Below are 70,118 nucleotides of genomic sequence, written 5' to 3' on the forward strand. Positions count from 1 at the left end.
GATCGAATTCCATGAACTCGCCTAGTGTACTCCCAATCAGGCGCATACTACGTTCAGATCTGAAGGCCGGTGGTACTCCTTGTAGTGTCATCCAATAGGATGATTTCTTCAGTGGTATCTCCCTTGCCGGACTGACACCGTCGTACGGTGCTAAAGCTATAGGAGCCCGGTTATATCCCCATGGTTCTCCTTTCCAAACCCTATCCATATCAGAAGGATCTGTGAAAGTGAACAAGACCCTATCATCTTCTTCGAGTTTTTCAACATTCAATCAGCCATTGATTCTCCATGCAGATCGGAACATGCCAAGGAAAGAGCGACGGGAATATTCTCGCGCCGTGAGCAGCTTCCCTACCATGAAAGTTTCAGGTTGTCTCAATCATTTTGATGGACGCAGTTCCACTGGTTGCTTTCCATCAGCCAGCGCTAGGGAGGAGGCCAAGCGGGCTGCCATTGCATCAATTGCCATTGACGTGAGAGAGAAACTACGCAGTCGAGAAAACCCTAACCCTAGTTAGAGAGAGAGAGAGACGGCTGCGGCTGGTCTTTTTTTTTCAGTTGGGAAAGAAAATTATGTAAATCGGTATATATTATTTTAGACAATAAGGTTTAATGATACCATGGGGATGTCGGATATTCCTTGTTCTTTAGCATCTGCATTAAAACGCACAAATCGACTCTTCAACGTTTAGCTTAGAATGCCTATTGTTGGTTTTCTAGGGTGCTGTGTTGATATTAACCTAGCAGCCAAGAAACGTACCATCGGCTCTGGATGGGGTACAAGCTACCAGTATTATCTTTGCTTAGCTGCTACTATTAAGTGGTACTTTTAGATCAAACTCGAGCTTCTTCTTCACTTTCCGGTAAAACTCCGCATAAGCGACAATAAGCAGTCAGGGCCAGCCTTGACCCTAGGGCCTCAGATTTCAGGGGCCTCAAAAAAAAAAAACAACCTATGTTGGCCTGCGATAAAAAAAAGAAAAAAGTAACAAAATGGAAAGACAGGAAGACGCAACCTGCTGTTACACGCAAATGAACAGACAAATAGACGATCATCTCTTTCTCTTTCTCAATTCAACTTCTTGAAGACGAGGCCAGATATGAAGAGTTGAATTCAATCTGCAACTATGATATTTGGCACATCAAAACCAGAACAAGAAGGAAATTAGGAGAAGTAGAAGGAGAGTAGGAGACCAAAACCAAGAAGGAGAAGGCGACTAGGAGACTAGGAGAGGTCAGTCAAAAAAGTTGAATTTATATTTTGTTTTCTAAAAAGGCAAAAAGGTAAGATCTTCGAAGCTCTTTCTTTTATGTTTTAAAGAAATTTTGGCTTTTTCCTTCTCTATTTGTGTTTCTGATGCTTTTGCATTCCATTCAGTGTAAGAGTATGGTTTGAAGTCGTGTAATTACGAAATTGTGATTTGTTGAAAATTTAGGACTTGTGAGCTATTTAATATGCTGCATAACAATGAACAATGAATATGTTTCATCTTTGTTTTTTATTTTTTTTGTGATTCTAGTAGATTGCATAATATAGGAAGTACAAGTTGTTAGGAGAAAACCATATATGCAATGTACTTCATATCAATTCTTTTGGTTTACAAATTTAAAGATGGGAAATCAAGTAAAATATTACAAGTATTATTTGGTTTTTTGCTATATACCTGAGGCTTTCTATATTGTATTCTTTAGGGATTCAATTGTTGAATTTGTTGGATTGTTAGTTGAACAATTTAAGACTTTTGAAGAAAATTTTGGACTTTTGTTTGATTTGGACCAGTTAAGGTCTGCAGATAGAGATAGTTTGAAGAGTTTTTGTGCTAACCGTACAAATTTATTGAAGCATAGCGAGATTAATTCTGATCTTAATGAGGATAATTTATATCATGATTTACAAATGTTGAGTCAAGATTTACCCAATGAAACAAAAAGAGCTATTGATGTGTTGAATTATATAAAAGAAGTGGATGACTATTACCCAAATGCTTGGATTGCTTATAGGATTCTGCTAACTATACCAGTCACAATTGCCTATGCAGAAAGAAGTTTTTCAAAGTTGAAATTGATCAAATCTTACCTTCGGTCTACTATGCCACAAGAGAGATTGGATGGTTTTGTCTATGATATCTATTGAAAAAGAAATTGTTGGAAAACTTGATTATGTAAGTTTGATTAGTACCTTTGCATCTAAAAATGCAAGACGAGTCATATTTCAGTGATACTTTGAAATTGGGATATATATTGTTTTCTTCTTCTTTTGTAAATATTGAGCATTTGGTACCATACTATGAAATTTTAATTTTAAGTTTTTTTTTTTGGGCCTCGTAATTTTGTTCACCTTGAACCTCCAAACTCACAAGGCCGGCCCTATAAGCAGTATTATTTCTGCATATGGAACATATTCTGTTGTGAGCTGATTTTTATCAATAGGATTCAACTATGAAAGAATTTAAACAAGGCAATTTCTCACAATTTGTTAAATCAATTTTATTTTTTACAATATTTGCTCAACTGAACGGAACGTTCTACTGTTCCAATATTTGGCTTATAGTAAGAGACACTATCCCTTTCAAAAAGAAAGTGACGCCTGGTTTGGGGTTTATTTCTTCAGTCAAATTGATTTGGACCTTTTCGTTTTTTCTTTTTCTGTTGAACAAAGATTTGGGCATTTTCTAGTCCAAAAGAAAAGAACGGTGATTTTCTCATTTAAACTTTATTTTCCTTTTAAAAATAAAATAAACTATATGTGTGTGTGTGGCTCTTTCACTAAGGGATCTCTTTTTTTGGTCATTTTAAGGTATCCTTTGTGGGACTCATTTTTCATTCACATTTCGGTATCTCGATCATTTAGCGTTGTCCCAATGTGTAGATTATTTCTGCAAATTTTCAGCCAAATTGATGATTGTTAAGGCATTCATAATCATGAATTACATTTCTAAACATGAACGGTTTTAGTGTGACAGATTTGGTTCATCTTTTGATTTGATTTAGTTTGATACCTTAACGATTATCAATTTGGCTCAAAATTTGCAGCAGTGATATACTCATAGGGACCTAAAAATGGAACGGTCGCACACTCTAGTCATGGGACATCCCAGAACTAATCTAAAAAAAACAACATTTCATCCAAAAAAAGAACAAACAAGTAGTTTTTCCTAGAATATCCCTTCATAAGCACATTATTCAAATGATGGTAATAAAAAAAAAAAAATTAGAGTCATACTAAGATATCACTTCATCGGGATCAAAAGCCACCTGGTCGTCTTGGATTTTGTTTCTCTTCCAGCTGATTATGTGGGAGTTTCTGGGTTTGGAAAAACTGAAGCAGGAGATCTACGGATCGTCATGGTGGCCAGGATGGGACTCTCTTTCTCAACCAAGACTTACTGAGGTGAAAAAGACCAATGTGGCCAAGAAGACGATCAAGACGAACCAGCTGATTGTTGGGGAGAGTGGCAGCCTTTTCATCAACAAGAACCATTCGATCCCTCTCAAGAGCTGTCACGATTCAGCTACTCGGAGAACCTGGGTGGGTGCATTTACTGGGGAGATGCAACTAGGGGAGGCCACGAATTGTAAGATTCTGCATCCCAACCGAAGAGGTTAGCTGCTTTGATCCGCCCATGGTTTCCTGTTATCGGAAAGTCATCATTGGCCATGGGTTTGCTGGGGAACTCGCAACGACAATGGTCTTACGGGAGGGGTTCATAGCCGTACTCAGGGCATTAACTTACCTACCGGAGGATCCCAATCAGCCTCGTATTTGCCATTATCGTTTTACCAAGACAGGATCGATCAATGCCTCTACCTAATTCTGCTGAGAAGCCACACAACTGTGATCCGAATGAGGCCGCAATTGCAACTTGCTGCCGAGGAAGGGCTCTTCAACAGAAGCATCCACATTTTTACATCACCTCTTCCATAAGCAAGATATACATACAAAATGTCACATTCGACAAGACTCACCAAACTCCCGAAGAGGACGAAGAAGTCCACAGAAGGAAGCGAAGCAAGCCCGACAACCGGGTGGCTTTTAATCCGGATGAAATCATATCATAGTATGACTTTAATCTCCTCCCTTTATCATGTGAATAATGTGCTTATATTCTCAGACAAAAAAAAAAAGTGCTTATATTCTGGGAAAAACTACTTCTTTTATACTGGAGAATGAAACAGAGAAATACAATTGTTGGGTTCCTTTGCTTCTGTGATGCTTTGTTTAGGTGCTGTCAGGTTGTTAGTAAATCAGTGGACACATTCTCCTCTACTTTGTATCTTCTTAGTTTTGTTAATGAAAGTTTGTCCCTTGTATGTATATATATAAAAGAAAGAACATTGGATAGAGATACAGTATAGACATATTAGCTACATTACAAACATATTTTTGTAGTTCATAGAAATCAGATACTTAGTTCTCGTTTTCGGTTGCAGGGGATTTGAGTAGTGAGAGTGTTGAGAAGATTGCAGAGTGCATAGTTGTCCACTTCGGCAGCTGCTATAGGATCAGTTTGTCATCTTAGCGGAGGCAGCTGTTAATAGGAGTTTATGTAGTACAGTCATTTCATTTCAGTTTTCTGGATTTTATTTCACTTCACCAACCACCGTAGGATCAGTTCCTTCTTGCCAGAGCACTCATCATTTTTTAGGTTTTTTTTTTCCTGCTCTTGTTGATTAGGAGAAGTCTTGGTTCAAAAAAGTCTAGAAGGATTCCTCTTAGCTTTGTACCCATGTTAGATGAAGTGCTCTTGATTAGCTAAAGAAAATTTTGTTCTTTGTTCATTTTTGGCAAGTAATAGATCGCAATACAGGATTTCTAAACATTTGAAGGCAATGGTATTTTTTTTTAAGTCTGGTTTTCCTGCTTTGCTTTGTTTTCCTGCACTGAATTATGATTAGTACTTTTTTTTGTAAGCATTCATACTAAGGACACTGATAAGTTAGACTTACTAGGAGTCTAGGACCAATGTTTTCAAAGGCGTCGCCGAGGCGAGCCCGGGTGTGCTCCGGTATGAGGCGACGAGAAAAAGTCTCGCCAGTTCAAACTCAGACGTGTCGCTGGAAAAGCGGCAGCCCAGGGGACGAAGCGTCACTTTTTGCCGAGGCGACGCCTCAAGCCAGATCGCGAGGAAGAAGAAGACGTGAGAAATTTTTTTTTTCTTTTTCTTTCCATCAAAACGACGTCGTTTTGATTAAATTTTTTTTTTCCTTCTAGAACGACGCCGTTTTGCTTCTAGGTTTGTTTAACCTTCCTAACCCAAAACGAGTCGCCATATGCAAAGAACTTAGAGAACTCTACGCTGCGCCTCCTACCTTTGATCCATCAAACTGATGGCTTAATCGATCTGGAGAGTGAGAATCTGTTGGATTATTGATAAGAGTAGAAAAGAAAGGTCTGTTTTGGTGCGTTGCTTTGCTGGTTTCTTTAGAAGGTACACATTGCAATCTCAATAGTTTTTTTTTTTTTTTTGGTATTCAAGTCTTGGTTTGATTGAGGATTCAAAGTCTTGGTCCCATCTCAATTCTATTTAGCTTGATTGCGATATTAGTATCAATTGATTAGTATACGACAACTTTGTTTAGCTCTTTTCTTTATTTCTTCTTTCGAATTCAACTCTTGGTTTGTTTAGTTTTCATTGGAGAAGTTCTAGACTAAAGCTAGACGATACTAGTATATGATAACTATACTGTAGATACCTCTACTAGTGAGACTAGTTTGCTATCTCACGAAGCATAAGTAACACCCTCTTTGGGACACCCACAAGCCATGGTGAGGCCCAACCGAGACTTGCATCTTGTAGCCCTATGTTCAAGCTACGCCACGGTATCCGGAAGCGGCAAATACGTCGCCGGGAAGCCACCTTCCCGGCCTTGCAAAGTTGCCTTCACAAACATGCTTTCTAGACTAAAATAGTGATTTTAGTCATCCCACATCTAAGAAAATGTAAAGGAGATGGCTTCCTTCACCTATAAAAGGAATGCCTCCTCCCACTTAAACATCAATCCCATTACATACTTTGTAATCCCCCTTTGGGCCGCAAGGCCCAAATACACTAGTACAACATTCAAGTGGACGTAGTTTCCCGCTAAGGCGGGAAACGAACCACTATACTTCGCTTGTGTCGTTCTCTCTCTCTCTCTATCACTCTTTTACGTTAATTTGATCCCCACGGATCCAAGCATTAACATATACTAAATAGATGAAACTAGGACTTCAATTATGAAGATGTCATAATGTTGTATTTGTTTAAGAAAAACCAAAATTGGGAGAGAATTGAGTCGTGCTTTCATTGATAATAGGGGCATCTTTATATAGAGGATTACAAGACATAGAATCAGAGTTGTACAAGGAAAGATAATCGTACAATTAATCGGATATCTATGAATATCTCTGGGAATATCTCTAATTCTAAACCCTATTACAACTAGGTCAAGTAACCTAGAGTTTGGGCCAGACACATATTCTGGATTTACTTGAACACTCCCCCTTGTGTCGCCCAAACGTGGTGCTTCTCTCGTTGCCTCGCTAAAAACCTTGTCGAGTAACAAAAACCCAGTGGGACAAAAATAACCTCGGTCGAAGGGGAAAAAGAGCACAACACACCCTTCACGTTTCGAGACCATACATGTAGACATCCTGATGACAACGGTCATGGGAGTTCGAATAACTTCCGCAAAAGATACTACCAACATGTTTCTCGAAAGTGGAATTTAGGCAATGACTTAGTGAGCAAGTCTGCCATATTGTCCTCAGATTGAACCTAGTTCACTTTGATCTTGAAGAGAGTCTGTTGTTGCTGATTATCCTTGGTGTTGTCGCTTTTGATGTAGTCTTGCTTCATTTGTTCAAAACAAGCAGCATTATCCTAAATGCTCGTAGGCTCATTGATTACACGCATTTCTATACATGTAATTGTATCCAAAATACTAGAAATAAGTTAATCCTCAAGTTAATTATTATGTAATTAATCTATTTTTTATTTATTTTGTAGGAAATAAGCAGAATTGCGGAAATCGAGAGAAAATGACCTCAAAATGGAGCAATTCAGAATTTTCGACAAAAGGACAAAAAGTCAACACCAAGTCAACCATGGTCAATGCCATAAAACAAGTGGAATCCCATTATATCCAAAAATATATGCGAAAGTGCACAGAGAAAAAGGAAGGAAGAGAAAAAAAAAAAAAAAAGAGGTGAAAAGAAAAAGTTGACTTGATTAATTAATGATTAACTTGATTAATTAATCAAGTATTCAGCCATCACCACGTGCGAGCAACAATTAAACATTTGCTTTGCTTAATTGATTAGAGCCAATTAAATGCTGCCACGTGGCAGCTTATCATTTTCTTTCTCTCAGAACACACCGAGACCGTTGATTTCTATCATCTCTCTTCCTTTCTCTACCCTAGACACGGGCCACCATATATATCTTCACACTCTCATTCCTCCCAGAGGGGAGAACACCAACGAACAGCGCCGCACCACAAAAAACAGGGCAGCCCTTTGGGCTGCTCTCATCCTCTCCTCTTCCCTCTTCATTTTCTTTAGTTTTATTTTGGGAATTTAGAATGACTCACTCAAGGCTTCAAGGGAATCATCATCAAGGGCACCACACCTCTATTTTGGGTAGTTGGGTGAAGAAATTGCTTGGTTCATACTAGCTCATAGCTAGGAGTGACCAAGCTAACTCTCCCCTCTCTTCCTTATTATCTATTCTATAATTTTATTTGCTATTGATGATGTATTTAACTATGGATAGTGAGTAGTTCAATTTTGGGAGTTAGGGTTGTGAAGCCCTAACTCATCTTGTATAAATATTGATGCTTTAATTTTAATAAATGCAATTTCCATTGTGTATGCTTTAAATCCGAATTTATTGGTCCTTAGAAGCATGTTTCTAGGCTTTGTCACCCTTTAAAATTATGTTGTGGGCAATTGTGATGAATGGATTGATAAATTGACAACTTATTGGTCTTGTTGCATCTAGGATTTAAGTGTGGTAACCATTAGCTAGCTTAATTGTAGCTAACTTTGCTTGAGTCTCTATTATCTTGCACTCTAGGCCTCTAATTTTGGATATTGCGGCCTTAACCGGCGTAATGCCCAAATTAGAGAGTTGATTGTGGCCATAACCGGCATAATCGATACACCGAAAGGATAATTGGTTTAGTAGCCTTAACCGGTACTAGATACGGGACTTGACACATATAGGAAATGCATGCATTTGTAAAATTGGCATTGATATTTGCAAGATAGTTAGTGTGAATCACCCAACACTCCAATGTTCCCATTAATTTGAAAACCCAAATTTAATTTTCTAGTTCGTTAATTAGTTATTTAGTATACTTTTCTGTTGCGTTTAATTTAGTTGATTCCCAATTCAAAACCCCCTACAAATTTCGACTCATTTGTGCATATCCACCACTAGGTTCTTAGTTTTGATTAAGCTTTGGTGAAAACCAAAGCCGAGCATTGCTAAGGCTTGGTGCCTTAGATTAGCCTTTTTATTCACTTTATTTTTATTTTGTTTGCTTAGTGACTTTAGTTCCGACCACCCAAGGATTGTGGGTTAGCCACTAATCCCCGTGGTACGATGAACTTTGGGCTCAATATTTCCCTATCTTGACAACGATACGTACGCTTGCGTAAATGTGTATCAAGTCACTCATCTGTGGTAGACTTCAAACCTCAATTGTTCGAACATGCGTAATTATGGATCCAATCCATAAACATTCACGAACTATTTCATGAAGAGCAATAATCTCTGCATGGTTCTAAGATATAGCGACTAGGGTCTATTTCTGTAGACCTCCAAGATATCATGGTCTTTACCCATGGTGAACACTTAACCAGTTTGGGAATGACCTTTGTGTGGGTCAGAGAGATACCCAATATCAGAAAAACCTTCCAAAACACATGTCGTTTTGGGATGGGGATAGTGGACGCAGGCCAGTGTTGGCGGCGTTCCTGGTGTGTGATGGGTCCGAATCCATCGTCTATCTGTAGGGATAGAACATACCCATATCAATCGTACATCTCAAGTACAGAAAAATATCTTTTACACTAATCCAAGGGCTTCACGTTGGCGCAGAGCTATACCTTAGCTAACAAGTTCATGGCAAATGAGATGTCCGGTCTTGTGCATTGAGCTAAGTACAATAATGCGTCTATTGTACTCAAGTAAGGCACTCTTGCCTCTAGCACATCTTCGTCATCATCCTTTGAACGAAGAAAATCCTTTTCAGGATCAAGACTACGGACGATCATGAGGGTGCTTGAAGGCTTGACCTTGTCAAAATGCCTAAGCATCTATCAACACGATGCTCAAGTTCCAAACCGAGACATAATCGTGTTCTCCCAAAATCCTTCATCTCAAACTCGGATTTCAAGTGTTCAGCGGTTTCCCTTAACTCTTTTAAGGGCTTCTAATGAAGATCATGTCCAACATGAACCGCGATGGAATCCAAAACTTGTTATGGAAATGCGTGGGCATATCCCTTCCCAATCAAGTAGTCACTTTAGTGAGCGTTTCAATTTTATTGTGAACGCGCTCTGTGGTCTAGAGCCACTTGACTTGGGTAAATGAAGTTCACCATGAACCTTCATGTATATTCCGTATCTAGATCCCTATATAGATACGTAGTGACCACATTTGTAAGCTGCATGTTCAGTTATTCGGAAACTACCAAACTGATAGGGTAGTGGAGTTCAATGACATCCATTACGAGAGAATATGACTCATCGTAGTCGATTCCAGGGCGTTTTGTGACAAGACTTGCGCCATAAGGCGAGATTGCCATCTCTTTTCCTCATCACGCTTTCTAACGAAGACCCATTAGTCAATAGGTTTTATGTTAGGAGGTGTTGACATCACTGGCTCGGAAACCTTCCTCTTCGTTAGAGAATCCAACTTAACCTGGATCGCATCTTTCCATTTAAGCCAAATTTCTCTACGTTGGCATTCATTCATCAGCAGAGCGTGGTTCGATATCATCGGACTCAAATAAACTCATGCACAACGAAATGCGCAACTACATCATCAATTATGATGGAGTTTCTATCCCACGTCTCATGTACACTAGTATAAGTTTCATAGAGCTCTATATTCTCAAGAATAGGTTCTGACGTTAAGGCGTCCCCCAACGATAACCATAAACCGAAAGATTCTCATGAGACGGATTTTGAGTGTCGATGATCCAAGGATTAGGTTGTGCCAAAACATCTTTCGAACCCATGGGCCTCCCACGCATCCTAGCTGGGGCCATGGCCTGTAACGCCAGAGTGCCACTCTCTTTGGCGTTGGCGCCATGCCTACCTCCGTGTAGGGTGACGCTACGTCCTCTTGTAGGGATGTACTTCCTTACAGGCATATTTGCAGCAGATGTGTGATCTTGTCACTTTAGTAGGGATCGAGATGAGACATAGTGGGGACAGGCCATGACAATTCATGTCGTTCCTGCTGAACATCCGTGTTCTTATCTCCCCCTAACGACGGGAAGACTGTCTCATCAAAGTGACAACCCGCAAATCTAGCGGTAAGGAGATCGCCTTGCAAGGGAATTAAGTGGCGGACGATTGTTGGAGTCTCAAATCCAACATAGTTGCCCATTCGTCTGTACAGACCCATCATAGAGCGCTGTGGCGGCGCAATTGGCACATAAATGGCACACTCAAAGATGCGTAAGTACGATACTTGTACCCAGTCACTAGCTGTAACGCAGAGGTAGATTGAGTGGCGGTGGGTCGTAGACGAATTAGCATAGTTGCATACGATATTGCATCACCCTAAGCGGATATAAAGAGATTGGTGCGCATTACCAATGTCCGGACTACCATCGTAGACATTTCCGCCAGACCATTTGGGTGTGTTCATGGGAATGTGATGTTCAACATCATTCCCAATGCAATAACCATCGAAAGTCTTCGATGTAAACTCTCTAGCATCGTCAAGTTCAATTGACGGAATAGGATGATCCGGGGAGTGAGTCATTTGCTAGGAGTGTAGCATAAGCAACATTACAAGTGGACAATGGCACAATACGTGACCAGCGTGTTTGCGTGTCAACCAACATCATGAGATATTGAACTAGTCCACAGAATCCCCACATATTCTATGTAAGAATAGAATGAGTATTTTCATATCCTTTGCATAGGACGGTCTCAGTCCTAACTTCCCTAAGGAACGGGCTTTGTAAAACGAGCGAGAGGCCTTAGAATAAACCAATGAGGATTTTGGTTAGGGCTAAGCGTCTGAAAGCTATTTGAAGCAAAGTTGGTGACTGCAACATCACCTGGAGCATCATCACCATGATGTACACTATCCATGATGTTATGGATAAGGACTATGCTAGCCCTAGGCTGGTGGTGGACGGTGGCGGCTCCGGAGACAGCGGCGGCGGTCACACTTAGTCCAGTAATCAACTTTTGATTCATGCTTCGTTTCGCTCGAAAGAAAGGATGTCCATGTGAAATCTTTAGTAGACGGATCATCATATTAGGACTAGGATGACTTATCCAGTCGTGACAAAGCCAATATGTGTCTAAATCCAAGAGATCTTCTCTCATAACTTCGTTGGATTGAATAGCTCGAATAGTGACATAAAGTCCACTAGAGAGACACATAAACTTCTCTAAGATGCGCCTTTGTTCGCAATCGTTAGAGGTATTGCAAAGGAACTCATTTCCATTCTCTACATGCGTTTTCGCATAGAATCCGTTTGGCTATTCATAGGTGCGATTTGCCCTAGGAGCGTAGAGAGTTTATGTGACAGTAATCAAGGTGCCATTTGGCAAGGGGAAATTGGGCTATTACATGTCCTTGAATTAATGCTGATGGCCGAGCCATCGTGGTCACAAAGTCATATGCTCATAATCAAAATGGAGTCATAATGAAAAGAACTCAAAATTTTATTCATAAGCCAACGGAGTTACATTATTGTCTCTTTGACCAAAGAAAATCTAATCCAAAATGCTAGCTAATGCAAAACAATGGTAGTCGTCTAACTTCTTTTGGTAATTCGAAAATAAATGTGACCAGGTGAGTAGAGAGATGTCGGTGGAGCAAGACTCGCTTAAGTACCACTAATCTCAGAACCTTCCTAGACATCACACTTACTTTGGGTGAGCCTTCTTTGAAGAAAGACTAAACCATTGACATTTACTACAAAAATATATGGCAATTGCCTATTACATCTCTTGGAAAAATAAAGACTTAAACAGAATTAGCGATCTATTGATCCCAGCCAGATTTGTAGTCTTTAACCCTTCACTCTAGATCATCATCTTGATCTTCTTGTTCCACATCGTGAGCTTCTCTTGCTTCACAATATGCTTTGTAGGCGGTGACAATTTCTTCACGAGCTCTACAAATGTGTGCCCAATGACCGAATGCTCCACATCGAGGACATACATCTCTTTGCTCAAACTCTATTGATTGAGGCGCTATGAAAGCGTCATTTAGATGGCTCTTAGTGTTGGTGGCGCCACCAACATGGCCAGAGGCATTGCCTCCCTCTCTCTTTCCACGTTGACCTCTTAGGTTCCGTGTTCGCTTATTTTGGCGGTTACCTTCCCAAGTAGACCGATTATATGGTCCAGAACGTCCAGAAATATCCCTAAGATTAGGGTTTAGCTCTTAGCGCCCACTCTTAGGGGCGCGACTATAATTGGACTACGAAATATGCTATGTTTCCACAGATCTCGAATTATAGTTCTTCACAAGGATGTTGTCATGCTTTTCAGCGACATTCATAGCTCCAATAAGCTCATGAAACCTTGTGATCCGTCCTGCAGTAACATCGATTCGATAGTTTTTAGCAACCATCAATGCAGAGACGGGGAAGGTAGAGAGAGTCTTCTCAATCAACATCGCATCTGTGATCTCTTTACCACAGAATTCCATTAAGGATTTAATGCGAAGTGCTTCCGAGTTGTAGTCAATAACTGACTTGAAATCACAGAAGCGGAGGCTATGCCATCTCACTTCTAGTTCAGGAAGCATGGAGTCACGGACGTTACCAAATCTTTCTTCGAGTGAGACCCACAACCTTCTGGGGTCTTCTTCATTCATATACTCGTACTGGAGTGAATCATCCATATGACGAGTCATTAGGATGATGGCTTTCGCCTTATTTGCCTCTAAGGCCACTCTATTTGCTTCCAAAGCTTGAACTTGGTCAACAGTTAGCACGTCCTTGCTAGGCTCGAGAATTGTATCCAGGATTCCATTGGCCTTGAGATGCTGGCGAATATCACGAACCCACTTGTGATATCCAGAGCCAATTGTTCCCAATGGAGCACAGTCCAATTTGTTCAGGTTACTCATCCTGAAAGAGAACAAGAAAATGAGTTAGTTTCGGAGCGTAAAAGGCTACCACGAAAACAATAGAATTTCTGAGCGTAGTCTCTTCCAAGAAATTAGGAATTTCTGAGCGTAGTCGCTTCCAAGAAATCCGATTCCAAGAGATATTGGATTAGATCGAAACAATGATGTAAGTGGTCAATCATAAATTCTCTACAAACTCTAAGTTTGGAGATCTCAACAAGCTCCAAGCTTGGAATGAGCACGAACCCCCACAGTTTGGCTTAATTAGGTCTCCCCTATGATGAAGAAAGGGGGGTAGAAGAAGGGAGGTTGCAAGTCCCCGAGAAAAGAAGAGAAAAAGAGGAAAACTCAAAAACGGGAACTTTTAGTAAAACATACCTCTTAGGATTGCAAAACGTATTTGGTCCTTGTCGTAGGATTGGAGACGAGCTTCAGTCCTAGTGGAAGCAAGCAGACTTGTAGGATTGTAGCGTGGTCGCGGAGTCTCGAAATCGCGGAGTCGTGGGGTCGCGGAGTCGCGGAGTCGCAGGGTCACGGGGTCACGGATTCGCGGGGTCGCAGAGTCGCGAGGTCGCGGGGTCGCGGAGTCGCGAGGTCGCGGGGTCGAGGAGACCCACGAGGCCGCAGGGTCGCCGAGTCACGAGGCCGCGGGGTCGCCCAGTCACGAGGTCGCAAAGTAGCGAGGTCGCGGGGTCACGGATTCGCTAGGTCGCGGGGTCGCTGCGTTCCCCGAGCGTTCGCGAAGGCAGAGAGCGAGCATGCGTGAGGGCAGGCGAATGTTCGCGGGGGCAGCGAGTGAGCGTGCGTGAGGGCAGGCGAGTGATCGCGGGGGAAGGCAAGTAGGGCTTGTGGGGCGCTGCAGGGGCAGCGAGGCTAACCTAGTAGGATTAGCGTTGAGTTGCGATGCGGGGGCTGCGGGGGCAGTTGTAGCGCCGACAAGGCTAATCCGGTGAAGAATTTTTCAGTTTTTAGGGTCTTTGTTTTTAAGGCTAGGGTTAGGGCTCGTGCTAATAACGTGTTTAAGGAAAACCAAAATTGGAAGAGAATTGAGTCGTGCTTTCATTGATAATAGGGGTCTCTTTATATAGAGGATTACAAGACATAGAATCAGAGTTGTACAAGGAAAGATAATCGTACAATTAATCGGATATCTATGAATATCTCCGGGAATATCTCTAATTCTAAACTCTATTACAACTAGGTCAAGTAACCTAGAGTTTGGGCCAGACACATATTCTGGATTTACTTGAACAGTATTGTAATTATTGCTGCTGCACAATCAATTGCTAAATATAAATATATATATATATTATTTTTTTTAACTTTGTCAAGGGGAACCCAAAGGCTTCCTAGGCCCAGGATAAACCCCTTCGGTGCATGTGAAATGCTCCAATTGTGCATTGCAGCACAGTGACCACTTTGATAGTTTCGGGGTTCGAACCTAGCCACTTAGGTTGGGGAGCACACCCAACTTGCAGTGGTTAATTGCTAAATAGATGATACTAGCTCTTTTTCTTTTTGTTTGTATGTTTTGCTGCTGCACAATCAATTGCTAACAGTATTTTTGTTGTTGTCTGTGTTTGATGTGGTTGGTAATTAGATTAACCATGAGTGAGAAAGGGGAAGATGGACTCATGGAAGAGACAAAGCATGGAAGTACACAAAAAAATTGGATGGAGGATATTGGCTCAACCTTTATATAATATAAACACTGGAATGATAATGACCATTAACACCCTAGAACAGCCAATATAGACTATAGAGTATGGTTACGACCTACTACATACTACTACTAGAACATTGATCAAACTCTTTGGAGTTTGGAGTTGGACGCCTGGACCAAGTAACCGTGACTACGTCTTATGCATATAATCAACTTATCTAACAAATAATATGTATGGCTTTGAAAGGTCCTCATTATTAATTCGTCTATATATCTTCATCTATATATGATAGAAGTAGTCATAAATGTACCACGTACGAGGGAAGAAGAGAAGAGAGCTAGTAATCAGTAAAGTATGGAGGTGTGGAGAGGGTTACTGTTAATAGTGGTTACGGTGATGATGATGATTGATATGCAGGGAAGAGGATCAGAAGCACAATTAGTTGAAAATTTTTACAGCTCTAGTTGTCCAAACGTTGAATCCATAGTGAAGCAGGCAGTTTCTACAAAATTCAGCCAAACCTTCACGACAATTCCGGCTACTCTACGACTCTTTTTTCATGACTGCTTTGTGGAGGTAATTAGTTGTAGTTACTTATATAATTCATGTGTTCAAAATCCATGTCATATATGTAACAAATCAATGAATAATCCTTCCTTTTCTTGGTTGATCAATTTTTAAACAGGGATGCGATGCCTCGGTCATGATATCCTCACCAAATGGGGACGCAGAGAAGGACTCGTCGGATAATCTTTCATTGGCCGGAGATGGGTTTGACACCGTCATCAAGGCTAAGCAAGCCGTTGAAGCGCAATGTCCCGCCGTCGTTTCTTGTGCTGACATTTTGGCTCTTGCTACCCGCGATGTTGTAGTTCTTGTAAGTCAAACCTTCTAAACTTTTTCTTTTTTGTACATTTCTAATAAATTGATTGATTAACTTGACAATCTTCGAATGCTTGATTAGTGAATTCTTTGTTTACATGTGTAGGGAGGAGGTCCGGACTTCAACGTAGAATTGGGACGTCGAGATGGACTAGTCTCCAAAGCCTCACGGGTCGCCGGAAACTTGCCGGAACCATCATTTGATCTTAAACAACTCAACACTATGTTTGACAAACACAACCTAACCCAAACTGACGTCATTGCATTATCTGGAGCACATACTCTAGGGTTTTCACACTGCAACCGCTTCGCCAACCGCTTGTACTCATTCTCATCATCCTCCGCCGTTGACCCGTCGTTGGATTCCGACTACGCCAAGCAGCTGATGTCAGCCTGTCCTCAGGATGTGGACCCCAGCATAGCCATCGACATGGACCCTCAAACCCCACGAACGTTTGACAACGCGTATTACCAGAACTTGGTTGCCGGAAAGGGCTTGTTCACCTCGGACGAGGTTCTTTTCTCCAACTCGGCGTCTCAGTCTACTGTCGTGGACTTTGCTAACAGCCCCGGTGAGTTTAGTGGAGCCTTCATCACTGCCATGAGGAAGCTCGGTAGGGTCGACGTTAAGACTGGTAGTCAAGGGGAGATTAGGACGGATTGCACCGCCTTCAATTCATGATCTCTTTTTCATGAAGCAATAATGTTATGCAACGCTAGCTAACTAGGATTGATTCATCTATATTGTATAAAATAAATGAAAGGAGAATCGTAATTTCGTAATTTTTGGTCACTACGTTTTGAATTATGTAATTTTGATCATTTTGACAGTAATTTGAGTGTATAATTATGATCTCTATTCATTTTCAAGATCATCGATCATCACATCGATTTGTTGATTATTTATTTATTTACCACAGTACGTACAATATTAGCCCGGCGGCTTAGACCAGTTCCTCGATCGATGAGATTGAGTCTATTATCTCAGGAGAGTCCAATATAAATTAATAACGATTTTTTAGAATGTGTAGTCTGTTAGTATTATTCATGCAATCGATCGAGTGGAACTTGATGATTAGTATCATTTTTCTTTTGTAGAATATAATCTATTATGGACTTATGATGATCTTTAGGGAATTGAGGTCATTGGTAAGTGGCAAAAAAGAGATAGTTGCATATGATAGAAAGCACCTTTTATTGATCATTGAAACAACATGATCAATAAGAACATTGTCACACTTAGTTCACTTGGATTAAAACATAATCATGCTTGTATGACAATCTTACAGGTGAAGTTTCAATTGTATGACTGCAAAGAATCGAGAAAAGAATATGGGAATTGATTTCTTTGATCTTAAATTGATTGATGACTCGATCACTTTGAAAACCAACTAGGATTATAAACAAATTTAGTAATGGTAGACGGTAGATCATACATGCACCTTTCATTGACTTCATATACAAACCATTCATGAAACAATGAATGGTAATATAACCATGGTTATATTATCTTAAAGTTGTTGCTAATAATACTTAATAGCTTGTTGAACAGGCCGGCATATAAATACTATAAGAAGAAGTCTTTTGTTTAACATAGTAATACTTCTTCCCCACACGCCATTAAAAATTTCAAATTTGAACAATATATGAACATCTCCTTAATTAGATTTGTATCTTTGCGTTTGGAGATAGGATTAACTGATTAAGGGGATTTGTTACTTGGTCGTTTTCATGTCAAACCAGCAAGTAATGACCAAAGATGAGTTGTATATAGGGTAGGCTAAGCGTTCCTATTTATCAAAAAGATGTAAGAATCACTAAAAGCAAAGTAAGAGCTATAACAATTCATAGTAATGACAGCTAATTAAAATTGTTATAAAAGGAGTCTTTGCATACATGTTACTGGGATATACACGTACGCATATGGCTCTAGCTAACTCTCAACTCTACACGACAGTGACCACCCAACACCCTACAACAACAGCGCTATAAGGTTAGGGTGTGGTACAACCTACTAAAACATTGATCAAAGTCTCGGACTCTACTCAGACGCTTGGACCAAGTATGAATGCTTGACTAGCTATGTCAATCTTTTAACAGATATGGTAAGTTTGAAGAGTCACCACCGCCATTGTCTTCCTCAATTCCCTTGTATATATTAGTAACAGATAGCAGTGTGTCACGACTGGCAGAGAGAGAGATAGAGGAGAGAAGGATATAGAAAAATGGAGGTATGGAGAGGCTTGTTGGTGATTTCGGGTTTGATTTTGATGATGATTGATATGCAGGGGAGGGGATCAGAAGCACGTTTAGTAAAAAACTTCTACAGCTCTAGTTGTCCAAATGTTGAATTCATAGTGAAGCAGGCAGTCTCTACGAAACTCAGCCAAAACCCTCCAACAATTCCGGGTACTTTGCGACTGTTTTTCCATGACTGCTTTATTGAGGTAGGAAAATTTGCTAGCTGTGTTCGAATATATATACATAGAAGCATTTCATTAACTTTGTTACCTTTGGACACTTAATGCACAATGTGCTCATTTAACACATTTATTGGTTGCAGGGATGCGATGCCTCGATAATGATTGCTTCATCAAATGGGGATGCAGAGAAGGATTATTCAGATAATCTTTCTTTGGCCGGTGATGGATTTGACACCGTAGTCAAGGCTAAGCAAGCAGTCGAAGCACAATGCCCTGGCATCGTCTCTTGTGCCGACATTTTGGCACTGGCTGCCCGAGATGTTGTAGTCCTAGTAAGTCTAATTATCAGTGTCTTTAGTGTGAAAGCTTACGAAAATTGTACTAATCATAATTTTGTGCAGGCCGGAGGCCCTGCGTTTAATGTAGAATTGGGGCGTCGAGATGGACTGATCTCGAAAGCCTCTCGGGTCCCTGGCAATTTGCCTGAACCATTTTTTAATCTGAAGCAACTCAACACCATGTTTGCCAAACACAACCTTTCCCAAACTGATGTTATTGCACTGTCTGGAGCGCATACACTGGGCTTTTCGCACTGCAGCCGCTTTGCAAGCCGTTTGTACTCATTTTCAAACTCATCTGCCGTTGACCCTTCTTTGGATCCAGGCTACGCCAAGCAGCTGATGTCAACTTGCCCGCGAGATGTGGACACCGGCATACCTGTCAACCTGGACCCAACTCCACAAACATTTGACAATGCTTATTACCAGAACTTGGTTGCAAGGAAGGGCTTGTTGACTTCAGATGAGGTTCTGTTCTCTGACTCTGCTTCTAAGCCTACTGTCATAGATTTTGCCAACAACCCTGGTAACTTCAATGGAGCCTTCATCGCCGCAATGAGGAAGCTTGGCAGGGTCGGTGTGAAGACTGGTAATGAAGGCGAGATAAGGAAAGACTGCGCTGCGTTCAATCATGATCATGGTGATAGCTAGCTGGGATCAATCCATCTGGGAATAATGAAATTACAAAAAGCACCAGCTTCATATAGTGAAAGTGATAAAATAATAGTCTCCAAAGTGGAAGGGATCATATTCATCATTCACGGTCATGTTATATATCAAAACATAAGGCTATTAACTTCACCGAACTCTGTCTCCATAGTTACAACAATCTCAGCATGAACTCTGTCTCTAAGAACTTAAACACAAACTACTCATACAACTATTCTCTGGTCAACACCAGCAAGAATATCATTACAACAAATGTAGAGGAAACTGTAACTATCTGAGGAACTAAGTGGAACTAAAATAAACAAAAGAAATTTTCAGGCAAAATAACAGGCGATTATTTTTTTCTATTCATTCATGGAGAACTATGGACACAGTTGACTATGAAATACAAAAAAATTTCAAAGACAATCGGATCTCCAAATTCAATACAATAATAATCTTACAATCTGTCTTCCAATGAAACATTATAACACTCGAATGATAATCGTACACAACTACAAGCAGCATTGACTAAGACCCCAAGGGAACGAAAAAATTTGGTGTCTGTTTCTGACCCTCGGTAGTTCTGGTGAGTGTTGGCCTCCATCATGCTTGATATATGTTGATGAGCCATGAAAAATTCTTAGTATCCAAACATCAAAACAATTTGGACGAAATACTCCAGTTTGAAGGTGCCATTGAGAAATCCAGGAACTTCTGGACGAGATCATCCAATTATGAAAGCCCAGATGAACGGGACTTTCCATAGAGATTGGTATATACAATCTTAGTCCGACGTACCAGAATCATGCTCAAAAGAAATGCAATAACACAGAATACGGACATTATTACCGAAGTTAAGAAGAAGCATATCGCACCATGACACTTCGGTGCATCCTGTCCAGGAATCCCTTGGAAAATTGATCCTGGAATCTGATGCACGAGATGAGGCTGATGAGCTTGCTTCTCTGCTTCACGGTCATATATACTGCTAGCAATCAGACCAGAAAAGACTAAACTACCAGCAGGGTTTGCTAGTGTGAGGAAATTGTATAAAGCCCCAAACTTTTTCAAGCCAAACAATTCAGAGGCAGCAGCTGGCACAATTGCCCAATGAGCCCCATAGCCTAGCCCAATCAAGATGGTAGCAATGTGCATTGCCCCAGGCCATCCAAAAGCAATGAAGAGATGCCCAACTGCCATTATGAGTTGTGCCACAGCCATTGCTACCGGTCTTGGATAAGCGTAGTCCCTATTGAACAAGAGTGATTGATCAGAAACCAAATCTGTATAAATTAGTTAAAATCCAGATGTGAATGTGATCAGTTTATACCTCACAATAATCTCAGAGAAGTAACCACCGCCAACACGACCAAGAAAGTTCCAAATGCTGATCATTGATACAAATATATGTGTATTATCATAACCTAGAGACTGGCTCATCTGACCGAGATTATCAATCACTGTCAAACCAGATCCAGAACCCAAGAGAAGTGAGAAAAAAATAAGCCAGAAGTCTGCTTTGATCAAAGCTTGTGTCAAGGTGAAGTCTTCCCCTCTATGTGGACCCCTCCTCCTCTTGACCCTGACTGCTCCTTCTGCAGCTGCTTGGAATAGTTTTGTTTGCAATTGGGCGATTCTTTTTTGCCTTTCCAATGCTGGAAGCAAGTCAACTTCTTTAGGCTTCTCATCTTCCACCTCACTGAATATTACCTCATTAGCATCTGCTTCAGATTTGCCTGCTTCTTGTTTCAGTGTAGCAGACAGGAGTGCCTCCTCTTCTGGAATTCTTGGCTCTGGGTAGAAGAAACTCAATGAAATAGGAATCACAATGGGAACCAAGAGGAGGACAAACAAAACCACAGTAAAAATAATGATCACAGAGTGGCTCAAATCAACTAGATCTTCAACTAGCATGACCCCCATCAAGTAAGCAGCCAACAGGAGGCACACACTGTAGATAAATGTGAAGCTCATGTCATCAGTTGGCCGGACTTGTTTGTGACCTCCAACTGGTCTGACAATAAACATTAAAGCGATAATGACCATTGCTGGACCAACTGCAACCATGAAAATCAGAGATGCATGATCTGGGGAATGCATTATCGCATATATCTGAGTCAAAATTGCGCCACCCAACCCGGCAAAGCCCTTTAGAATTCCAACCACAGGACCCCGACTTTTTGGGAAGTTTTGTACACAAGAAACAAGAGCAGCTGTATTGAAGTAGGTTTCACCATTTGTTCCCACAAATATGAGAATGCACATCTGCAAGTTGTAATCGAAAAAAATTAAACCAAGCAAGATGACAGTAAGTGCGAGTAAATGATTTTCATATCTATTAAAAGAACACATGGGCACCACTTTGCATTGCCTCCTATCGTTTTGTTTACTGTGAACTACTGTTTGTAATATTCATGATCAGCACTTTCTATTGAATGTTCTCATGGATAAGGTTAACTGATGCAGAGGATCTTTAAAAAGAAAACTACAGAGAACTATTGAGCTCCATTTGAAATGACCAATTATCTTCTGGCATAGAATTAGCACATTTTGTTATTAAAACGTCAGTGCCACAAGCAATTCTATACCTTGGCAGTGAGTACAATTCGAAAGTTAGAGAAATCAAATAAAGGAAAGAAGAATTAATCAAGTAGAATACATAATCAAGAATCCAAATTTCATTTCAAATGCGCTTGGATCTTATGCAAAGTAGAAGAGAATTGCAGAAATGCTGACAGATGGACCCTGCTTTCTAAACCAAATCAACAAATTCTCTCCAGGATCCAAACACACCCTTGAAAAGATCTACATATTCGATTCTGCAAGTTCAATGTTTTGCATGTGAACACTTAAAAAGTAGCGAATGTCAAAGTTCAAGGCAAAAGGTTCTTCCTTTATCCTAAACCCAAAATAGCATATTGACTTCCTCACAAACTAATCAAACAAAAAGGCTTGATCCTCAAGTATGAAACTACTCAACTATCCAAGAAACAGGATCCTCAAATACTAAAAGAAAGAACAATTACTTAAAGAAAAGAAGTAAAGTCAGAGACTTTAGAATACTCACAGCCCAGAGAGGCAAAGGAGGAGCTCTATCAGTGACAATAAGCCAAACCCAGCCATAGCCTACAAAATTCTTCAAAGCGCCAATAAGCAAAGCAGCCCACAAAGGCAAAACCTCACACAAGGTCCCAGCCAAAAACCCAACACTGTCTCCGAGGTCCTTAGCCACACCAAGCCTGGCAATCTGCCTCTGATTATAGTTCAACGAGCTCTTGATCACCGGTGATATGCTCCCAAACAAGTACCCAATTCCCGCACAGGATTGCACCCACATTGCCGCCACAAAAACCAGCCATCTGTTGCTCAGAAACGACTTCAACTTCTCCATCGGAACTGCACCCACGATTGAAAATCTCTGTTGGGTTTATTGGGTCGGTGTTTTTGAAAGTCGGGAGTGGTTTGTTTCGGACAGAAGTTTTGATCTTTTTGTTTGGTTTTGTTGTCTTGCGTATTATGAAGCAGAAGATATACACGAGTACTCACTGGTGAGTAAGGCAAGGCAGGCAGGCTGGTGATGATGTGATGTGCTGGATTGGGTCACTAATTCTGAACCAGTGACAGGTTATATAAATCTTCTAAATAAAGCCGCATTTGGTTGTTTTCGATATTTACAGAATAGGGGACTGTGGGTCGGGTATAATTGGTAAAAATCTAATGAATTAAGTGGGGAGGTTTCAAATCCAGCTCAGTTTGATTGGCTATGCTTCTCTATCTTCTAATCTTGGACTGGGGCCACTAATTTTGCTTCCCGGCAGTTCTGTCATTCCTATCATTTAGCTAATGGTATCACATCTTGGGTTTTGGCATCTTTATTAGTATCAAACCTTAATGAAAGAATAACGGAACATAATAGTAATTGAGATCATGATATAATTGAACGTATTAGTTTGTCGTTTAAGCATTTAGTGCATAAAATAAGTCATGTGGAACATGAGGTCGGTGGCCTTTACCTTGTTAGAGCAAGTGCACCCGTAGTCAAGAAAATGTAAAGTCGAGAATTCGACCAGTCAAGTTACTATTCACTGCCACTGGACATGGGTTTACACCCGTTGTTTTTCTTGCCCGGTCAACACTGTTCATTATTATATAATTTTAGGGGGGTCTCGAAAGTCGACTTTTTACACATACATAATTTGGGAAAACTTCCTTCATGAAAGTTATAGAGATCGTCGATACGAGTTCGTGCATATGTGGAATGCAAAAATCAGAGTTCGTATGAATTAGTTATAAATTTTTGAAAATTTTCTATAAATAGCAAAAATTTCTGGTCCTTTTTCATAAGGACAGATTTTTCTGCTTTTCTTCACTTTCACCCCTGAAACTCTCTCTTCTCTCTCCTCAGCCGAGCTGGCAGCCCTCACCCCCAGTCAAGAATTTAGTCATTTGCTTGCCCGTTTCTTTGGCCTTGGTCATGAAAAGGCAAGGCTTGCCTGGTCAAAGATGGACCGGTGGAAGCAACAAAATGACTTTAGCTGGTCAACACATCATCATTCCCCCAATTTGCCCGGGCAAAGTGCAACCGCTGCACTTGCTCAAGAAGAAAGAAATAGAGTCATAGATCGTAGATGTCGTCTACCCAATAATGATACCAAGAACAATGTGGTTCAGGTCTCCCCCACCTATTTTTTCAGTGTGCAAATAAATTCATATTCTGCTTTGCTGGGTAAATTGATTTTCTATCGTGTTGTCCTTCTCCTCCATATAAAAAAATGGCGGGTCCACGTTTTTCTAAAGAGACCAAATGATGGGATAGCTCATAGCAGCCCTATCACATTGCAGAGACGTATTATATTAGCTATCCATCATCAACAAAATTAATAATTATTTTCTTTCTAGTCATCATGTCGTCGAAGTCGATATGTCCGAGTGGTTAAGGAGACAGACTTGAAATCTGTTGGGCTTCGCCCGCGCAGGTTCGAACCCTGCTGTCGACGTTTATATTTTATTCTACTTTTTCAGAATCACGTATTGGTTTTTTTTTTTGTGAGAATGATGTATCCCATTGGGATTTCTATTTCAATTAAGCTGTGGAAGAATTATCTGTACTGTGGTTTCTTGGGCTTTTATGCTTAGTTAGATCTCTTGAAATCTGTTGGGCTGTAAACAAGGAATGATAGTGATCTGTGTTGTATTGTTTGTTTGGTCTTTTTATGCTTTGGTTGAGCTCTCAATCAATTGAAGTGTGTCTTTCACTAATTGATTTCCCATGAACAAATGGCTCTACAAGCATCTTACACATGTGTGAAAAGACAGATGGAGATGGGGAAGAAATAGATTTTTAGCATTGGATGAAAAGCAAGGAAGCTAAAGAGGCCTATCAAAGAACAGGAAGTTGTTATATCTACAATGCCTCGGCTAGTAATGGAAGGAAACAACTTTCATACCATGAATCACAATTTACAAAAGGGTGTTTCTTACTTTCTTTTTCACTAGCGCCAATGGAATAGCCAAGCCATTGGTTTAGTGGGAAGCTTCCTCATGATGCATGTGAATAAGAATAGCTTGATTCTATAACCTTCACCTTTTCCTAGTCGTCAATCTCTTCCTCCCCAAAGGCAATTAGTACCCAACTTTCTGTAACCTTCACCTTTCATCTTTCTTTGTCCATACCAACCAGTCCTTATCTCCCTCATTGGCTATTATAGAACAAATCGGCAGATCAGATCACAAATCTGTTAAGCCACATTTGAATTTAAGAGAGAAGTAGTGCAGGAAGGCGAGGATCGGAGATGTCGGATTGGGGGCCAGTTTTCATAGCAGTGGTTCTGTTCATACTGTTAACTCCAGGGTTGCTGATTCAGATACCTGGGAAAAGCCGGTTCGTCGAGTTTGGCAATTTTCAGACTAGTGGAGTTTCAATACTGGTTCATTCCATCATCTACTTTACTCTCATCTGTATCTTCTTGTTGGCTATTGGAGTCCACATGTATGTTGGTTCTTAAACTACTCAAATGTGTACCAGTACCAAGTTGTGAACTCAGGATTTGATTGTCTCATTTTCAAACATATTAAGTTGATGTGTCATGTACTTTATGTTGTTTCTCAATGATTTTTACTGCTAATAACTGGATTTTGCCCCCTTCTTTCTGAGTTCTAGATTGCTCATGGATTAGGGGTATTGATTCTAACATCATATTCAGATATTAAGGTACAGATTTTAGATTTTTCTCAGTTCAGATTGGCCATTGCTTTGTTCAGTTTTGCCCGACTTGGAGGATGGAATTTCATGTTGCATGTAGATTTTCTTCCTAGTAAATATAAGGTTGGAATGACAAAAAATTCATCTTTATATTAAAATAGATAACATGGGCAATTAGTATGTGTATTGTTACCATGCATCTTTCTTTTTAGTCTAGTAGTTATAGAAAGCAAATTCAAATTTTGTGGATTGGTAATTTGAACATGCATGGTTAAATCAGTAGCAGATTTTGGTGTCTGCTTCAATTACTTATGAGTGTAAAATATAACAGTTTGTACCAGAAATCTTTTCAAATCCTAACTGATCCAGTATTTGAAAAAGCACAAAGCTTCATTAGACCCTCGATCCCTTTTGCCCATGTTCTTGTTTCCAAACTAAATACTTGTTTTTTAGATACCCTTTTGCCTATATTGCAATTCCAGTTGCTAGCCATAATAAAACTGTTCACAACTTTATATGCAGATAGATTAGCACATAACAGAAATCTTCATATTTTACAAAGCAGAATTCATGAAGGTATAGAATACATAGATAGTTGTAGTACCACTGCATAACGTACTAGTAAATGAATAATAAGAGACACAGAATAACTAAATCAGTCTAACCCTTAAAGCACTTACAAGCTGGTTTCTTGGATAAGTTGATGTGCTTCCTAAGCATAGATGTGAATGTCGAGAACAACAAGAAACAGAATCATGAGCAAACCATAGATTACAGTGTGCAAGAACATGGAGGCGACGCTCGTCTTCATGTTCATGAATGCGAAGGGACGCTCCTTCCCCGGCATTTGAAACACCAATCCTGGTGACAAAAATGCAAACAGCGCCGAAGCTATCAGAAGAGCAGCATAGTCTTTCATCCTAAATGAAGTCCTCTCAGTTTGATCAGCTAGCTCCTTACTTTGTATGACTCAAGCTCAGCAGAAGAATAAGAAGGAATAGAGAAGGGGCATATAAAAAAGGGCTTTGGATGCCGCAACTTGGAGTTAAGCCCTTAAAAGAGGGAATAAGAATCCCATAACTAAAGCTAGTAGTAGTATAGAAACAACATGAATTTTCAACCATCCACTCCACTTTACCCCCTTTTTAAAAATCTTAATCTCTTGGCATTGGCTTTGTTGGATTGTTGGATAAGGGGAGAGGATTATTTTGTATTGTTTTCAAGGCCATAATCATCATCATCATGACTCTTATATATAAGAAATTAAGAACTGCATTATTATCCATTAGCATTCAAGCGTTATGGTGCTTCAATCACCGTCCTTTTCAGAAATTAAGGGCTGGCAACAACTTGACCCTATTCAACTTTCTTTGGGGGGGGTCATTTGTTTCATCCAAGATTAGTCAAAGAGTTAAAGAATAAAAAAGAAAAAAAGAAGCTTTGAAGTGGGGTGCTTATTCCTTTATTCTTGACCCAATTGCATGGTTCCATTCTGCAACGCAAAGCAGACAATCAAAACCTTCGCTAGCTTCCACACCGTTCCACCTTGGTCTGCTTCCACACTTCAGAATCCCAAGTGTCGCTCACAAATCCTGATAAACACACAAAACTAAAGCATTTCACTTCTGTCCTCATCCCCATTTTGTCACTAAAGCTACCATCTTTAGATCTCATTCAGACTACCCAGTTTTGATTTGAAGGAAATGGCGGACTGGGGCCCAGTACTGATTGGGGTTGTGCTGTTTATTCTGCTCCAACCGGGACTCCTCTTCTCGTTGCCGGGAAACGGCAAGCAGGTCGAGTTTGGGAGCATGAAGACCAACGGCAAAGCCATAGCTGTGCACACACTCATTTTTTTTGCGCTCTATGCCGTTCTCATCTTGGCCGTACACGTCCACATCTACACCGGTTGATGATCCGGTACTCTCCCCCAGCTTTGGATCTGTGTGTCTCTGTATCTCTTTAGCCTTTTCTAAGATTTTGTTGTTGTAACTCTTAGTTTTGAAATAAAGCACATATAAAAGCACAGATCTTTTGTTTTTAGATTTGAAGATTGATGCAGCTCTGGCATAATGTTAAATGTTTGAGAACCCTTTTTTCTGTGATCGTTTTCTCTATGTTCTCTGGTCGAATGTAATCCAATAGGGTTTTAGGAGAGTTTTAAGACCTACGAGCTCAACCTCCTTTACTGAAGAAATAATGGAACTAAAGAAGGTAAAAGAGCCAAAGAGGTTGGGAAAGTCTGTCTGTTGAACTCAAAGCTTGTGATCAAGGGCTCAAACTCGAAGTGCTAGGTGTATTAAAAGCTTCAACTTGAAACCACTTTTGCCACATTGGGTCAGGACTAGAAACCTAGAATGAATAAGTCCATCTAGAATGACTAAGTTTAGTAGTTTACTGTCCACATCTATCATGATATTTTTTTATTTGATATTATAATATAATGTGGTCAGAATTCTGAATTAGATGCCGATTTAGAGGAGAGATGTATTGACGTTCTCTTGCAAGTGGTCAATGATCTGGGATTCATTTCTTTAGTTATTGTTTTAGGTAGATGGTGATGAAAATCTATGGTTGTTCATATACCAAATTCCAGTGTTGGACATGTCTGTGTAGTGTGAAGCGTGAAGTGTGTGTTAATACTTCATACTTCACACTTCACACTTCACACTTCACACTGTGGTTAGGAAACAGAGATTTGTATAGATATTTCCCTTTACGTTTTACACAGATGCTTGGATGGCCAAGCTTCGAGTTAAAAAGGCAAGGCACAGACTTAGATTTACTACAATCTTGAATCTTTGATTCGAGTTAAAATGGTAAGGCACAGACTTAGATTTACTGCATCTTTGATAATGGTCTTCTTTGTATCTGATACTATACAACTTAGAGATAGCGGAAGACTCAATAAGATAAACCAGAGTCTGGAGAGAATAATAGGGAACAACCTTGTGATATAGAGCCTGGGGAGATGTAAGGCATAACTATTTTCATTTCATAAAGATGCTTCACAATGTGTCAGTGTCAAGTTGAAGTAAAATAAACCAACGAGGTAGCAGTAAAACATTAAACAAGGAGCGCAAAACACATAAGAAGTTCGCTTAGAAGAAAACTTTACAATGAATTAGACTGAGAATTGAAAATGATTTGAATTAGTTTATATGTATGTGAATACCAATTGCAATGATCAAGATAGTAAGTATGCAGAAGTATATGATGGCATGAACCAGGATAGCAATCCCACTTGTCATCATGTTTCCGAACTCCATCACCCTCGTCCTTGCTGGTAATTGGAATAGCAGCCCCGGAGACAAGAGAATGAACAAGACCACTGCAACAACGACCGGCCCCCAATCAGCACTCATCATTCCCTCTGCTCTCGCTCCGCTTACAAAATCAAGGTATGGAAACTTGTGAAATGGATAGATAGTCTCTTATGATGTCTCCTATTATGTAGAAGAAAGCTAAGTTTCTTAGTGAAGAAGAGACAGGGATGCTAAACTTACTAAGAAAGAAGACCTCAGGATTAAAGGAGAGGAAAGGTATTAGGAGAAGGTGGTGGGTTTGCTTTATGGGGATGAAAACAATAAAACAAAGGTGTTTGCTTTCATAAGCTTCCAATAAGTGTTTGTTAGAAGGGTGCTTTTCTTCTCGCTTTAGAGATTGATGTAAGGTGGAGTCTTCTTTCCACAGAGATCGGTAAAATAATGGTGCAACAGATGAACTGTAAAGTCGTGGTTAGTCTATGGCTCTATGCATGTTTAGAATGCTTACCTTGTTTGGTTTGCCTTTCTACAGGAAAGAAAAGCTAAAAGGGCACTACACCAAGGATGTAGGGTACTACCAAAAGATGAAAATACAATGACTGTTACTTTCTTTGAATAATGTAGAAACATGTCTGCTATTTGAATTGACTAAGGTCAACAATGGATAAGAAACCCTGATAGGATCGGGCCCTGTGCTAGTTGATCGGCCCTGAAACACGGTCCAAGTTGATATTAGAACCATCAAAAAATCCAAACAAAAGAGAGATTTAGAGATGCCGTCCAATGGGGATTGTTGTATCTAACTATCTATCAGAGTAGCGTTGTAATCCAAGCCTCCAAGGTATCATCGGCCGTCTGAAGACTTCTAAGTTCTAACTTTTAGCTTCGTGGTGGAGTATGCATTCTCTTTTGTCTTTTCTATTGTTTGACTCGCTCTATCCCCAAACCCTTCTCTTTTTATTGTGCTTCCTTTCTCTCATTTCTATGCTTTCAGTGCTAGCACGGTAGCACCACTACTAGTGCTACACATCTTTTCAACTTATAGAGTAGTAGTAAAAATGGCGGATTGGGGGCCGGTGTTGATAGCGGTGGTGCTGTTCGTACTGTTAACTCCAGGATTGCTGTTTCAGCTACCCGGGAACAGCCGAGTGGTGGAGTTTAACAGCATGCAAACGAGTGGAGTTTCCATTTTGGTGCACACCATCATTTACTTTGCACTCATCACCGTCTTTCTCATAGCTATTGGTGTTCACATCTACACCGGCGGCGGCGGCTAGCTACTTCAGCCATCCGATTCCACTGCCCGCTGCTTCCCTCTCTGTTGCAGATTGCATCTGGAGTCTTTTATATACATGTATACTTTAAAATTTATGGAGTCTTTGTTGATTAAAACTGTGATGGGTGATTACGCTTATAATTCAAAAGCACGAAAATTATTGGCCACAAAGAATGTCTCTCTCTAAACTCTAAAGCACAATGAATGATAGATAATTAGATATCTATGGCAAATTGCATAGCCGACAAATTCTGCATATTGGTTTAGAGTGTTTTGCTTATGGACAAAGTAACAAATATTATAATTGGAACGTTGCTATATAACTAATGGAATCCCTATTGCCGCACAGAATTATCTTGTCAGCATCGGTCATACTCTTACATAAGGTCCAAAACGTACAAGCATACATGACCGTCATACCTTAACAAGAAAAGCCCGGCACGGGCCTTTGACACATCCCATCAATTCATTACGTTGTTTGCACTGCAATTTTTACCTCATTGCAGAATGCATATCGATTCCCCTTGCTATTTTCTCCTTTCTCGCTTCGGAGTTCAGGGTTTTGAGTTTATTGTAAGGGAAATGTGTGTAATTATGTATTCCTTTCGGCCTTTGAAGCATCAAGCATCCTAAGTTGTAAACATTTGCAAATACACCGATATATCTGTTGATATTACTTTTTCCTCAAAAGAAGATATATATATATATATATATATATATATATATATGTCCTAATAAATGCACTATACTATTAATATTTCTCCTATATATCTGTTGATATATTCTAATATTTGAGTCAATATATCTGTGATCGCCAATTGTTTAAACCTTGTTGTTATGCATGTAAACTCAATGCATCAAACATTTCTTTTATTATACATTTTACTTGCTAAACACTGCTAGCATTGCACTAGAGAGAAAATGAGAGGGCAGAGGTTACTGGCTACATATTACATTAGGTCTATAATTTTCATCTTAAAGTAAAGTCTATAATTTTCCCAACTCCAATTATTTGAAGACTAGATTATAAATTGGGATGACCTCATTTTACTAAAAAAAAAAAAAAGTCTAAATTATACTCTCATGTATTTTATTGTTTTTAATTTGTATACTTCAAAATTATAAGTTTATTGGTTATATTACTAATTCAAGTGTACTTAAAATTTATATTTGAGACAAAAAAATAATTTTAATGAGTAGATTGAAGAAATTTTACAATATTGTTGTTAGGCTCTATTAAATTATTGCAATGAATAAAAACAGTAAAACATTATTGTAACGGTCCTTTTTGTATTATCTTTGTTGTTTTTTGGCTCTCTGGCTTGGTTCCTATGTTCTATAGTTATGTTTGCTTGATATATCATATCACAGGGCCCTTCTAATGAGGGAACCCTTTTTTTTTAAGGGATCGCTCATTAGACATATTTTTCGATCACATATTCACATCTTAACCGTTCAGTTTTTAAGTATATATGAGTAGATCATCTCTGCAAATTTTCAGCCAAATTGATAATCATTAAGGCATTCATAACTGCGATTTACAATTATGAACACGAACGGTTCATGTTGGAAAGATTCGGTTCTTCCATTGATTTAATCTAATTCGATATCTTAACGATCATGAAATTGGCTGAAAATTTACAGAAATGATCTATATATTAGGACTCAAAAATTGAACGGTCGAGATGCCGAAATACAATCGGACAGTGAGTCCCATAAGGGATCCCTTAAAATGGCCAAAAATAGAGACTCCTTAGTGAAATAGCCCTCTACATATCACTAATCAAATAATAATTATTATAATAAATTATCTCCAATTTATTTCATAAAATTAAAAATTAAAAGAAAAAAAAACATGAAAGAGCCATTGCAAAGCCAACGGTTCTATTTGTAAATCAACCAATAGACTTTTGACCCTCAATTTTGATTTTTGTTATAGACCAATAAGAAGTTGGGAGATGGGTATTGGAAATCATGGGTTTTTTATAATTTAGACTTTAAACTGACCATGGGAGATGGCCTTACATTACAAACATACTCTTCCACATACAAAATACAATTGTGGTTGAAACGGTGCGGTTTGTCCTTGTCTTGACTACTATAGCTACAAGTGTCATTACGAGTTGACGTGGGAAGTATCTGCTTCTGCCACGTCGCATGCAGATGTCCCAGCTACAATACACACATATAAACAAGTACTAGGAATTCGATCTAAAACAAATTAAGCACGGGATGTTTGGTCTGGGCACAACTGCTGTGCTCATCTGCTTCTCCTTCTCGTTCTCCTTCCATTTCCTCATCATCATGATTATCATTAGCAGCAGCAATCGCAGTTGGCTGTTCCGGCTGGTTCGCCTTCTCCACCATCAGTGCTGCAATCTGAAGCCCCACCAAAAAAGGGTGCGTTTAGAGAGAGAAGATTAATATGACCAAACACTCAATTCTCAGTACACCAGTCCTTGCAGTATAGACATATTAGTGAGTCGATTTAGTTGTGCTCCAGTTTCTTTGCTAAATTTTTGCTAGCCTAGCTCATATATATGCAATAAAATTTGTGTTCCTGTAGTAGTAATTAGCAATTGGAATTTACCTCCTTTTCCATGAGATCCTTCTCTTCTCCCAGCTTCTTTCCCTGTTCTTGCATTACAGCCACCAGCAAATACATGTTAGACTAACTTGTATTTATTCATGTACTACTAATAAAACCTCATCCAGAAATCAAACACCCCCCCCCCCCCCCCCCAAAAAAGTTACACCCAAATATGCTGAAAATTGACAAAAGTGGTTGTGTGATGACTGCCTATGGCCAAGCAGCGCAAAATGATGTGGGCAATCTGGTGTTGGGCTTTATAAACGGTAGTTCTTTTTATTCCTCTTCCGATATGAGGTCCTAACAATTTCTGTTTATCTAAAAAACTCCTCCTTGCTGGTTTTGACAGCTACAGCTAAAGAATATTGTGTCCATCGATTAATAAATAAGATCTCCAACAAGGTTAAAAGATACTGTTGCAAACAAACATAATGTTGCACACTTTCTTGAAGGACTATATATAGAACCAACCCCCTTCAAATTTCACCTGAACTTTTACTAGTCATCTTCAGTATAACCAAATTGAGCCTGCATCTAACTAATGAGAAGACTCTTCAAACTCACTTTCCGTCTTACTTGAATACATATGGAGGCAGCTAGCAAGGAAGAAATTACCCATATAAAGATTGATAATATGAAGTTTGATGTTACAAAACTGGCAGAGAGGGGGCCATATACCTTGTCAATGAGAGCTGTTATTGTTTCCGTCATGAGCTGCGTCTGCACCATTTATGTAAATACTAATCACTTGAGATAAATCCAGTATCGCACACTTGCAATACAAGACAGACTAAAGAATTCATAACACACTATTCTGGTCTTGAAGAGTAAAATAGAGACGGAGAGAGAACCCAAAACATACAGACAAAATGAACAAAGGCCATGTACATAATATCCAGATTGCAGATGAGGAGTAAAACATAAGATCAGCTTTGAAAACTTAAAACACTATTGTAACACATACTATGTAGATTGTCATGGTTCAAGGTTTAAAAGTTACACTAGCTTTGAAATTTAACCCTTCTGTCATAAGTTTTACATAAAATGCAGAATGTCAGTTGAAGAGTAAAAGTAACATTACTACATTAGCTTAGATATATAGCCTCTCTCATGAATTCACATACTACTGCTGTTAAATTGAAATAACAGGTTTACAGGGATGAACTACATATTTATTTTTTGTGCAATCTGAACTGCACCAAAAACTATTAAGAAGTTTGTAAATATCATCATGAAATTCAACAAAGAATCAGAAATATTAAACCACCTTAAAATTCATCGTTAAAAAACCTTAGTGGAATATAGCTGTCTATACTGTTTGGTTGTCTAGACTCTAGATCATGTCAATTGCTTTTTCTTACCTTCCCAAAATCATGAAACTGTACTGATAGTATATCTATAGGATCTTAATTCTTGTTATTAGTCAGATTTTGTGTGTATTAACTGATACACACACAGAAATTCTTCTACTTGTACAATAAACAATAGAACAAACTTGACACTGAAATCTATCGACCTGAGGACATAAACCGAACAGAACAGTATAATATTATAAACAATTTAAACAACCTTTCTTGATCTTGTTTGTCTTAATATAGCATCCAGTTGCTTCTCAAGTTGAGTGAGCTCTGTCAAATCCAGATTTTCAATGTTCTGTGCTTCTAGTTCACTGCAAACACAGAATTACCAAATCCCAATCAGTGCAATCAGGCACATGGATCATCCAAACGTATAATTAACTACTGCCTGTTCATAACAAGCTCAGTTACCTTTGAATCATTTTCAGGGATTTCTTAGCGCATGTGCCATTACCAGTCAATTCCAAATTATGCTTCTGCAGGCAGAAATCAACAAATTCAAGTGTAAGAACTAACCCGAGACAGTGTGATAAAGGAATGACAACTTCTTACTACATAACCTAAAGTGAAATACACATATTTTCAGTTTAACCCAACTAGCACAGAGCAACTCCAACAACGTAGCTGACAAGGTATTGACTAGATTCTGATCTGATCAGAAGTAGAGGTAGCTGGACAAGGGAAGGACCCATCTACAAACTTGAAGAGTTTGTTACCGTGAAGATAGGATTCAATTTGGTGGAGACCAAAGCAGAAAATTATCATCATTCAGTTTGACAGTGACAAAATGATAGATAGGTGTAGTGGGAACTGATGGCATGGATACAGATGAAGGTGCAGCGGAGGATGTCATGGCGGCTGTTTCAAGAAATTTGGAAATTGGGAAGAGAACACAGTGGGCTAAGGCTAAGAATTTGGGGATTGAGTGTTTTGAGTTTCTGTGTTTGTTAATTGATAGGAAGGGGAAGGGGAAGGGGAAGAGGAAGAGGCCAAGCAATTGGCCCAGAGCCTGGGTTTGATTAGCAGCAATTTGAAGATGGCAAGAAAAAGAAGAAGAGCTAGAGCCAGAGAAGAATCTCTGCTCTGATACCATAGAAGGTTATAGAATTTGCTGTGTATTCTTCTCATTGAGAGGTAAGCATTATATACACAAAGGATTACTAAACTACAACTATTTAGATCCTTAGTCAAAGCTATTTAGTTCTTTGGCCTAAGCAATTACAATGAATTAGCTATTTAGATTCTTAGTCTAGGACTCTAGGCAATTACATAATGAAGAGGAAGTTGAGATCGAGCAATTAGGGAAAACATTGAACAAAGAATTTTCACCAGCTAAATGGTGAATTGAAATATTGGTAGCTAATGGTCACCCAACTAGCACTTGTAGAGCATCTCCAACAGTGTTGGTCTTCATTAGCTAAATGGTGAAAATGTGAAATATGGCTAGATAGTTTGTAGAACTACCAACTTATAGAGTTCTACTTTAGCAGTGTTTTCAACTTTTACAACAAGTCGAAATTGAAAAAATCGAAAAAAGAACAAAAAATCAACAAAGAAACTAGCTTCGCCTCACGTCCCTAGCCAATTATGGCCGTCAGTTTTGCTAAAAGTGAAATTTTGCTTTACTGTAGGTAGTCTTCTTGTTTTCTTTTTCTTCAAAATAAAATTCAATGGGGGATGAGTCGGGTTTAGGCTATTTATCTGTTTATTGAAAAAATATAATCTTTTAGAGCCATAAATCGCTTCAAAACTAGCAAAATATGAACTTTGGCTAGCATCTCAATTTTGACTAGTCTGTTGGAGATACAGTCTGTTTGACTAGTCTATTTTATAGTCATTTGTTGTCAACTCTTTTTGTTATAATGGTCATTAGTCTAGAATCTTTACTACAGAATTACAGATTTATAGTATAGCTATATAGTTGACCGCTTAGGCATTATCAGTTTCTTACATATGTTTCTGTGTACAGTATAAGGTTCCTAGCTGACAATGATAAAACAAGCACAGAAACGTAAGCCTTTTGGCCTCACTTTCTTTTCTTTCTTTCCTTTTTTCTGTCTCTAACAAGCCTACTTTTCATTTCAGTTGTAAAGAGATAATGAACACTATTTGTATTGTAAAGTACAAGATTTTATATGCAATACTATGGCTATGCGAAAGTTGTGCAAGGCCAAAACGCTGACTAACCTTGGCATTCTTGGGAGCAGCAACTTCTTCCTCATTATGTATCTGGTAACGCTCAAGAACATTTCCTAAACTGAAGCAGAAGAGAAGTTTGTTAGAAGAAGTACAGAAATGAAAAATGTGGCCACCTATGATAGGCTCGTACTAATTAGTGTTATTTTATGACTGTATTTATCTGAAGCATACATGAAAAGGAAGTGGAATTTTAAGTCACACAAACATATACTGCTATTTTGTGAAAATTTTATCAAAGCATACAAAAGCAATACAATCTAGTTTAGTTCTAAACTTCTAAATAAACACTCAGTGGGAAAAGAAAGATGGTCTATCAGCTCCTATAGAGAGAGTAAAATGTTTCCTCCTATACCAATTAACTGGCGTGATTATTTTTTTGGTTTTCTTCTTGCCTAATAAGCATTCTTCCTTGCTAGTGTCAAACTGAGTTCGACCTGTAAAGAAGAATAACTCTCTACTTAAACATATGAGTAGTCAATATTGCATGATAAGAAGTTAAAAGATAGAAGTTTAGGCCAAAGTGGAAGTCAGATCCTTAAATTATACATGCATACAGTTACAGAAGTACTAACTTGAGGGAGCAAAAGTCTCATTCATCCTGGTCGAGTAATGCAGGGATGATATTTCAATCCATGGGAATGCAGGGATTTAATATTTGGCTTTATATGAGAAAAGAGTGGAGACAAGATTTATTTGAAAGTGACTCTTGGCAAGCCATAAAGCCTATGATGTGATATGGAAATCATATGATCCAGCTTCTATCATATACTAAAAAATAGACTCCTTTTTTAAGATATGGATTTTCATGCACGACTCTATTGTGCAAATTAAGGCCAGCCAACTCATGGACCATCCTGTCCCCCACAAGCATGCTCTTAGAGAGATTTTTAGATAGGGCAGCCGTACCACATGGCGGTAGAGCTGGCCAATCAGGATCTTACAAATTGATGTTTTGGGTATATTGCTTTATTAAAAGAGAGCTATTTCGAGATATGCAAAGTTTTTTCTTAATTTTGATTGGCTGCCCTACCGCCACGTGGTAGGGCAGTCCTTACCTAAGAAGTTCTCTTGTTCTGATCTTAATTGTGACATTGAGAATCACAATGCAAAAGAGAGTTTAGAGTAGCATCTAGTAAGTTCTATCCCACAGACAGTTATAATGGTGTTGGAGCTTGACTTTAGGACTACATGACCTTGCGGTACTTATGCACAAGTGCAAGGGATTTACAATGCCGATATGTACTTCTATCCACAGGATGGACGGTTGGATAACATCTAGTACACTTTTTTGTTATTAAAAAAAGGTTGACTACAAATATCAAAGGCTGAGATCACCTAATAAGTGTTTGGTCACTTACACTGTCGGGACACGAAAGAATTTTCGGTACAAAATATGGTTGATTGATGCTTAGGTTAACTGAGAAGGTACAAGGTTGACGCTATCTTAAAAACTATCTTATGCCGTACGAGATAGCGTCAACCTTATAATTGAGAAGGTTTTCTACTTTACATATCAATAATTTCCGCCTTGTAAATGGATAAAGTGAATTTCACACCCGTAAATGGTTAAGTTACACAACTAGTACAAAGATTAGGTCGCTTCTAAAAAACTCGCCTATTAGATAAGTGATATTCTTTCTTCTTGAGGAGGTTTATGCATGACTCAAACTGAGCCACTATAATAATATCTACCTTTTTGAGTTTCGAACTAATCTCAATGTCCAAATAGGTAGGTAGACTCGAAATCTCAAGCATTTCACGGGGCTCTAATACTTGTGTCAGTTGTGTGGGAAAATTGATCGAAAGATAAAACTATCTAGCTTCTTGGACACTCATATTTTGCAATCCTCTCCCAACTGGCGAGTATGGTAAAACGGTAAACATCTATTGAGGATGTGTGCGAAAACTTATTACGACCAAAAATTTTCACAACAATGAAGTGTTTGATTATGTCATATCAATTTTTCTTTAAAGACGAGATTTCCTAAATATGAAAAATATAAGCTTAAAGAAAACAAAAAATTCTAAATTCATCATATACACTGGACAGTGCAACCTCTCTATATATTATCCTCAATATAAAGATGGGCTTTCCAATAACTCAGCCTCCTAGTTCATATGAGATATTGGTCATCGTCACAAAGTCAATACATGACATATGCTTCAAAAAGAAAGGTGGGAAACTGGGAATCCCACCTTGTTTTTTTTTTTTTTTTTTTTTCGATGACAGGGAATCACACCTTGTGCTCACTGGGGTATGTGACGCTTTGGTGTCTACCCAGCCTGTCTTTCACTCTCTCCCTTATAAAATTCTTTATAAAACAGTACAATCGTCTCTTTCTCAGGGTTTATGGTACTTCCCCTGCAACTAGGTTTATCTACGGTTTCGGGATTACCCTCTTGAAACTAAAGAAATCTCTTTCATTTGGAACACAACTATATTCTTTTACTCGCACAAAAAAAAAAAATCTATATTTTTGCCTCCTAGGCATTCATCTGATTCCCAATTATGTCTACTCGATTCACTTTGCTGGTGTTTTCTAGTTGGTGAGACTAGACGAACCGAGTGTCTTTCTCCTATCACTTTTTTTTAATTCTAATTTCCTATGAGAAAAAATAATGTAACTTCCTAACAATACTAATTTCTCCATTAGCTACTCAGTTCTTTGTTTCTTTCTTTTCTTTTCTTTCTGTGTCCTTTTTTGTAGTCTGATGTCAGTAAACGGTGACCTTGTGCCTCTTGCTACTCTTAAATAAGATTTTCTTCTTATTTTGATTCAAATTGTCTGACTTTAGGAAATTTAGACATACCTCCGCACTTCATAATTTTGAACAAAATCTTCTGTTTCTTCTGCAATAAGAATTTGACACAAAAATTCTTGTATCATATAGTGGCGAATGTGCAGTATTCTGTAAATTTGCCCGAGCTTCCAAAAAAAAAAAAAAAATTGACCATGGTGTAATCGGACATTCAATCTAATAAAGAACTAAACAAACACATTCCTCAGATACATTTATTACCGTTCAAGTCTAAAATGGTTAAAACGTCAAAATGGCTTGGTAAATATAGTCTTAATTATATAACATGTAAAGTCAAGGCAATGATTGACTCCAATGGTACACACGGTGGTCCGGGTTAATATTATCAGTATAATATGTACTTATTGCTGATTGATTCCCTTAATTTGATTTTTTTTTTTTATCCCCTACAATGATCCCTACCAAATTCGAGTGATCTTATTGCTCTAGACCACCACATGACAATGTCACGTGATAGTCTGGGACTATAGAATAGTTATTTCCAATAAAGCTTATGCAAACTCCAAGAATAGAAAACTCACACATCAACATTAAGTCTAGTCAAAGTCAGGTAAACCATGCTACGTCATACAAGCTTAATGTCTTACATGATAATAAATTACTCGAAGGAGATAACTCTAATCTTTCATCTTTGATTCGGCTATTTCGCAACTAATCGAAAGATTTCCATAACTCTGCCACTAACTTCAAGTTTCAAAAGTAACTACTCAACTCCAATGGGTATATATCCTAGTGTGGTTACTGCTTGACAATTGGGTATAGATAATGCTCTCTTAGGTGTCATTTAGTTCGCCGATTTGAGGGATTGGGTAAGGAAAATTATTCATTTCCTGTGTTTGATAAGCATAAGGAAATGAACAAGTTCCCCAAATGAAATGAAAAAATGGGTGAAAGTGAATCCTCCCATACCCGCAAGGGACTCATTTCCACCCACTCCTTTCTTGTATTAGTTACTCATTTGTGTTGTTTCCTTGCATTAATTACAAACTTTCCAAAACAAGTTTTCTGATGTTACAAAGACCGAAACAAAACGTGCATGGTAATTTTAATCTCCATTCTCATAAAAACACAAAGGAATTACTTTCCTTTTTGCAAAGCAAACAAAGCATAAGTGGGAAGTCAAGCTCTAAACCCTATGAGTAAGAGTTTAGGGTTAAGAGGAAGCTCTTGTTGAGGTGTAGATTCAACAAAAGAAGGGTTGGATTGTGGCAAATCTCAGGCAGAGATTTAGGGTTAAGTCACTTAATTAAGTGAAAGTTTTCCCTAACTTAACCCTAAATCCACACCTTAGCTTGAGCTTGCCAAGTTTAGGGTTAAGAGGAAGCTCAGACTGAGGTGTAGGAAGGTTAAACCCTAAACCTCATGTAAACTCTATTCTCAGAGGGAAGCCTGCACCCTCAATGAATTGGGTACTAAGTGAGACAAAAGGGTTGTAAGACTCTCCATTCTTATCCAAACCGAACTAGTCCAGATATAGTGAGCATGTTTATACTATACATATTAAGCATAAACACCAGAAGAACATTTCAAATCAGCAAATTGGAGCCTGCCGCCGACTTATCGGGAAACACTCCGAAGCCATCGCGGCAGGGTGAACCTGATTGCCGCGGCCATTCCTACCAGAGTTTCCCACGGTGGTCGGCATGGCATAACCATATACTCATCTTCCTATAATGGAGAGACTAACATTCCCACATCGAAACCAAGGGAACGCAACTCCTAAGATCTACTACATAAGGACTCACATGCTTCCAAATCAAGCAAGTCCAATACTATACTCTTCTGTACCGTTATTTTGTCAACATCCAGCATCGATGCTGACTTAGGCATCGAAGAATTATAGACAGGGATTCCTCTAACCTATTCTCATTTTTGAGAGGTATTGGGACTCAGAGGACACGACTTATCAGTGACTACATAACTATCAGTGATTCTCAGACTTTCACTCGCCTTAGTGGAACCACAGAAAAACATTGGCGCTAGAATGAAGGTCTCAGGTGAACATCACCACGGCTCACCAATATGACGGAAGGCAACAATAGCGTCAACGGTATTAACACACCTAGGGAGATGAAAAACGAACTCTAGACTTCTTCTCCCCAAGCAGCTACGGTTCTATTGTGGCCACCGACTCATCTGAAAGGCCTGTTAACGACCCAGTGGCAGCGATCGAACTCAAAGCGAGACATTAAAAGAACAGGCCGTTCCGAAGCACGCCGCGACACTTGCTGCCCAAAATCAGCTTGCCGAGATTGAAGCGGAGAATCACATGCTCCAAGCAACATTCCAGCAGCGGTTAGACAGTAATTCTACATTGGAACGTGCAATTCAATTCACTGTCCTTTCCACACATGCTTATTTACTACCTCTATACACCAGCGACAAAACCATTTTTACAGTCGTCAACAAAGCCTTCAGCGGATGACAACTAAATCTATGAGCACCACTGAAGTCCTCTAAGAAAAGCTCGCTAGATGAAACTCATATCGGTAGTGGTTTTCTACCTCTATACACCAGCAACAAAACCATTTTTACAGTCGTCAACAAAGCCTTCTGCGGATGACAACTAAATCTATGAGCACCACTAAAGTCCTCTAAGAAAAGCTCGCTACATGAAACTCATATCGGTAGTGGTTTTATAGAACTCCACTGGACCATAACATAGAAAACAGTAGTCAAACACGATGCACCTTGTCAAAGGCTGCTACCCACACTACCCACAGCCCAGGCGGGCGTGATATCTTTCCATGAATGACGCTCGATGTCATCAACTGAAGTTGAAACACGATATGACCAACAAAAAATGGGTCGTTACCGCCGCCCATATCTGTAGTAGAGCTATACCGCCATTGCAGATGAGTGCGCGCACTAAAGGCTCCTCGGAGCGACTTGATGACACCGACTACAGGTAAACGCAACACCATGCGCCATTGTTGAAGCCACTCCTCCCTACACTGACCTCTAGCTAGGGTTTAAGAGGGAGCAATTGCTTATTAGACTAATAGCATACTTATATAATTAATGTATTGTCATGTTTTATTTGGTCTTTCTCGAAATAAACACAATATTACTACAAAATTGAAAAGAACTCCAATTTAAATCTCTGAAATCGACGGTTTGGACTTGAATCAACTGTTAGCTGTTTTTCATTTGTATCAATATAGAATTTACTATGCTCTAGTATGCCATCTTCGATCTTCACCCTTCATAAGCAAATCATTTTAACCGATTGGTTTTATAGATTTAGTTATTTTTCCCTCTTTTTGGCCAAGGAATAATTGACTTTTCTATAACAAAGGTCAAAACACAATGAACTAAAGGGCACTCTCCTTTTTTTTCTTTCTTCCGTGAAGGAAATGGTAGCTAGATTCACTTTTTGTATTTCCAACTTATGACCTACTTGGATCGACCATAATTGGCAAATTTGACCATGCAAACATGCTTTTCCCAAACCCATGTATTAGATTTTGATGTTCTTTTTTGTTTCCGGGTTTTCTTCAGCTTCGAGAATAGTTTTAGATGCTTGCTGGAGAAGCATCTACTTGGGTGTTTTCCTAGGAGGTGAATGTATATGTTTTTAATGAAATAATCTGTTTCTAAGAAATGTGTCTATGAGGAGAAACATTTCAAGCAGAAGCACTTCCATGCAGTCATCAAGCAGTACTGCTCTAGCAAGTAACTTATCAGATCCTTCCTTCTCACGGAGGTGTAATTTTGATCACAAGTCACAAAACATATATTATTATGATTCTTCTTTCCTACTGCTAGTTGTATGATTATGTATTTATCGCTCTCATTATATGTTAGTAACATGGAGTTAGAAATAATTACTCGAACTCATATATAATCGTGTTAGTATCAATATTTGACACACTTAAGATACTGCTAACGGTTTATTAAAAATAAGACACATATCAGTGTCCATCGGTTTCGGCCAGCCATGCATGGATGCCTCCTCTCCTAAGCTCGGGTAAATAACTATCCTTTCTAGGGAATATTGGGAGCAGAAGAAAAAGAAAGAAAGAAAGGGAATATCGGTAAGCACTATATTCGCCACCTTCACTATCTTATAGAAAGTCTAACCTACACAGTCTATCGTACCAACTTCATTCCGGCCCCCACCCCCAAGGCCACCGCTCGAGATCGATATGGATGTTCTAGCTATATATGTGTGTCGTAATCTGCCAACACTACACTGACATGCAACGTTATTAAAGAAGACGACGGTTTCTGCTACTTAACCAATAAGCCACAAAAGAAGATACATCTTATATTCCACCAAAGAAAAGTGAAGTGCATGCACATATAATAAAAAAAAATCATTAATTATTTAGAATACATTCGTATAGATGATCATCTTGGACATGAAGTACACAAGAGCCTCGATAGCTCTAGCTAAAATGGTTCATGCTCTATCAACGGTAATTGACGAGAGAGCTAGCGCCAGTATCTCTGATTTATTCCACAAACATAGCAGCAGAACATGAAGATAATCTAGCCAACTGCAGAATATGAAGAAATTCTAGGCAGCAGCTGATCATTATATCATCGAAATTAAGCTGCCTAGCCAATTAGATAGATAATGCAAAAAAAATTTGAGGAAAAAAAAAAAAAAAACAATCCGATTTAATTAAGATTTCATGTATATCTTGTAAATCAACGGTTGACCAACGTACAGTAAGTATATAAGAGATACATACAATAGCAGGCAACGCTGGTTGGCCAACTAGCTAGCTCGATCTTTCTTAGTGACTAGATATTTATTGCATAGAATATAGAAAAGTATTAACCAAGCGGTTGAAAGTAAAAAGGGAAACATAGCAATACTCGCTAGCCGCGAAATTTAAGAAAGAGAGATCGGACGGCGTACCTATCGCCGCTACAGAACTCGTAGAGCCTCCCTTTGGCGGAGAAGATGATGAGCCCAACCTCGACGCCGCACAGCACGGAGAGCTCGCGAGCCTTCTTCATCAGCCCAGTCCTTCTCTTGGAGAAAGTCACTTGGCGCCTGATCTTGTCCTCGATTCGCTTCAGTTGCACCTTCCCTCTACCCATTTCCGCTGCTTGGGCGAATCGTAATTAGTCAAAAACCCTAACCGTAGTGACAGTGAGTTTAGAGGAGGCGAGAATCTGAGAGAAATAAGATCAAAGAGGGGGTTTTGTAAGCGGAATCGCCACCAGGAACTCGGTCGTGATATGGATGGCTGGGGCGGTCAGTCGGTGACTCTGAGCTGGATATTACGGACACTGCTCTCTCTTTGTTTAACCCCTTCCCTATTTCCGTGTCTGGAATATACGGTGCGTCTCTCTCTCCGCCACGTGTGCTCATCATACTACTCAATCCCCCTCCTCCCTAATGAAGACAAAGAAATTAACCGCGCCCATCGATTGAAATGACCTCTCTCTATCTCTCACCTCCGTCTGTTGCAAAATCGAACAGAGAGAAAGGAAAAAGAGGAAAGTCTTTGGAGTAATAAATCTAAAATCTAATGGGTACACACTAATTAAAGAAATTTTACTGATACACGATGATGATGGATTGGGATATGCGTCGTAAGATATTTTTTTCGGGTTGCCACGTCAGCAGTAAGTACTACTGGCAGGTGTGAGTTGGGTTAGTGGATGAGGAAAGCCCAAAAAGAGGTTTTGGTATCATTGGATTGGATTGGAATAGAAATATATATATATATATGGAATGCAGTACTGGTTTGGTTTTATTTATTTATTTAGCAAAAACCTAATAATTCTCGTTTTTGCTATAAATAGCATCATTTCCTCTGAGTGCGCCGCTGTGCTTACGGTTTAATGTAGAATTTGGGGGACCCAGGAGATGCCTTAAGTGGGGGGTGATTGTGTACGTGTCAAGATTGTTTTCCTTTTCCTTTTGCTTTTTGAGTTTAGAAACTTAGAAGTTCGAACTTTGATGTCCCATCGTCGGTCCAAAAAAATGTCCCACGTCTGTCTTTCCCGTAATGGTAAAATATTTGCAAGTTGTATCCTCTTCTCAAGTTTGGCGGTCGAGGTCGAGAACTAGTAGGAGTGGTTGATCTCTGGCCTCTCACGTGAGAGAAGTGACTGTTTTGTCCTTCCCATCCATCCTGACCGCGAGACCCTGTGGACTGTGGAGAGAGTATCTGATACGCATACGATCATCCATCGCCCACAATATCTTTTCCTGCTTTATGACGCTTCCAAGATAGTCTCGGGGTCCACTCACAATGGGCCACGAGTACCACAGGCTTTCTTTCGTTTATGGATCGGATCAAAATCGAATCACGTCGGCGGCTCAGCTGACCACAGGCCCAGTTTCCTACAAGACACACGGTGCATACCTTGACACCTTTCCCTCATCTCTGTCACACTTCAACACGTCACACGAAGAATTCCAAAGTGACACGCTATGAATCATTACTACTGTAATTTTGCGGTCCGTAGTTCGATGGGCTAAGCAAATCCTCAGCCCATGGGCTGTCCCAACCGGTTGGATCTTGCATGTGGCGAGTGGCGACCAAGTTGCCATAAAAGGCTGCTGGCTCTCAACGGAGAGTATTTTGATTCTATCTCACTTCAAAGTTTGCATCAATGTAGAACCTCCTTGATAACGAGAAGAGAGAAAACCCTAAAGAGAGAAAAACTAGAGGGACGCCGTTGTTAGTGTGCGCGCCTGTCCAGCTACGCCTCAATGCTGACACGGGGTCGTGTCAGCCTCGTCGGCGCACGATGCGTGCGGCCGAACGGGCTGTGGTGTTTCGTCTCTCTCGGTGGAAGGAGGTGGCCGCATCTAGAACTGAGGCGTGGCTGAAGGCTGAGATGGGAGGGGAGCTGTTTTTCTGATGGGTCGGAGCGGCGTTGTGGGTTGGTCAGTGGAGGCGGGTCGGGACCGAAGGCCTGATCTAGGCTGGATGTTGGGTTTGGGCTCAATTCTTGGGCCCTGCCCTAGTTGCTTTTTTTCTTTATACTCGTTATTTATTTATGTTGTTTAGTTTGGTAGCACTTTTTGCAAGTAATAAGTCCCTACATTTGTTGTGTTGGCTTAGTCAGGTTATGTGTCTGTGTATGCACTCAAAGTGCCTTGTCTACTCTAGGTAGGTGGCGAGTTCCTTACTTCGTTAAATGATCGCTATCGCCTAGTGGCAGGGTGAAGCTAAGTGTTGTCGGATTTATCCTTCGGCAACATATAATATGAAAGCTGTGTTTTTGGTAATTATGCTACATTGTAATCGGGTTACATATTGAGTTATCTTTTCGTTATATGTCACCGTTATGTTAAAGCGAATAGAGTAGCCAGTAGAGCACTTTTTGCTAGTTGGTGCCTGGTTGAATACATTTATTCAGTAGAGACTCCTGATATCATTTCAGGACGTTCTCTAGATGCTTATTGTAATAAGGGGTTTAAGCTCAATGTCCCATCTTTGTATTCAATAGTTTTATTAATTAAGATTTGAGGACAACCGCATCAGCCTTTCATTTAAAAATAATAATTTGCATCAATGTAGAAATGTCACGTATGGGATGCAAATATAATTGATGACGAAGAGGAAAAATAGTTGTAGAGGAAGATAGTGCAAATGGAAATAGTACTAAATTGAATTACCTCCTACTCGCACCAAAAAAAAAAATTATGAATTGGCCTTTTAAAATCCAGCTTCACATAAAATTTGATATACTTTGTTTACTAATAATATATAACTTGTGATTTATTTTCATTAATTAAATTTTTTTTTTCGGAAAAAGGATGAACGAATAATATTAATCAATCAATATTTTTTTTTTTAACCAACATATCAATTCGCATTCATCTCAAGCCAGAATGGCACGGATACAACTCTATGGGCAAGTCTAGGACGTGGCATGCTAGCACCACTAGCTCATTAGACAACCAGTGCTCACTTATTCAAAGTGAGCCTATATACTATGAAAGAAAACATAGTAAATAGGCTACTAGCAAAACATAAATAGGTCAAGTACAAAAGACTTAAATCGCCAGGATCCCAAATACGAAACCAGAAATGTGCAGGCCCTATATTAGCCTATATTGCAGCAGCAGAAACCACAGCCCATTAGGTTGGTCCACAAACAGGCCCAATTCCAGAAAGCATTCACATCTATTCTGGGTATCCAAATCCCATTTGAGTTGGGCCATAAAAATGATTTGGGCACCCAACCCAAACTGGGCACCCTTTCACTGTGCACGATCACCCAGATTGGTTCTCCTGCCGCACCATTGCTCCGAGCAACGAGTTTCTCCGTCATCCGGCCATGACCTTTACGACGCGCCTCCTTAAAATTGGGCGCTGCACATTCGTCGTTGCTGCAATCGATAGATAGCACGGAGTCCCTCGACGCCGCCATAATAGAACTGACTCCCAAGCCTGTCTCCACCTCCGATTGGAAATTTGCTCCCAAAACAAGGCATCGAAACACCGTCGAAAGCACATCACCGCCACCCTTCGCGAACGAGAGCTGAACCAGATTCGCACTGCTCTCTGCCGCCCTTAGATCCCTCAAGCCACTTTGTTGTTCACACGCCCCAGAGGTTGTGATTCCAACTACGACCTCACCCGCGCAGCCAAAAGACCTCGAATTCGCTGAAGCCTTTAGTCTGCCTCTACATGGCCGAAGCCTCCATCCTAACCTAGCGAACCTCTCATTCACCGGAAATTCACTTCCAACACGAGTCTTAGAACAAGGAGATCCAAGAACCACAAGGCCTACTGTCGAAGCGGGTTGGATATTGGCAGAGCCACACCAACCTTGGATGGCTGCAACGACGCAACGAGAGACAGAGAGAGCAATCCCGTCGAAGGTTGCTTCTGCTCTCCGTTGATAGGGCCCAAAACCGAGGCGGCTAGGGTTTAGGAGGAGTCGAGACCCCATTCTAAGTTTATTTTTTGTTAATCAATCAATATAGATACAATGAGAAGCTACCAATTAATCTATGTACGTTAGATATCCAAAAGTTATATATATTAGGGCTGGGTTCGGTTCGGTACCGGACCTTGAAGCCCAATACCACCTACTGAACCGAACATTGTTGGTACACAAAATGGGCTACCAATTACTGGCCAAAAAGTAATTGGTAGCCCATTTTGTTCGGTTGGTTGGGCCTCCAACCGACTTTAAGATTGTGCCAGATTTCAGCTCCAGCCCAACTGCAATTGTAAAAGCCCAAACGGCCAAACCTGTCCAGCAAACTCAAACAGCAATAATCATATGAATTTAAAGGCCCAACCATAAGCAAATCTGCAAATGAAAAATAAACAAAGTTCAACACCTCATCTCATCATCACTTCAGTTCAAGCATAAGCAAATAAAGCAATACATCAACTTCAGTTCATCTTCATCTCATCATCACTTCAGTTCAACCATGAGCAAATAAAGCAATACATCAACTTTAGTTCATCTCAATTCTCATCATCACTTCATAGTTCATACAAATTCTGAAATTCTAATTCAAACACTCATAGTTTACACTTCACACAAATGAATGAAAAGATACAATAACTAAGTGAACACTGGGACATGAAAACAAACTGTTGAAGGACTCAAAGTTCATCTCATCCTCACTTTCATATTTGCTTGCTGTCCTCCCTCAAAGACTCACAATTTGTAACTTTCTGCAATCACAATTTAGTTGAAAATAATAAAAATGTTGGCAATAATTCAGACTATTCAGTGAAAACTGAAAAGAATAAAAATGCTGGTAGTTGCTATAAATTCAGTCAATGAAGCATTTTAGGCAGTTTCTGTATATTTTGAGTACTGACATTACTCAAAATTACTAATTCATTTGACATTATTTCCAATTCACAGGTATCAATCCAGGCTATTGTTATGATCTACAAGTTTCCTGATGATCAAATTTATCCTTATTCTCAAGATGAGATGTATCTATTACTCATAAATCAAACCTACCACAATTGCTGCAAATCAAATCTACAAACAATTATCAATTATGCATACTAAGAATTAATGAATTATACCTTCAATTGTGCAGTGACTTTGCCTTCGTCTCCCTCAAAGTCTCAAACAATCAAATACTCAAACTCAGTCCTCGGTCCTCCTGTTCCTACAAGCACAGAAGGGAAACCATGAAAACCCATAACATATTGGTAAAGAAAGAGCAACAAATCACAGGTTCAGAACTCATAGATACCACTTGAGATCAATGGCAACAAGATGCAAAACAACAAAAGCATTAGAGTCTTAGAGATTACTCAATTTAGAACATGAATCGAATGAATCTAGGCGCTTCTAGCTAAAATTGAAACAAAAATCGAATGAGTCTTAGGGAAAACTCACCGGCCGTAGGACACTAGGACATGAATCTCTTATCTCTGGGTTCGATTCTTGGATAGTTCGAACTTTGAACTTCAAAGGGCTGAAGGAGAGGTCGAGAGGCGGAGAGGGTTCGAGTCTGAGAGAGACTGAGAGAGGGCTCGATCTGAATTGAGATACCCCCCTTAGGGTTTGGAAAATTTAAAATCGAACGGTTATAATTTAATATGAAATAAAACTAATAAGGATAAATTTCAGTTTAGTACCCTGTGGTTTGGGGGTAACATCATGTCAGTCCCTGCTCTTTCAATTTGATCAGCAACACCCTTGTGCTTTCAATTTCAATCAGCCGTGCCCAAATTTTACTGTTCCGTCCAATTTGAACGTTAACTTTGACTGGATTGACAAAGTAAAATTTGGACGGAACAGTAAAATTTGGGCACGGCTGATTGAAATTGAAAGCACAGGGGTGTTGCTGATCAAATTGAAAGAGCAGGGACTGACATGATGTTACCCCCAAACCACAGGGTACTAAACTGAAATTAATCCAACTAATAATAATCAACGGTTCAGATCGATAGATATAAAATATATTTAAATAAATAAATAATATATACAATTTACGGTTCTGTACGGAATACCGTATATGTCTAAAAGTCAGTACCAATATATCTCTCTCGGTTCGGTACTACCGTACCAAACTTTCGGTTACCGATATGGTCGGCTACCAACTTTTCCGGTTCGGCTCGGACTCGGTAATTGGTTGGTTTGTCTCGGCTGAAAATGCCAGCCCTAATATATATAATGTCCGTGACATGAAAAAGTAGTTTTGGTACGTCATTGTGTATCGTCATCACTTCTCATACTTTTACCTCTCTTTCTAATCCTATAAACTAATTGTAGTTAACATCACTTTATGTGAGCAGTGGCGGAACTTGAAGGATGCCTTTGAGGGGGCCGAAAAAAAAAATTAAAAAAAAAAGAAATTAGAAAAAAAATTGTCTATAAGCTATCTTTAATGATTTATTCTCCAAATTACATCAAATAAAAGAAAATTCTTCTTTTCAGATTTTCTATTAAAAAAGATAGGATTTATTACATAAAATTAATATATTTACTGTTTAGCATTAGGATTTATTACATAAAATTAATATATTTACTGTTTAGCAATATAGAATACGTATGTTAAGTTGACAAATAGAACAATCAATCAATCAATGTAATACTATTAAAAGTTATTATAATTTACAAAATTAATGTATTTCCTTTTGCACGTTTATCTGCCATAGAAGGAGAGAGTAATTGGGTTTAGGAGAGAGTAATTGGGGGGGGCCGACATTTATGTTTGTGTGATTAACAAACACAAACTAGCCAATTATGCATTCCCAAGTCAGCATCATTTTAACAAATTAAATTTTTTTGGGGGGGCCATGACCCACTCTGGTCTCAACTATGTTCCGCCACTGTATGTGAGCATCAATATAGCTGGAAAAAGCTTGCATTCTAAGTTTCACTAAGTATACCTTATATAGTTATATATGTTCCCGAAAATGTTCTGAAGAGGACGTCCGCACTGTTGCTAAAGTGCGGACGTCGCCGCTGTAGTTCGGCTCGGGGTTCGACGGAGCGGCGGGGCTTGGCGGACGAACGGCAGGGGTCGGATGGAGCGGTCTGCAGTCGGTGGAGTGGCTGGCGACGGGGTTGCAGCTCGCTGCAGAAAACCTGCAGTTGCAGGTCGGGTTGCTGCCCAGAACCTGCAACCCCGACCTCGAACGCTGCCCAGAACCGTCCGAGATGCCTCCGGCCTCCCTCCTGCAAGATGCGCACCGCCTGGAACGCCTTAGCTGCGTCGACGTCCGCACTTTAGCGAAGTGCGGACGTCCTCTTCAGAACCGAACTCTATATGTTCCCTATCTTGCAATTAGCTAATTGGATCATGTCAACTTTGGTTGCAGAAAAGTGCCATGATCGTGATAACTGATAAAAAGTGTGGTGCACCGGCCACTAGCTGGTTGTCCATTTCCATCAATAAAGGAGTATATTCTTTTTTTTTTTTTTTTTTTGAGGTAGGGCCATAACGGCTGCCCTTAAGCCTTAACTATTAATGAAACCATAGAATACACTAGAATGGACATAATACCTAAACCTCAAATTGCAATAAGCCTTAAGAGAACGTTCTGAAATAATATCTAAAGTCTTTACTAATCGTGTGTGAATTAACACGCACTAATTAGCAAAGAGTGCACAACTGGCTACTCCATTTGCTTTACAATTTTGGTGACATACTGGAAAGATAAAGCTCATGAGGAGCCATAATACACTAATAATATCAACTTTCCCACTATGTTGTCGCCGAAAAATAAATCCGGTGACACTTGGTTTCATCCTGCCACTAGGAGGATGCGACTATTTGACGATGTCAGAAACTCGCCGCCATCCTAGGCCAGACACGGCACTAAAGGTGCACGAACCGGGACGGCGTCTACCTCACCCTACCAAGCTAGAGTAGGACATTATTAAGGGCATAAAGCCACCTAAAGCTAAAAGGAAAATAATAAGCATAAAAGCAAAAACATAAAAAATGGGCGTAGGAAGAAACTCTTGGCCCGAGAACCGTAAGGCCCAACTGAAGGCCCACACGCAGTCAGTCACGGCCGGAAATGTTCTCGCCATCGCACCTCTATCAGAACCCTCTCCACTCCTACCTCCTGGCTGCCAAATCCCGACACCTGACCACCCAAATGTAGATCAGAGATGCCCCGAAAACGATGACAAAATTTTCATTTTTCTATCTGTATTCAAATTAGTTTCTCTTCATTTTATATGTTATTCCAAATTTTGATTAAGGGACGTTACACAAGTTAATTAGTTTCTTTGATAATAAGGTGGGAGGCAAATATATTTTACTATCAGAGTTATTTACGCAAAGTTCTTACATTGAATATAGAAACATTTAATTTGAGAAGTTGAGAATTTAATTTGTGAATATATACATACATATCGTCGGAGATATTAATATATATATATAGGTAGGAAATCCTACATCCCTCAGAGGTGGAGAATACAAATTTATAGGATTCTATTCACTTTAGTAAGAAAGCAAAAGAACAGGAAAAAAAAATATAATAATTAGGAATCTAGATATAATGCTGCACTAGATTTTTCATGCATTACTTCGATCTATAAACTCTTGCAAGAATTATTTCAGCATATATATATATATAGTTATATATAGCCAATGGTTTTCCTCAGAGTGTCTGCTTGATAAATAATTATATAATAATTTACTGAAGTTAAGAGAAATCGATCACCAAATTACACAACAGTACTATGAAATTAAAGAATTATATGCTAGATTAAGTGGTAACAAGGCAACCCTGACTTGAAGATGGATGCGTGAATGTAGACTGCTGTAGTAATACAATAGCATAGCTTACTGATGCATACCCGCAACTCTGCAAGTCCTTAATTAGTTTAAACATCGATCATACCATAAATTTATAATTAACAAATTATGAAAATTAAGCACGTCTCTTAATCCGATCTCTACATACACGTACAAAACAAATCTTTTTTCCTGGACATATTTATGTTCGGGGATGACTTATTATGAGATCGAAGAACTGTTCGTTCGTAGATAGATACTAATACTAGCTAGCCAGAGCCTTTAGAGGTAGATGTAGTACTTGAAATATGGGTCGATCATGAGTATGTTAATTGTTACGTTCAAGCTTGAAACGTTCTTGAACTGATGAAATATAGGTTGCCGCCTTCATATCAACCATCTCATCACCAGCAAGGTTATGATCGAGCTGCTGCTGCTGCTGCTTGCGATCCGCAGGAGAAGGTGGTACTATGAAGGTAATCTTCTGTTTAGGTTGAGCCTGAGCCTGAGTTGCAATGACATTATAGTCCTTGTGGTTGTGGACCAGAAACCCTACCGAAGATGGTAAAGGATAGGCCTGGCTCGGCTGAACCTTGCTGCTCATCATGTATTGCATGCTAGACTGCTTGCTAGTTGTAGTAGTTGAGGTTGAGGAAGGTTTGGAAACACGATAGAATGGCGTCAACTTCCCCTTCATGAACCCTCTGCGCTTGCGATTCGACTCCATCGGATCGACCTGATCAAGCTTAAACTGAATTTCTAGTATGAAACGTGCTGGTCTGAAATGGAAATGGGCAAGTTCGTATCTTTTAGTGCAACTGAGGGGTCTATATATAGCTAGCGTACAGTTTGGCCATGATCAGTCGTGCGACATATATGGGGCAGTCCTCTAGCTTTTGTATTTTTAATAATTAATTTTACAAGCTAAGGTTGAAACGGGATATTGCAGATAGACCTCTTCGAGATCATTCTCATTCAGGTTGGGTCGTGGTCCCTCATCCTCAGGTAGATATCTCGAAGCATAATCTCTTTTAAGTCTTTGGTCTTTGTGTATATATGTGATCCATATATATTTATTCTATCCATTATTAAGCAAATTAACCTTAATCTTTTCTTTATTAGATATGGATATGGTTTCATGGATTACAAGTAATACTTTATATAGCCTTCCAGAATTAGCTATACTTAATACATGTCTTTCACATGATTATTAGTAGTAAATTATAATATCACCTACATATAATATTAATTATACTGTGATTAATTATATGCTACTTAATTAGATATATTTTTAGCTAGTAAAGAATTGAACCTTCTTGCCTAACGCACTAGCTAGCTAGCTAATAGAGTACGATCTGTTTCCTTTTATATTAACGAATGAGATGCTAATTAATGAAAGAGAATTAAGCAACAATTATGTTGAATAAAAAAAAAAGCAAGCACCAATTATGATTTCCCCACTTCCATGCCACATAGGGTAGTATATTATCAAATATCATATTATCTTGAACCTAATTAAAGAGAACATAATTTCCGTAATGCATTTTCTTTTCAACCATAAGCTAGATTGCAACGATATCTATATAAGTGTGATTCCCCAAGTTAATCTCAATGACCGGGCTTTCATATCTTCTTTCTTTTGGTTGCTTGATCCTTTTTTTCTTTAAGCATAAAATACGTCTTCAAAAAGATAAGCTTGGATTTTAGTTTTCAAGTATAGAAACATCATGCAAGTACTGCTCCTCGTTTTAGGGAGATCGAGAAAGCCAGAGAGAATATATATACGCAAGTACCTCATGCTTCTTAACTAGTACGTACTTGTTTTATGTGCACTTGCATAGTTGCATATATGCATGAGGCATATTCTCATCCCATCGCTAGCCACCTCTTCAGTCTTGAGTCTTGACTAATTAAATCATGGAATACATTTTTCTTTTTCTAATTACCACTTGATCTTTGTTAAAAACCAGTTCAAATATCCAATCTGACATGGTATTTTAATTGATGTTTGATTTCAGGGTGCTAGATACTAGCTACAGCAAAGCATATTTAAAAGTAAAAATACAAATAAAATGTCCGATCGAAACTTGCAGCTAGCTATATATAGGTGGAGGCATCTATTTGATAGATAAGAACAGTGTCTTTTTCAGAGTACACTAGTACGACTCAGTCTGTTATATATCCCATTCGAGCACTTTGGTGATCAAATATGAAAGATATTTATGTATCAGAAAATGCAAAGTCGGAGATCGATCAACACAAACATGAACCATTTATGAATCAAGATCGATGATTCGATGTTCTAGATGCACAAACGTACGTAGTTAGGGGCAGAGCTTCCTCGCCTCCACTACGTACCTAAAACCCTAGCTACCTCTGTCCATGTGTATAACCTCGGGCTGATGTTGACTTATACCAGATGTAGAAGCATTAGTATATATATATTTAGCAGTCATCATTCGGAGGTCGGTAGATAGAGATCAAGGCAGATCGAATTCAGAGAAGCATCTGATCTTTACGAGTACTTTTGAATGATGGATGAAGCTGCGGTTAAGGATACTTTCAAGTTGCAGGTTGGATAGGTTTGCTTTAGTTATACTCAGACATGTGCTAGACACTAGTTCTACTACACTCAGAATCACTAGCTAAGCTGGCCATAGAAAGCGAGATAAAGTTCCGTGCCAAATTCGTTGTCGATCGAACTGTCACGGATAAGATATTCTACCTGCTGAAGCTGATATATACAACTATACACACAAGTGGCCTCAGGTACCAATTCGATCAGTGGGCTAGCTAGTTCGTTGCATTGGTTGAAAGATCTTTCAATTTCCATTTAAGAGAAAAATAAAAGAGGAATTAATTATATATGCCTCATTCTAAAGCATTAAATATTACAATGCAAGAAATAGAACTAATTAACCCCAATATATATATGACCTGCAACCTATCAAGTCGATCTCTTTCTCTGAAGTGTGCAATTTGGTTGAATGTACGTACGTACACGGATGTCCCTTAATTAGCAAGCTCGCTATGGCTTCCTCTTCGATTCTTTGACTATTAAAGTTGGTTCTGTTATTGTTTGAGCCCTAAAGTAATTTTGGCAAGATCCTTTAGTGGATTTAGCATAACGGGCCGATACCTGCGGCCCAAAAATAAGCCTACTCGGGTTTGGGTTTCAGCTTCACCCATTCCGTGATCCATGAGGAAAACGAAACCTTATTGGAGTCGGGTAGCGAGGATTGAATAGGAAACTTCAATCAATATCCCTTCTATGACAAGGAACAGTCGAAACCCTAGGTATATATACCAGGTTTCAAGGACGAAAAAGGGACCTCTCTCATATCAATCAATCCTAGCGATTACAAAGCCTCCCCGGAGCAAACCTTCAACCTTGTTGAAACCCGGCGACCGTACTTCCAGTCCCAGTCTCCCCAGGAACCGACTGCGAGCGCAACCGCCACCGTTACTTCCAGCGAAGCAAGGGTAACGCCCTCGCAACCCAGCGAAGCTAAAGATACGCTTTAGCAAACCCCGTGCTTTCTCAAGATTTCTCAGTGATTGCTCTGCTCAACTTACAACGTTGAGTATCGATTTTGGTGACCGAAGAGATCACACCCAAAGTCCTTATCCGTAAGGCAAAAGTCCTTTTCCGAAAGGCTAGAGAAGAACCCTGTGACGAGGTTGGTGCTCTCCTCGTCCACAGCGCTTGAAGAAGAAGTCAGGTCAAGGGACTACCCCAACGACTGCACCCCGCGGTGCTGGCACGCCTGCGCAATCACTCGCTCAAAAGAGACAGTTTGCAAGCCAACTGGTTTTGGAGCCAAACATTTTGGCACGCCCAGTGGGACCAACTAAGTGTCTCTTCGTGAACGTTAGCCATTGGGAAGTCAAGCGAAAACCCTTATAAAAAGGGCTACGCTAACTGCTCCAAGCATAAGACCTGCAGTTACAAACCGCATCCTCGCGCGGATTGTCGTGGTCTTTCTGAAGAACAAGTGACTCAAAGATTCTCTCTTCATCCCCAATTCTCCGATATGTCAACTGAACAGGGAGAGGGTCACTCGACCATTGCTGAAGGTCAAACTGTCACTACTAATCAGGCCAGTGAGCCTGTCACCGCCGCTGTCTCCAATACAGTGGGGAATGAAGAAGAAGAGGCTTTCATTGAGAAGTCTATTCCAGATGGAGCGACCGTTGAGGTTGCATGCGCGATCATTTCGGAAAATATCGAAAACCATCGCAAGAAGATGGCTGCTGATCTGGAAAGGGCAAACGTGAAAACAGACAAGATCTTACGCGAAATAAACCAGCGTATTTCCCAACAAGCTGTGGAAACTGAGCAACTAATGTCACAAACTGAGAGTGCATTAAGGGCTCATGCTACAAGCATCGCAGATGCCCAGAGTCAGCAGCAGAAAAGAATCATTGATGATCTTGCAAACCATACCAAGCAGACAACGTCAGATATGGCAGGTATTCGCAAAGATGGAGCGACTCTCGCAACCGAGGTGGCCATGCAAAGAGCTCAGTTGAACCAAACCAAAGAAGTGTTGAATAAGACGTTAGGAGATCCTAACGCTATCCTTGGCTCCCTTGGCCAACCATCTGGTTCAGGCAAATATGTGCCGCCAAATCAGCGCGAGAAGGTTAGCAGCAATACCGTTGCGCCTGTTGCAACCGCTGCTACCACGCAATTGAAAGGTAAGGAACAAGCCCTGGTCATTGGCGGCAGCAAGGAAAAGACCACGCTGTCAGGTGGGCAGACTGCTAGACAGAAGCAGCAGGCGTCAAAGGGTGTTGAAACTTCGTCCGACTCCGCCGTGTTCGTTCAGTACGACAACTATGGAGCAGAGAACGTATATCAAGAGCTGCCGGGAAGCTATTATGGGATTGACCAAGCTGGTAATCCGGTCAAGATAACAGCTTTGGCAAAAGAGATGCCTATGCCAGCCGTGACTCTTCAACAACCACCTACAACCCGCGTTGTACAGATAGGAGGAGGGACAGCAGCTGCAAACCAAGCAAAACCTGTGCAGGCTATTCACCATACAGTGGCGACACCTCCTCCTCCTCCTCCGGGTCCAGAATATGTGAGACGAGATGAGGTAGAGGAGATGATCAGACTGGCTAACCCTAGGGCCCAGATTGATGGGGTCTATGAGGGACCTTTCCCGCCGCATATAATGCTCGCGCCTTTCCCTAGAGGCTATAAAAATATCATATTTTCTACTTTTTCAGGGGAGGACACCGAGAATGCAATAACCCACTTGGCTAGGTTCAAGGTGCAATGCGGCCAGTACCAGAATGATGACATCCTCAAGTGTAGGATCTTTGGCACCTCTCTCTCTGGAGCTGCCTTTAGGTGGTTTTCCAAACTCCGACCAGGGACAGTGGCAGATTGGCCCGCAATGGAAAAGCTCTTTCGAGAAACCTTTGGAGCCATCGAACCTGAGGTGGATTTGGCTTCTCTCACTCAGATGGCCCAGCAACCTACTGAGTCTGCAGTCTCATACCTTCAGCGCTTCCAGATCCAGAAGGCCAAACTGAACGTAATCCTGCCTGAGAAAGAATTTATCAAGTTGGCGATCAAGGGATTGGAGCCTCGCCAACGAAAGAAGCAACATGGCAGCATGATCCAGTCAATGGGAGAGCTTATCACAGAAGTGGGCAGCTTTGAACATCTTCTTAGAGAAACTGATGCAAGAAAGAATGCATCCAAAGGGACATACATGCCAGGAAAGCATCGCACAGTTGCAGCCCTGCATTACCAGCTAGCTACCTATGACCCTTATTACCATCATCACGAAGAAGAGCTAGTGCAGGAAGAAGATGAAGAAGAGGATAATGACATCGCTGCTTATGAGCTGACAGGGAGGAAGAATCCAGCCTTGAAACAATTGAAAATCTCCAAGGAACCTGTAAAGCTCAAGTCAATGGCCTTCACCAAACCTGAATTCGCGACATATACATATGATGCCAATAAAGCACATGAGATTCTGGATGAGATGATTGCCGCGAAGATGGTGAAGACCGACTTCGGACCTTTTCCGCGACCAGATCAGCTGAATGGAAAGAAATACTGCAAATTTCACAACCTGTGGAATCATAATACAGCTGACTGTGTGAAGCTCAAAGACCAGATTCAGGTATGGCTTAATAATGGCAGTTTGCAGGTGGAAGCTCCATTAACAGCCGCAGCGCTCGTTGACCTGAACCCTTTTCCTGACACTGGGATCAACATGGTCGATGTGAACTGGGCCAAGCAGCACCACAGGAAACCAACCCTGGATTTGAGCACGAAGGGGAAAGGAGTCCAAGCTGATGATGACAAAATCCCTACAAAGAGAAAGGCTGAACCAGCAGGCCAAGCTTCATCCGTGGTCCTATGCTCGCGATGCAAGGAAGAGTGTGGCATCCAAGTGTCACACGAAGAAGTCGAGCAGACATTTCGTTTTGGTTCTCTCCCGCCCATCAAGTGGGCTTCGCCATCGCGAAACTATCAACCTGCCAGCCCAAGAGAAGAGGAGAAAGTGGCATCACCGCCATCTCCAAAGGATTCCAATCTTTTCAAGAAGCTGAGAGCGGCCGCGGTGGATAAAAAACAAGAGGAGCAGGCTAAGATCAAGCACCAAGATGCTCTGACTAAGCCCTATATTCCACCTGCTTCCACCGCCACCATCAAGGAAGGTAAGTGGTACACACGGGAGAAGGGAAAGGCAGTGGAGATCAGTCCTTCCAGAAAGAGGAAACTGCAGCGCAGGTTTGGAGAAGCCAAGCGCGCGCTAGAGGCTCTCGACCAGGGCCTAATCAAACCTTCGCAGTTGGTCAAATCACCTGAGCAATATCAGAAAGAGATGGAGGCGCTAGCTGCTAAACCATTAATAACTCCTCGTAGCTTCCAGAAGCAAGCGAGATCAGTAACAGGGGCATCAAAGCCTAATGTTTTTTGCAGGATTACCGACGAAAGGAGACCTCCCCCAGCTCGAAAGGTGAGCTCGCCAACTAAACGACCACCTGTCAGACGCAAACTGTTTCGTGAAGACCCGGAGGCCAAATCCTCAGTTTTTGAGAGACTGGGGGGCAAGGACAGGACTTCCGACACTTTACAGTGGAAACCCAAACAGGTCCAAAGTGTAGTAGTCATCCCTTCTGAGGTGAATGTAGTCAAAGAGCCAAAGTCAATTTCTCCTAAGCAGGTTACCGGAATGCAGGAACATGAGCAATGTGAGATAAAAGGTCTCACTGAAGAATCGTTGGTGGACCGGCTGGCTAAGCAGTTCAACACTGACATCCCTGTCAACGAACTCAAGTTGGACCTAGATGAGGGCATGGATGAAACAGTTATGACTGATACGTCCTGCAACATGGTTTACGTACTACCCGCGAGGTATGCACTGCCCGTCGCCGCGCAGGATTGCGTGGAAGCTGAGGGAAGTAGCGCACAACTCTTGCAGATTACTTCAGCAGTTACGGCACCTGTAGAAGAGGCTGTCTTTCTTGAAACTGAAGATGCTAACAGCAGCGAATGCTTCATGAGCTTTACCAGGCCAACACCTACTATGGTCCAACACATGCGACCTTTATACATCACAGCAGAAGTTGGCGGTACCAAAGTTAGCAAGATCATGGTTGACACCGGAGCTGCCGTGAACGTCATCACTACCAGGACCATGCACTTGCTCGGGATCAAGAAAGAGAAGATCCAGTCTACATCCCTTACACTCAAAAACTTCGCGGGGACCGTGACAAAGACTTTAGGGTTACTTTTCTTGCGCATCAAGGTCGGCCCTGCAGAGGGAGTTTATGCTTTCTTCGTGACAGATTGTTATGCAGCTTATAGCGCTATTCTGGGCAGAGACTGGATCCACCAGAGCTATTGTGTTCCGTCAACTCTCCATCAGGAACTCGTTATGTGGAACAGGGAAACAGATAAGGCTGAGGTGATCAAAGCGGACCCTCGTCCATTCCCAGTGTCCGCGAATTATGTAGATGCCAGGTATTACTTGGAGCCTATTACTCCATTGCAGGTGAGTGACATCGATAACAAAGGCCGCCGCACAGGGGTGACGGCCTCTGATTTGGCACAGTGGGGGCTCACGCTCGCAAAAGAGGGCCTAGAGAGGCCTGGCCACGCTGTGCCCAAACCCGTGAACGATTAATGGATTACGACCTTCCGGAGGAAGGGATAGAGGCCCTCCACTCGTTGTATGAACGACTATCATCATACTTAGTGGAGAGAGAGGCCTATGATCAAATCGCGACCTTAGAAACCGTCAATGAAGAATTCTCTGATCGCGATCACGAAGATGAGGTCGAAATTCAGCTCGCTCCGGCAGCGCTGGACGATACACCCCTTAAGGTCAGAGACCCTACTGAGAAGGTCAATCTCGGAACAACAGCTGAGCCTATGGAAGTGGCTATCAGCGCGTACTTAAAGCCTAGCGAAAAGCAGAGGCTTATTGAGCTATTACTGGAGTTCAAAGACTGCTTTGCAGAGAAATATGAAGATATGCCCGGCCTGTCACAGGACTTGGTTTGCCATCAGCTGCCAACACTCCCTGACAAGAGGCCTGTGAAGCAAGAACCGCGAAGAATGAATTCAGAAACTTAAGTTCTCGTCAAGGAGGAAGTCGAGAAAATGCATAAATCAGGCATTATCAGGGTGGCCAAATACAATCAGTGGCTGTCCAATATAGTGCATGTTCGCAAGAAAAATGGTAAGATGAGGGTCTGCGTGGATTACAGAGACCTCAATCTCGCGACACCTAAAGATGTTTACCCCATGCCGGTGGCGGATATGTTGGTAGACGCCGTGGCAGGACATGAGTTGTTGTCCTTTATGGATGGCACCACAGGGTATCACCAGATTCCAGTTGCTGAGGAGGATAGACATAAAACCGCTTTCAGGTGTCCTGGGTTCGCGGGCGTTTTTGAGTATGTGGTTATGCCTTTTGGGCTGAAGAATGCTGGGGCCACTTATCAGAGAGCCATGAACCTGATCTTCCACGATATCCTTGGAAAGATTTTGGAGGTTTACATCGATGATGTGGTGGTGAAGTCCAAGACGAGAGGGGATCACATCACAGACCTCAGGAAAGTCTTCGAGCGAATGCGACAACACAAACTTAAGATGAATCCCGCCAAGTGCGTGTTTGGAGTTCAAGGAGGAGATTTCCTGGGATTCATTGTCCATCAGAGGGGAATTGAGGTCCCTGAAGATAAAGCAAACGCAGTCATCAACGCTTCCCGTCCACGAACGAAGAAGGAGCTACAACGCTTGCTGGGTAAAATTAACTTCCTGCGACGTTTTATTTCTAACTCTGCAGGTAAGATCCAGCCCTTTTCTCCACTACTGAAGTTGCAAGGACAGAAAGAGTTTGTCTGGGAATTTCAACATCAAGCGGCTTTCGACAAGATTAAGGCCTATTTAGCAAGCCCACCAGTGCTTGTGCCTCCTCGCGCTGGATTCCCATTGAAGTTATACATTTCAGTAGCTGAGGCTTCCATTGGTAGCCTACTTGCCCAAGATGATGAGGGAGGTGTCGAGCATGCCATCTTTTACCTCAGTCGGACACTTATGGATTGCGAGACAAGGTATACTCCTATGGAAAAGCTGTGTGTCACGCGGTACTTTTCCGCGTGCAAATTGCGACACTACATGTTATCCTTTACTACATGCATCATCACTCAAACTGACCTGGTCAAGTACATGTTGTCGCGACCTATTTTGAGAGGACGCATTGGCAAGTGGGTATTAGCTCTATCTGAATTCTCGCTACAATACGTTCCACAGAAGGCAGTGAAGGGACACGCTATTGCAGACTTTCTGGCCCATCACCTTATGCTGGATATTCCCCCAGTGAAGGAATTAGAGATAGCTACCGCTACCGCAATTCGACCAGATTTGGCGCGCATCCCAGAATATGCCATCTGGCATCAAGCTACAATCTCCTTGCAACCCTGGGTATTATTTTTTTATGGTTCCAGAACCGAAATGTTAGCAGGGGCAGGGATTGTACTGGAAAACCCAGCAGGTGATCGTTTCTCTTATTCTTTCCAATTAGAGATCAAATGCACAAATAATCAAGCCGAGTATGAAGCCCTCATCATTGGGTTAGAAGTGTTATTGGAATTGGGAGTGAGAGACGTTCAGGTACGCGGTGACTCTCTGCTCGTGATAAGTCAGCTCCAAGAGAAATACAGGTGCGTAAGCGGTCTGCTCATTCCTTATTTGAATCGCGCCATCGAGCTTTTGGATCAATTTGATGACGCGGATTTGGAACACATACCTCGCGAGCGCAATTTTGCGGCCAATGAGCTTGCTCAGCTGGCCACAGGTATCACATTGAAGTATGGGGTTCGCGAGCGCATTCTGAAAGTCGAACGTCGCACGTTGCCTTCGTGGCTTGTGCGGCTTGACCCGCCAGACGATCTGGTCGTCGCAGTCCTGGAGCCTATTGACGTCGATTGGCGAGTTCCATTGATCAATTACCTCAAGCAACCAGACCCTACGACAGACAGGAAGATACGTTTTCTTGCCTTAAACTATTTCCTCAGGGGTGACGAGTTGCGACGACGTGGGGAAGATGGCATAGACTTCCGGTGTGTCTATGGCCGCGAAGCAAAGCGCTTAATGCGAGAAACACATGCAGGAGTATGTGGCGCCCATCAAGCGGGTCCTAAGATGCGCTGGCTTATTCGCAGACATGGGTATTATTGGCCCAGCATTTTGAAGGACTGTATCACGTTCGCGAAAGGATGTCAAGAGTGCCAGGCACATGGTCCGGTGCAACACGTTCCCAATATTCCCATGCAGCCTATTATCAAACCTTGGCTTGCACGAGGCTGGGCATTGGACTTGATTGGGATGATTCACCCTCATTCTTCCCTCCAACACAAGTTCATCATTGTGGCCACTGATTTCTTTACCAAATGGGTCGAAGCTGAGCCTTTGACAGAGGCTTCAGGTGCCACTATTAGACAATTTATCTTTCAGAACATCATTTGCAGGTTTGGCATCCCTGAAGTGCTTGTCTCAGACAGGGGGGCACCGTTCATGGGCGGTGCGGTAGAGAAGCTCGTCAACGACTTGGGCATCCAGTTTGTCCACAGTACACCATATTACGCTCAGTCTAATGGTCAAGCAGAGGCCAGTAACAAGATTATTATCACCATTATCAAGAAGATGCTTGTCGAAAACCCTCGCTTGTGGCACACAACGTTGTATGAGACTCTTTGGGCTTATCGCACATCCAAGAGAAACCCTACTGCTACAACACCCTATGCACTAATGTTTGGGCATGACGCAGTCTTACCCCTAGAACTCAACGTTCAATCCTTGCGCGTCCAGGATCAGCATCACCTGATTGGCGAAGATTATGTTCAAGCAATGTGGCAAGAGCATGAGGACCTGAGCGAGCAGCGCTTGGCGGCTTTGGACACTTTAGTGATGAAAAAACAGCGTATCGCCCGCGCCTATGATAAGAGGACGCGTGGCCGCAGTTACAAGGAAGGCGACCTTGTTTGGAAAGCAGTTCTGCCCTTTGGCGAGAAATTGACTGGTCGCGGTAAATGGACTCCACGATGGGAAGGACCCTTTGTTGTTTACCGCATTCTGGAGCGCGGGGCTTTTCACCTCAAAGATTTGGATGGCGACATCCATCGCAATCCCATCAATGGGCGCTTCCTGAAAGCAGTTCTGCCCTTTGGCGACCTTGTTTGGAAAGCAGTTCTGCCCTTTGGCGAGAAATTGACTGGTCGCGGTAAATGGACTCCACGATGGGAAGGACCCTTTGTTGTTTACCGCATTCTGGAGCGCGGGGCTTTTCACCTCAAAGATTTGGATGGCGACATCCATCGCAATCCCATCAATGGGCGCTTCCTGAAGAAGTATTACCCTAGTGTTTGGGAATATGAGGACCCTCCAGATCCTCCTTCTTTCCAGACTGGGGGGCAACCATAGTCTTTCTCGGCTCCCATCATCCCTTTAGGCCTTTCCTGTGGCCTTTGTTTCATGGATTTGCTTCGCCTACGAATACTAGGGGGGCAACACTCTATACATTTATTTTACAGAATCCCTTGACAACATGTGTTGAGAATTATATGTAATGGCCTATACATGAGGCCTTATTTTGGTGAACAGTTTACATTTTCAAATTCATAGACAATATGTGTTAAGAATATATGTATAATGGCCTATGCATGAGGCCTTATTTTATAACAGTTTTTTGAAGAATATTCAGAAATTTTCATTCATAAAGTGGCTTTGCGGCCAGAAGCATTACAAATCAAGATAATTACATTCGCGGTTTACAAGGCCAAAAGTGGCTTAGTAATCATAAGAGTTGTAGATCTGCTAAAAATTTCTGGATCTTCTGATCTTGGGGTGACAAAGGGGGTGGTTGAGCTTTAATCATGAATACTCTTCCTCTCTTCACCCACATGCTCCTTTGATGTGAGTCACAGCTGCTCTCATTTGTACTGGAGGCAGAAGGAAGGAAATAATCTATCCTAAACCTTCTAGTGGATTACCCTCCGAGATGGAGATGGTTTGCAGGAGAGCGCGACTCACAACCACATCTACCTCCAGGGGAATGACAAAAGTCTGACAGTCTGTTCCCGGAGGTAGGCTGCGAAAGAAGAACAGTCGGCCTCAAGTGGCCTTCCTCCCTTCTTTCGCCTGCTCCAACGCGAGAAATCTGAGGAGAGGGATCCCTCAGATTCAGGTTCCGCCGCGTTAGGAGCGCCGCGTGTTCTTCAACCTAATGGAAACCGGGGAATTCCATCCGGATTTCTAGAGACCAAAGACATGCGGATGGACCTGAGATTAGGCCATAAGACCTACCCAGGCAGTGAGATTAAGCCATAAAACCTAAGGATTTGAGGTTGAGGCTGAGATCGTGAGGAGAAGATTTCAGAAACAAAAGGAAGAGAAGTAGGGTTTGTGAAACTATTACTGTCAGAGCCACATTTGCTTGAGTTTGTCTTCTCGGAGCGCAGGTATTTATAGGACCAGTCTCAGTGGTCTTAATGCGCGTTGGGCAGTTGGAATATGTTCAACGCCATCAATATGAGTATCGTTGGAATTGAATGCAAAGATCTCGGAAATGAAGATAATTGAAAGCGCGTGGGAAGCGGGACAGTTTCCAAGGAGGTAACTGCTCTGTTTCGAGATTATCTTTTCAAAACAGTTTCAAAAGCAATAAAAGCAAGTTAAATGCTAAATTGCTTGAAAAATAAATTGAACAGATATTTGGGCCAAGCAATGTGGGCTAAATATTTAGATTATTAATAATTATATTGTTCGTACAAATATGGGTCTGGGATTAGAATATCAGAGGCCCAGAAGTCTTCGACCTGCATGGGTCAAGCGAAGAAAGAGCTCGTCCAGGCGAAAACTAGCATCCGCGGTGGCTTGTGCGGCTTGTTGGGCAGCTACTCGAGCTTGGGCCAGTTCTTGGGACAGCACCTCGAAGGCAGCAAGGGGTTGTTCTAATTGAGGCTCCGCATGGACGAGCCTAGCAGTGACATCAGTCAACCAGGCCTGAAGGGCCTGAATCTGGGACCTTAAATGGTTCCTCTCGATCGTCAGATCCCTGATGAGGTCAGCTTGGTCACCCAAGAAATCGCGCGCGTTGTCTGTTCGATGAGTAAGGGTCTGGTAGTGTGCTTCGGTCTGCCTGGCTTGAGCGCTCGCGACCGCCCTCTCATTGAGCCCTTGTGGGAGTTGCTGCAACAGCTGGTCAACCTCGCGAAATTGATCTTCAGAGACGGCGCCCTCGCGGAGAAGCACTCTCAGATATTCCAAAACTTTCGCGGGCGCCCCAGAGATTAAAATATCAGGGCCCAAGAGGCGGCGAAGACCTTCTCTGGCGTCGTCTACAACCCCATGTGGGGTCACTTCAAGCACGCGAGCTAACCGTTCTAAAGTGGACGGAGTGGGTTCCTCAGCAACAGGGGCTTCAAGAGGCTCCGCAACAGGTACTGCTTCTGGCATTAGCTCAGGCAGTACTCCTATCTCCTCGACTTTAATAACTTGGGGGGCATGAGGAGCAGGTTCTTCACCAACCACATTGGGAGCAGGTTCAGCAGGAGCCTCATCCGCTATTTCTCTGACTACCGCTTCTGCATTTGAACCCTGGAAAGAAACATCTTCAGAATAACCGAATCAAGGATAAAGATAAAATTTCTGGTTAAAAGAAATACTTCTTCAGCTGGTAGTTCGCGGGAGTCTGCTGTTGGTATTGGGGCAGTCTCACCGGAAGTTGGACCTGAGTCGGATACTCCTGATCCTAGAAGGAGAATTGGTTGCTCGTGGGGAATATGGAGAAGTGGCAGCCCTTCTTCATGCTCATGCGAACTGTCACCTACGACTTGCGCCGGAATTACAACCAACTGCATGTTGCTTGCAGCATTGATTGCAGAGGGAGGGTTACCAATGTTTTCTTGGGCTGACGTGCCAGATACACCTTTGCCGGCGGCAGAGGAGCCTTCTCCAACTTTCCTCGGAAACCTACGACGGACCTGAAGCAGAGAAACGTTATTACATATGGCAAAACAAAGTGTCAATACCCGCTTTAGAGAGGAATTTTACCGATCGATCAGCGACTGGTTCATCTGTTGCCCAAGGACCAGTCCGGAATTCAGCGCGACTGCGTTTGCGTGCTAAAGCAGCAGCGATCTGGTAAACACCAAATTAGAATTTGAGAAGGCTACCAAATTATGCGTGTTGAGAAGAAAGTCCTTACAGTTTGAGGATCATCATCATCAGAGGAGGAGTCCTCTACTTCAAGCGTGCTCAGCTTTGCTTTCTGTTTAGCGGCCGGGCCAGTGGCTGGAGGAACACCTGCGGCGCGATGGCTTGAAGGCGGTGCGCGCCCCTGTTATGAACTTTGAGTTAAGAGTTTGGAGTTGAAAATGATCAAGGAAACAACGAATATGAACTTACCTCTGGAGGAGGCTCGCGAATTACAATTCCAGCTTGAACCAAGCGTGGGGCTCGCGCGGGTCGCGGAGCTGGTTCAGGTGGTGGAGGTCTTTCTTCATTTTCATGGAAGCGAGCGAGCTCTTCAATGTCAGCATCGTAAGGATATCTCAGTTCTTCGAAGATGGCCGCGAAGAGTTCGTCATCTCTTTGCCTCCAGCAGTTAACAGAGACTTCCTTCCACCATTGATCATAATCTTCAGCGGTCCCGTCTATGGGGACGATATCAGCCGCCCAGTCAGGGAGATCGACCAGCGCGAGCATGCTTTGTTCGGGCGGAGGTCCAGTTAAGGGGCCAATCCGGCGCCAAGAAGTGTTGTAGTTCCAGGCATCATAGAGGGGAAATGGCACCAATTGGACGAGGCCAAACTGGCGAGCAAAGTGATTGGGAGCATAAAGCTCATAGGTGAGTTCATCAACAGCGAGCCTAATATCTGAACAAGAGATCGCGCGGCGAAAAGCCAAGCGCGCGTTATCGCTATAATCAGGTGCTCCGGGAAGGAACCCATTTTCAAGAGGAGCGGGGAATCTCCTATTAAGTATTAAATCGCAGTACGGCATTTCATGCAGGAGATACAAGTATGAGAAGCACTCAGAATATGGTGGAGATATGTACCTCGCCTCACGACAAAACCATTGACCAAGAAGGGCATCAGATGGTGGTAATAGAGGAATGTCGTCGCGGCGGAAGAATGGAAAGTAGGTTTGAATCCAGAAGTCGAGAATCCAAAAGGGGCCAGAAATGCTAGTCTCGAAGGGATGCATTGTGGCCTGGTAAAAAGTGCGATAGAGGGCACCCAGCACTGGTTGTCCTAGCCCCAAGCGGCGGCCGTTGTAGAGGGCCGTTGCTAGAAGAGTCCAAGCACCAGTGGGCTTACAAGCAGAAGTACAGAAAATAAACTTGCAGAGCCAGTACTCCAGGAAAGCAATACCACCAGTCGCATTGCGCTCTTTGCGATAGTGGGTCACCCATCGCGGATAGGAGCCGTTGTGAGCACTACGACCGGTTTGGGCCATGGTGGCGGTGAAGGTGTCAGAATCAAATTGGTCGTGCAGGTAGGGCTCGCCATCGATGGGTAATCCAGTAATGGTGAGGATATCCAACAATGTTATACTCATTTGGCCAAATCGAAAATCAAAGGTGTTGGTGGCAGTATGCCAAAAGCAAAGAAAGGCAGCGAGTGGTGAGCGATTCCCACCGCGAGGAAGGCGAAAGCATAAATCGATGGTGTGGGTAATACCTGCCCTGTTCCAGCGAGCCAAATCTCGTGCTCTTACTTCACGATACCAGGAAAGCTCATCTGGGCTGATTTTGGACGGCCAATGCCCTATTTTTGCTCGATGATTGTGTGCACCCCAACTGCTGAAATCTGCAGGGGTCCTCCGGAGGACTTGGGCGGGTCGACGAATGGGCAGACTATAGAGGTCAATGGCGTCGTCAGGAATGGAGTCTCGCGGTGTCGGACCCAGCCCGGCGTGATGATTTGAAAGCCTGAGAAGCAAAGGTCTCTGGACGGAAGTATGAGCGCGACAGCGGGCACCGATTTTGACTCCCTAGGTGCGAGCGATGCCATCAGTAAGTTCTTCTTCCTTATCGATGATCACCTTCTTTGGCAGAGCCATTTCTGGGTTTCTGCAAAATGGGTTTGGAGCAGGAGTCTTTCTGGGTTTTAGAGACTGGAAGAGTTTTTGATGTGACAGGCCTAGAGTGGCTGCGGTATTTAAATAAAAGATTTTGTGAGGGAAACGATGCGACGAAAAGACGTTTTGCCAAGCGAATAGACGCAACCCTCATTAATTGCATCGTTTCGATCTTCAGACGTGTCGTTTTAAGTCCCCTTCAATCAGTTACAAATATGGGCCTGATATCGGGGCCTGGGGGGCAATGTTTGAGCCCAAAAGTAATTTTGGCAAGATCCTTTAGTGGATTTAGCATAACAGGCCGATACCTGCGGCCCAAAAATAAGCCTACTCGGGTTTGGGTTTCAGCTTCACCCATTCCGTGATCCATGAGGAAAACGAAACCTTATTGGAGTCGGGTAGCGAGGATTGAATAGGAAACTTCAATCAATATCCCTTCTATGACAAGGAACAATCGAAACCCTAGGTATATATACCAGGTTTCAAGGACGAAAAAGGGACCTCTCTCATATCAATCAATCCTAGCGATTACAAAGCCTCCCCGGAGCAAACCTTCAACCTTGTTGAAACCCGGCGACCGTACTTCCAGTCCCAGTCTCCCCAGGAGCCGACTGCGAGCGCAACCGCCACCGTTACTTCCAGCGAAGCAAGGGTAACGCCCTCGCAACCCAGCGAAGCTAAAGATACGCTTTAGCAAACCCCGTGCTTTCTCAAGATTTCCCAGTGATTGCTCTGCTCAACCTACAACGTTGAGTATCGATTTTGGTGACCGAAGAGATCACACCCAAAGTCCTTATCCGTAAGGCAAAAGTCCTTTTCCGAAAGGCTAGAGAAGAACCCTGT

The 70,118-nt window shown here is 41.3% G+C and overlaps 9 protein-coding genes, 1 long non-coding RNA gene and 1 other non-coding gene across 12 annotated transcripts; 6 read left to right on the forward strand and 5 right to left on the reverse strand.

The window, feature by feature from the left end:
* The first annotated feature begins 15,318 nt into the window (after nt 1-15,318).
* Nucleotides 15,319-16,725, forward strand: LOC133707414 (peroxidase 55-like). The gene is made up of 3 exons (XM_062132982.1): nt 15,319-15,559; nt 15,669-15,860; nt 15,972-16,725. Exons 1-3 carry the CDS (start codon nt 15,338-15,340, stop codon nt 16,545-16,547), a joined length of 990 nt encoding a protein of 329 aa, XP_061988966.1. The 5' UTR covers nt 15,319-15,337; the 3' UTR covers nt 16,548-16,725.
* Nucleotides 16,726-17,793: 1,068 nt separating this feature from the next.
* On the forward strand, nt 17,794-19,472 carry LOC133726764 (peroxidase 55-like). 2 transcript variants are annotated; one of them, XM_062154377.1, is made up of 4 exons: nt 17,794-17,970; nt 18,154-18,312; nt 18,429-18,620; nt 18,690-19,472. In XM_062154377.1, exons 1-4 carry the CDS (start codon nt 17,968-17,970, stop codon nt 19,275-19,277), a joined length of 942 nt encoding a protein of 313 aa, XP_062010361.1. In that variant the 5' UTR covers nt 17,794-17,967; the 3' UTR covers nt 19,278-19,472. The 2 variants fall into 2 exon arrangements, with proteins under 2 accessions (XP_062010361.1, XP_062010360.1); XM_062154376.1 differs by having other exon boundaries at nt 17,794-18,312.
* A 202-nt stretch (nt 19,473-19,674) lies between these two features.
* LOC133726763 (protein NUCLEAR FUSION DEFECTIVE 4-like) lies at nt 19,675-22,891 on the reverse strand. The gene is made up of 3 exons (XM_062154375.1): nt 22,345-22,891; nt 20,608-21,542; nt 19,675-20,526 (listed from the first exon to the last, which is right to left on the reverse strand). Exons 1-3 carry the CDS (start codon nt 22,666-22,668, stop codon nt 20,010-20,012), a joined length of 1,776 nt encoding a protein of 591 aa, XP_062010359.1. The 5' UTR covers nt 22,669-22,891; the 3' UTR covers nt 19,675-20,009.
* A 1,301-nt stretch (nt 22,892-24,192) lies between these two features.
* TRNAS-UGA (transfer RNA serine (anticodon UGA)) lies at nt 24,193-24,274 on the forward strand. The gene has a single exon. It is a non-coding gene; the product is annotated as a tRNA-Ser (tRNA).
* Nucleotides 24,275-24,614: 340 nt separating this feature from the next.
* Nucleotides 24,615-27,584, forward strand: LOC133726769 (uncharacterized). The gene is made up of 2 exons (XM_062154382.1): nt 24,615-25,266; nt 27,167-27,584. The coding sequence occupies exons 1-2, from the start codon at nt 25,070-25,072 to the stop codon at nt 27,390-27,392; spliced, it is 423 nt and encodes a 140-aa protein (XP_062010366.1). The 5' UTR covers nt 24,615-25,069; the 3' UTR covers nt 27,393-27,584.
* On the reverse strand, nt 25,972-26,639 carry LOC133726768 (uncharacterized). The gene has a single exon (XM_062154381.1). The coding sequence runs from the start codon at nt 26,396-26,398 to the stop codon at nt 26,192-26,194; it is 207 nt and encodes a 68-aa protein (XP_062010365.1). The 5' UTR covers nt 26,399-26,639; the 3' UTR covers nt 25,972-26,191.
* Nucleotides 27,585-28,436: 852 nt separating the features above from the next.
* Nucleotides 28,437-29,581, reverse strand: LOC133726767 (uncharacterized). Its single transcript, XM_062154379.1, has one exon. It carries the CDS (start codon nt 28,845-28,847, stop codon nt 28,632-28,634), a length of 216 nt encoding a protein of 71 aa, XP_062010363.1. The 5' UTR covers nt 28,848-29,581; the 3' UTR covers nt 28,437-28,631.
* A 99-nt stretch (nt 29,582-29,680) lies between these two features.
* On the forward strand, nt 29,681-30,195 carry LOC133734709 (uncharacterized; the record flags this gene model as incomplete). Its single annotated transcript, XM_062162325.1, has 1 exon — nt 29,681-30,195. A coding segment is annotated over one exon (342 nt), but the record flags the coding sequence as incomplete, so codon positions are not given.
* A 1,789-nt stretch (nt 30,196-31,984) lies between these two features.
* On the reverse strand, nt 31,985-44,438 carry LOC133726766 (truncated transcription factor CAULIFLOWER A-like). Its single transcript, XM_062154378.1, has 7 exons — nt 43,859-44,438; nt 36,157-36,226; nt 34,381-34,445; nt 34,181-34,280; nt 33,290-33,331; nt 32,612-32,653; nt 31,985-32,400 (listed from the first exon to the last, which is right to left on the reverse strand). The coding sequence occupies exons 1-7, from the start codon at nt 44,041-44,043 to the stop codon at nt 32,233-32,235; spliced, it is 672 nt and encodes a 223-aa protein (XP_062010362.1). The 5' UTR covers nt 44,044-44,438; the 3' UTR covers nt 31,985-32,232.
* Nucleotides 34,686-36,185, forward strand: LOC133726770 (uncharacterized). The gene is made up of 3 exons (XR_009854925.1): nt 34,686-35,103; nt 35,939-35,980; nt 36,055-36,185. It is a non-coding gene; the product is annotated as an uncharacterized LOC133726770 (long non-coding RNA).
* An 8,159-nt stretch (nt 44,439-52,597) lies between the features above and the next one.
* On the reverse strand, nt 52,598-53,476 carry LOC133707425 (uncharacterized). The gene has a single exon (XM_062132994.1). The coding sequence runs from the start codon at nt 53,376-53,378 to the stop codon at nt 52,980-52,982; it is 399 nt and encodes a 132-aa protein (XP_061988978.1). The 5' UTR covers nt 53,379-53,476; the 3' UTR covers nt 52,598-52,979.
* Between the last annotated feature and the right edge of the window lie 16,642 nt (nt 53,477-70,118).

Source organism: Rosa rugosa, chromosome 1 (assembly GCF_958449725.1).
Source record: "Rosa rugosa chromosome 1, drRosRugo1.1, whole genome shotgun sequence".
Lineage (NCBI taxonomy): Eukaryota > Viridiplantae > Streptophyta > Magnoliopsida > Rosales > Rosaceae > Rosa > Rosa rugosa.

Coding starts and splice junctions, on each gene's coding strand:
- LOC133707414 (XM_062132982.1), top strand. CDS start 15,338: ATGGAGGTGTGGAGAGGGTTACTGTTAATAGTGGTTACGGTGATGATG. Junction 15,560..15,668: donor TTCATGACTGCTTTGTGGAG/GTAATTAGTTGT, acceptor ATTTTTAAACAG/GGATGCGATGCCTCGGTCAT. Junction 15,861..15,971: donor CCCGCGATGTTGTAGTTCTT/GTAAGTCAAACC, acceptor TTACATGTGTAG/GGAGGAGGTCCGGACTTCAA.
- LOC133726768 (XM_062154381.1), bottom strand. CDS start 26,398: ATGAAAGACTATGCTGCTCTTCTGATAGCTTCGGCGCTGTTTGCATTT.
- LOC133707425 (XM_062132994.1), bottom strand. CDS start 53,378: ATGGAGTCGAATCGCAAGCGCAGAGGGTTCATGAAGGGGAAGTTGACG.
- LOC133726763 (XM_062154375.1), bottom strand. CDS start 22,668: ATGGAGAAGTTGAAGTCGTTTCTGAGCAACAGATGGCTGGTTTTTGTG. Junction 21,543..22,344: donor CTCCTTTGCCTCTCTGGGCT/GTGAGTATTCTA, acceptor TACAACTTGCAG/ATGTGCATTCTCATATTTGT. Junction 20,527..20,607: donor TTCTCTGAGATTATTGTGAG/GTATAAACTGAT, acceptor CTTGTTCAATAG/GGACTACGCTTATCCAAGAC.
- LOC133726764 (XM_062154376.1), top strand. CDS start 18,091: ATGGAGGTATGGAGAGGCTTGTTGGTGATTTCGGGTTTGATTTTGATG. Junction 18,313..18,428: donor TCCATGACTGCTTTATTGAG/GTAGGAAAATTT, acceptor TATTGGTTGCAG/GGATGCGATGCCTCGATAAT. Junction 18,621..18,689: donor CCCGAGATGTTGTAGTCCTA/GTAAGTCTAATT, acceptor AATTTTGTGCAG/GCCGGAGGCCCTGCGTTTAA.
- LOC133726766 (XM_062154378.1), bottom strand. CDS start 44,043: ATGGGTAGAGGGAAGGTGCAACTGAAGCGAATCGAGGACAAGATCAGG. Junction 34,281..34,380: donor TCCCTGAAAATGATTCAAAG/GTAACTGAGCTT, acceptor CTGTGTTTGCAG/TGAACTAGAAGCACAGAACA. Junction 32,654..33,289: donor TAACAGCTCTCATTGACAAG/GTATATGGCCCC, acceptor ATGCAAGAACAG/GGAAAGAAGCTGGGAGAAGA.
- LOC133726769 (XM_062154382.1), top strand. CDS start 25,070: ATGTCGGATTGGGGGCCAGTTTTCATAGCAGTGGTTCTGTTCATACTG. Junction 25,267..27,166: donor TTGGCTATTGGAGTCCACAT/GTATGTTGGTTC, acceptor CAGACTACCCAG/TTTTGATTTGAAGGAAATGG.
- LOC133726767 (XM_062154379.1), bottom strand. CDS start 28,847: ATGATGAGTGCTGATTGGGGGCCGGTCGTTGTTGCAGTGGTCTTGTTC.